The sequence below is a fragment of the Pongo pygmaeus genome, chromosome 12 (assembly GCF_028885625.2).
Source record: "Pongo pygmaeus isolate AG05252 chromosome 12, NHGRI_mPonPyg2-v2.0_pri, whole genome shotgun sequence".
NCBI lineage: Eukaryota > Metazoa > Chordata > Mammalia > Primates > Hominidae > Pongo > Pongo pygmaeus.
In genome coordinates, this window is record NC_072385.2 from 125,709,484 (window position 1) to 125,781,572 (window position 72,089).

General features: G+C 44.4%; 1 protein-coding gene across 1 annotated transcript; it reads left to right on the plus strand.

Moving 5' to 3' along the window:
- Positions 1 to 18,192: 18,192 nt before the first annotated feature.
- LOC129030040 (putative uncharacterized protein encoded by LINC00299) lies at positions 18,193 to 45,506 on the plus strand. The gene is made up of 4 exons (XM_054474810.1): positions 18,193 to 18,283; positions 29,976 to 30,099; positions 42,857 to 42,974; positions 45,420 to 45,506. Exons 1-4 carry the CDS (start codon positions 18,193 to 18,195, stop codon positions 45,504 to 45,506), a joined length of 420 nt encoding a protein of 139 aa, XP_054330785.1.
- The last annotated feature ends 26,583 nt before the right edge of the window (positions 45,507 to 72,089 follow it).

A 72,089-nucleotide genomic window follows, 5' to 3' on the forward strand; every position in this document is an offset into this window, starting at 1 on the left:
TAGGAAGAAAACAGATGAGCTTTGTGACAGGTTCTGATCTCTGTCCCAGGTCTTGAGGCAGGAAGAACTTGGAATGTTTGATGAACAAAAGGAAGGCCACTTTGCTTAGAGTTTAGCAAGCAAGGGGGTGAATGAAAACAAACGAGGACAAAGGTTAGGCTGGAACAGCTCCTGCAGGCCACGTTAAGGGATTTTGACTTTATTCCAATATAAATTGGAAGTCTTTATAAAAAGTTTTATGCCAGGGGGTGATATGAACATATGTATGTCTTAAAGAGACCTGCTGGTGTGAAGAACTAATCAGGGAGTGGATTAGTTTCCCATTGCTGCTGTAATAAATTACCACCAGTTTGGTGGCTTAAAACAGCACATATTTCTTCCGTTACTGTCTGGAGGTCAGAAGTAGAAATCGAAGTATTGGCAGAGCTGTGTTTCTCCTAGAGGCTTCAGGAGAGAGTCTGTCTCCTCGATTTTTCTGTTTCCTCAAGGCCTCCTGTGTTCATTGTCTCACGGTCCCTTCCTCGGTCTTCAGAGCACATCACTCCAGCCTCTCATTCTGTCTTCCCATCACCCTCACTCCCTCTGACTGTAACCAACTGCCTCCCTCTTATATGAATCCTGTGATTACACGAGGCACACCCAGATTATTCAGAAAAATCCCCCTACCTCAGCAGCCTTTATTTAATCACAGCTGTGAAGTCCCTTTTGCCAGGTAAGGTAACAAATTCAAAGAGGTTCCCGGGATCTGAAGGTGATACCATTCAGCTGGCCCAGGAACAATGATGGTGGCAAGATGACTGGTTAAAATATCGTCATCATTGTCCTAAACCACGAGGGGGTAAAGAGAAGGGCATGGCCTTGAAAGCGATTTAGGAGGCAGGATCCACAGGTACTGGTCCTTGACTGGTCCTGGGAGATGATAAAGAAGGAAAGACAAAGAAAAAGCTCGGGCCTCTTGCTTGCATGTAATTCATGAGATAATGAATGGAATCATTCGAAGAGTCTATTCGGCAGCTAATGATGAGTAAAAATTCTGAAATTGTCTGTAATTTATAAGGTTTATGACAAGGAAGGAACTCATAATTATAAACTGGTTATCACTGGATATTATACACTGATTTTGCCTGAATCATTAATTAGCAAATGAATCAACAGCTGCTGATATCTCATAAACAAGCTATTCTAAATTATTCTTTAAAAAGTACCATGCAGTAAAAGGAAAGACCTATCGAGGTGAAGATTGAGAAATATTCCTTAGAATTATTTTTATGTTTCAGGGCATATTTTTAAAACTGTGAATTATCAACTTTCACTCAAAAAGCCAAACTAAAGGTTGAGTTACAACAAATTCAACACTTTAATTTAAAAATCAATGTGGAATAAACAGTTGTCTGTTTTCCAATGTCTCAAGGCCATTTTGTGATTTTTGTTACCCTCCAATGATTGTGGGCTTTAGCTCTGATTTCACTTTTCCTCCTCTTCTTTTTTCAGTTCTGTTCCAGTTATCTATTGCTGCATAGCAAACTACCCCGCATGTATTAGTCTGTTCTCATTCTGCTATGAAGACATACTCTAGACTGGGTAATTTATAAGGGAAAGAGGTTTAACGGGCTCACATTTCCACATGGCTGGGGAGGCCTCACAATCATGGCAGAAGGCGAAGAAGGAGAAAAGGCACATCTTACATGGTGGCAGGCAAGAGAGAGCATGTGTGGGGAACTGCCCTTTATAAAACCATCAGATCTCAGAGACTTATTCACTATCACAAGAACAGCACGGGAAAATCCTGCCCCCATGATTCAATTAACTCCCATGGGTTCTTCCCATGACACGTAGGGATTATGGGAACTGCAATTCAAGATGAGATTTGGATGGGGACACACCCAAACCATATCACCACAATGTAGTGACTAAATACAATAGTCAGTTTTTAAATTTTTGAGATGGAATCTTGCTCTGTTGTGAGGCTGGAGTGCAGTGGTGTGATCTCAGCTCAACAAACCTCTGCCTCCTGGGTTCAAACCATTCTCCTGCCTCAGCCTCCCAAGTAGCTGGGACTACAGGTGCACCCCACCACACCCAGCTACATTTTGTATTTTTAGTAGAGACAGGGTTTCACTATGTTGGCCAGGATGGTTTCGATCTCTTGACCTCGTGATCTACCTGTTTCGGCCTCCCAAAGTGCTGGGATTAGGCCTGAGCCACTGCGCGTGACCAATAACCATTTTATCATGCTTTATGATGTTATGGATAAGGGTTTCAGGAAGGGCCTAACTGATGAGCCTTCTGTTTCACTTAGTGTGGACCAGGACTGCACAGTGGAGTTCACTGGGGGCTGGTCTGGACCATCCCAGACAGCTTCATTCCTATACTTAGAGCCTTGGCAGAGTGGGCTGCAGGGATGGGCTCAATGGGACCCTCCCTACCTCCCTGTCCCCTCAAGTCTTCTTCACACAGTCTCTCCATTAGGGCAATAGAGACTCCTTACATGAGAGCTCAGGATTCCAAGGGGCCAAGGTGAAAGCTTCCAGTTCTCCTAAAGGCAAGTCTTGGAACTGGCCTAGAGTAGGGTTGCCAGCTTTAGCAAATGTGAGAGAATGCCCAGTTCAGTTTGAATTCCAGATGAATAACACTAATTATTAGTATAAGAGTGTCTCAAATATTGCATGGAACATACTCATGCAGAAATTGTAATTTATCTGAAATTCAAATGGGGCTGGGTGTTCTGTATTTTTTCTGACAGCCATAGCCTCGAGTCACTTTCATGATCCTCTATTTGTCAAAGCAGCCCCTGGTCAGTCCAGATCCAAGGGGAGGGAAAATAGAACTCATCTCTCCGTGAGACAAGTGTCAAAGCATGTGTGGCTTTCTTTAATTTGCCACCCCCACTGAAGTTCTCCTGAGATTTACTCACTGTTTGGGACCTGTTTGGGACCTAGAAACTGTAAGTGCTGATGCTTTCTGTGCCTTCATATGTGGTCTTGAGTGCTTAGTGACTCCAGGCCACCATTTGCCTCAAGTCACAATAACCTTAACACAGCAGGCAGCATTGCACCCGTGGAAAGTTCCAGATAGATCTGCATGTGAATCCTGCATTACCTGAGGCAAGTACCTTAATCTCTTGGAGCCTCAGTTTTCCCCATTTGTTTCATGGTTATCAAAATGACCACACAGGTCACAGCAAGGATCTGTACCTTTAAGAAGGATCTTTACTTTTAAAAAGAGGTAAAAAAGGGAATAAAAAACAAAGCACCCAATAACAAAACATTTTTTTCCATCAAAGGGGCTTCTATTCCTATTACTTTTTAGCAAGTAGAAGAGATATGAAATTGGAAGAGGTGGATACTAATAAATAGTATCATTAGAATACTAGTGATAATAAAATTTAGGAGTTGAGCAAACTACTTGAACCCCACAGACTTCTGGCTCCCTTGCAATGTTGAAAATGCCAAATTGTTCAGTGGGTTTAGCATAAAAGTGAATGCAACTCTTCAAGCCTTTGACCAAGGAGTCTCTTCAGGAACAATATTTTAAATGTCTTAATATTTTTAAACTCATGTCGATGACTGTGGAAAGGAAGGATTAGATGGGGCAGTCACCTCTTAGAGGACATTGATTTTCTGTAACCCCAACACAAGCCTTTCAATGTATCCTAACTTGCTATAAATATTAAATTATTTATCTTTTTAACATTTTGAATGATTTTATCTTGTCCATCACACTGCTGTTTATAGGCTGCAAATTAAAAATGGTAAAAGGCCATTTATGTGCACAAAAGTGCATTTCCACGTGGTTGCTTTGGTTGTGATTGCAAAGCTCATGGATGTACCCTGAACTGACTGACACCTGCCTGTTCTGTTCTTACCCCGTTGAGCTCTGTATACAGTGAGTGCTCTTCAGATCCTTGGGAGGAGAATTGGGGAAGCATAGTCGGATTTATTTGGAGTCTAAACATTCATTCATTAGAGGCAAAATATTTGACAAAATGCATTTTGAAAAATAAAAATGAGTTTTAGGACCTGTCATAGCCAATAAAATTCACTTAGATGAAAGGCCCGATGTGTAATAAAAATGTCTCATTTAAGAAATTAAATGATCCTGTCATTTTAAAAGGATTAATAGAATTTTAAAATGGAATGAGCTCAAATGAAGCTTGGTGAGTCACAGTGGCCTTTCACATTTGCAATATTCCTAAGATAATTATTAATTAACACACCAGAAACGATTTTAATGTAACATTATGGTGCAGATTTAAACACCCAAATGGAAAATGCTTCTTATTAAGGTTTCTCATCCTTTCTTAGAATTAAAATGCTAAACTAATTAAAACCAAAGGTACTTTAAAAACAGTTTGCTTCCAAAGAGATTTTTAATATATGCCAAGACGTGTATCAGCCTAGAGCTAATTTTTTTTTTGCTAGAATCAGAAATCTATTAAAAATGGAATTTCTAATAGATGTCCTAATAGCCTCTGCTCTATCTCCGTGTAATCTGTGTGGCATTCATGCCATCAAAGAAGAACTTGGGGCTAGAATTTGGAGTGGTGTATTTAAGAGTATTAGTCAAAACTTTCTGAAGGATAAATCACACTTTCTGACTACTTTGCTTGAAATATTTCCATGAACTTCCATTGCCCCTGGCGTCAATTTCAATATCCTCACTATGACCTAGAAATCTCTATAGGATCTGGCCTCTACCTGTTTTTTCTCCTTCATCTTATTTTGGATGTTTTTGTTATGGTATTTCAGACATTTTAGACTTATAGTTTTGTTTTGTTTTTCCACGTGCCTAGCTTATTCCTGTCCCAATGCATTCTTGTATTTTCAATTCCTCCTGGAATATTCTTCCAAAACTTGTCACACAGCCTGTTACCTTCTCCCCATTCTGGTTCTAGGCTGTACTATGTAGTATAATTCCAGTCTAACTCATTACCTCTGTTATTTTCTGCCCCTTAAAACTAGAATGCAAGTCCCATGCAGGCAAGGCCTTTTTCTACCTGCTCAAATCTGGGTCCTAGGTACCTACAAAGAAGCTCGATAAACATTTGTTGAATGAACAAAGGCACTTATGCCATCTGGAAATTGTAACATGAAATGATTACACAAGAGCTGGCTAAGAAAAAGACATCAGTTCTTAAAGAAGTCGCTGGTGTCTCATTGTGAGACCTTGAAGAAATTTAGATAAAAGTATGTGGTCAGGAAGTGGGAGACATACATATAACATGCTGGGCTAATCTCTGAATCAGAAAAAGAACAAGCAAAAAGGATGACATTGAAATGCACAGCTCAGAGCAACGCCAGGCTTGAGTGGCGATAGGAACTGCTTGGTTAACTTGTCTCTTTCCACTCCTTCTTTTTTTTAAAGGCCCAATTTATTTTATTTCTAGGTTTGAAAGTGTTCAAAAAATGCTTGTAAAATCGTTATTTGGGAGTCCTAATTTTCTGTTTTTTTTTTTTTTTTAAAATTGCTCATGGTTAATGTTGGTTCACATTAGCTCATGGTTGTGAATAAAGGACTTATTTATAAGTTGACAAGATTGCTCTATTTTGCCCTGTCCCCCTCTCTTTTATGAAAGAGTCACTCTAGCCTCACCCCATCACCTCTACTCAATCCAGCTTTCTGATCGGCAGCATCTGGTACCCAATGTGTTGATGAACCTCATGCTTCTGTGGAAGCTTGCTGGAGTTCTGGAGGAACATTCTATGAAAAACATGTCTTGGCAATTTTGGTGAAATTATAATTTTTTATATTGTAGGATAATGATTGCCCTTTTTCATCCTCTGTCTAAATTACTCATCCATATATATCCTTAAATTGTGCTTTTTAACTGATTTATAAGATAGGTCTAAACCAGTAAGCACGTTGTACATGTCATCATAAATAAGTTAAAATGGGACTGACATGTTAAAAAAGGGCTCAATATATGGTACCTGTTAATAATAATAAATGCAAATAAAATGTCTAAAGGAAAAAGAAAATTTCATTATGGCTCTATAATTTTTCCATTGGCCTTACCAGATTAACAGTAATTATTGTAGTTTTCCTTTAGTGTTATTCTAATACAATTTGAAAAAATAAATTTTAATCAAAGACAATCTATTTATCTATATATGTATATATTCTACATATAATACATATACTTAATAGGCAATTCAACAAATGTATATCGAACATCTCTGTGAGCCAGGACCATACCAGACCCTGGGGACACATGAATGAGTAACAATTCCAGCCCCTGGGAAGGTCAGCCCTGTCCAAGAATATACATTAATACGAATTAGCTCTACCACTTCTGAAATCTTAAAAATGTAATTTCTGATTCAAAATAGTGAGCGACCACTCTCTGTTCGCCCTTAATCAATTTTTTTTTCAAGAAGACAAACCAACAAAGAAAGAATTTATAAGAGTAGTCTGCTGTGAACATTCTCATATTGTTCATTTCTGAACAACGGTGGCAGGGATCCAGGGACCCGAAATAAAGAAATGATCGATTTTAGGAAAACAGCTTGATCCGTGGAGACAGCAAGGATTTTGGAAATACGAATGGCCCCACTGGAATCCCTCTCCAGCCTCTAGGAGCTGTTTGATGCTAGTTGAGTGAATCTCATCGACTCTTCTTTACAGCTTCTGATAAACAGAGGTAGTATGGATCCTTGCAGTGTTAGGAGAATCATTCAAGGTGATGTATGTAAAAATGCCAAGCACAGTGCCACTCCCTATGCTGGAACTGCTCAGCTCTCAAAAGTGATCACAATTAGTTTTGACAGGGTACTGATTTGTTTGCAGGCGTGCGTCTAGACCCTTCACCTGGCGCCTGTGGCTGGTCTGTACGGCTTGTTCCAGGTTTCCTCTGCACCTCCTGGTGACTGCCATACAGCTTCATTCTGTACACATTTTACCTACGGGAAGCTTGGTTGAACATTGAATATTTTGCTCTCAGTTCCTAGTGACTTAATGTGTGGGCTGTTTTAATTATTTATGCAATAAACATTGATAACCCTCATAAACAAAAACTCTTTGGAATTCTCAATTGTTAGGAGTGCAAAGGAATCCTGAGACCAAAAAGTTTGAGAACTGCTCATCTATTGGATCAGGTTTAAGCTGAACTGGATCTGTGGAATGAGGATTCTTTCCTCTCATCATTTATTAAGTTATTTCATCAACTCTAACTGAGCATCTACTTTATGCAAATTATTTGACTATGTTTCAGGAAGGATAACATAGAGCAATGGGTAACCCATTCTTCCTGCCTTTGAGAAACTGACTATGAGTTGATCTGGATGGTTGGACGTGTATGTTCTGTTCTGTGTGTTAGGAGAATGGTTGCTGGCCCACTCTACAGGACAGCTTGCTATGCAGTGCTGGTGGACAAGCTCTTCGTGTTTCTGGGCAGGTGTTTCTGCACAGCAGTTGAGGTGGTGATGCTGGTGACACGCAGGACAGCAGCTGCTGTTTCTGCTTTTCTCGTCATGGGCAGGCGAAGTGTCCCTGGGGCTCCTTCCTGGCGGTGGCCTTAGGGTTAGCAGCCCCGTGTGCAGAGCTGTGAGCATGCAGCCCTGGATGCTGACCGCTGACCACACTCCCAGCAGATAACTGCTTCATGCCTGGCTGCCGGCAACTCTGCTTGTGGCCAGGTCTCTGGACAGAGTTTGGGTTCAGCAGTCTTAGAGAGTTAACCACTTTTCTAAATTCTGCTCCTCTTTGAAACAGTGTTCCCATTCTTGACTCTAAAATATAATTGCCCCTTAGACTGTTTTCTGCACTTCTCACCACTTAGAGTTGGAGGCCACAGACGCTGTCAGAAAACTTTCCTTTTCACCCTCGGCTTGTTTTGCGGCCTGGTTCATTCTTCTGTTGAATGCATGACCCACTTTTCTTTCCTTTAAATTGGTAGCAAAGGAGAATAGGAAAAAAAGAGCATTTTAAATAATTTTATGAGGAAATTCAGGACCAAGTGAAACTTCCCATTGGATTAACCTATGGGAAATCTCATCTTGTGTTAGTTTACACTGGATTTTCCAAATAATTTTCAGGGCTTTAACATTTGTTTGACCATTTGATGAATGAAAACATTTTCTCCGAAGTCGTTATGTAAAAGAAATGAGCTCAGAGACAGATATGTTCTTTGGGCTAGTTTTTACTTTTCTTAATATCCTTTCTCAGGTAGGAGTCTTGTCTGATAAACGTATCATTTATATTATTATAATTTACCCCTCCCTCTCCATTCCCCATGAAAGTAATAATAATAGTACTAATAGATGCATTAAGGGTTTCTGCAGTTTGCACTTATGGTCTTAGAAACATTTAATTTTATTTTAATTTAAAACTAGTATTGAAAAGATAGCAAACCACAGAGCACTCTGCTGTGGCAGTCCTGCTGAGATACTTTTTAAAAAAAATACATTTAAATTTTAATTTTAAGTTCTGGGATACATGTGCAGGATGTGCAGGTTTGTTACATAGGAAAATGTGTGCCATGGTGGTTTGCTGCACCTATCAACCCATCACCTAGGTATTAAGCTCAGCATGCATTAGTTATTTTTCCTAATGCTCTCCCTCCCCCCCACCCAACCCGCCAACAGGCCCCAGCGTGTGTTGTTCTCCTCCCTGTGTCCATGTGTTCTCATTGTTCAACTTCCACTTATAAGTGAGAACATGCAGTGTTTGGTTTTCTGTTCCTGTGTTAGTTTGCTGGGGATAATGGCTTCCAGCTCCATCCATGTCCCTTTTCTTTCTCATTCCTTTTTATGGCTGCATAGCATTCCATGGTATAGATGTACCACATTTTGTTTATCCAGTCTATCGTTGATGGGCACTTTACAACAATAATTCATTTAATGCTCATTGCAACCCTGTGAGATAGAGATCAGTCTCCCCCATTTTACAAATGAGAAGACCCAGGCCCCAGGGGTTAAAGGGCTTGGGTAGGGTCGGGCGGCTGTTGCAGTGGTGGAGCAAGATTCCATTCTGCTGTGTTCCTCTGAAGCTCATGATTATAGCTCTCAAGTGCCCTGGAGGATCCCCTGGCAGATCAGAGTACCCAGAGGACCATGGATCACCCAGTGAACCAAGATCACCAGCAGATCCCGATCGCCTGCTGGGTCACCAAGTACCAGTGCAGCCACCCTGCAGGGTTAAACATTCACTGGGTGTCCATGGCCAGGATATTTACTTGTTTTCAGGATCCTTCTCTCTCACATATACTGGAGTCCTTCGCTGCTCATTTCTGAGATGAAAATTGCTGAAAAAATTAGAGTTCTATCAAGACAGATTGGGTGGAGACAAGAAGATGGAAGGTTCCCAGGGAACGAGAATGTGGGACAGGGCGATTCCCAACTTCTCCCACCGGTGTTTCTCTCCCTCTGCACGGTCCCAGGCTCCACAGTCACTGGCTCTGTAAGAACACTTGCTTCAGAGCCTCGCCTAGGGCCCTGTGTGCCAGGCCTGAGTTGGGCACCGGGGACTTGCTAGGGTCACTAAATGGGGGCCGTTCCTACAGGGCTCCGTGTTCGGAGTCAGAGGTGAGATTTTCCTTTCCATCCTCCCACCTAATAGTAGAGAAAAGAGCATGAACTGCCGTAGGGAACCCTTGTGCCTATTTTCTTTAAAACATTTTATATATCTAAAGGTTGCAATAAATGTCATTTGCTGTGTAAACCAAAGCTGGGGACCAGGGGGTGGACTTGCTCGAGGTTGCACCATTGGACAGTTAGGGTGAGTGGTCACCTGCAGGGGTGGGGTGGGGTGTGTGGGGGTGTGGGGGCGAGGGTGTGCAGGGGTGGGGAGTGTGGGGTTGCAGAGGCAGGCCTGCACATCTGGGGCTGCCTTTGCTCAGAGGCCTCTCTGTTTGCACAGATGTTCCCGTGGCCTGCATCACCATGGTTTGTGGCCAGCTCTGCTCTTGATGCATCATTTATGGGCTACCCGGATTCCAGGGCCACATAGTGGCCCGCCTGTCTCCCAGCCAGAGCCCCAGCTGTCTGGGGGCATTTATGACAACTGTATTGCCACAAGCAAGCCAGCTTTGCACTGTCGCTCACAGTGCTTGTGACGGCTCCTCTAGCACCCACCCCACTCCTTTTGTTTATTTCAGCACTCACTCACTTATTTCTTTTGAATCTGTCAACCTTGGTCAAGTGGCAGCTAACCATGTCTGAATGTTCTCTACCCCGACGCTGGGGCCAGGATGCCATCCAACTCATAGTATTTATTGAATACCTGTTACCTGCCAGGTGTGGTGTTATGTGCTTTACATAATTATTTCATTCCATCCTCACAACAAACCTCTGAGGAATGCAGAACTCTCCTCACTTTTATAGATGAGGAAATCAAGGTCAGCAGAGGCTGTAACTTAGGTCTGGCTACACAGCTGGTAGTACAGCAGCAGAGGGAGGCTTCTCAGAAACCCAGGGTAGCTGGCTCTAAACGAATCGGATAAACAAATGAACAAATAAACATGTTCACAGTCTCATGGCTGCTGGTGGTGGCACTGGTCACTGCCTGGAGATGGTCCCTGCCTGGGTCCTTTGGTGGGTACTCCCAAGGCCACCCCATGGTTGGGGAGAAAGCAAGGTGCATTACAGAACTGAAGTCAAACTCTAGCATGTGCATAAGTTCATTTATCCAACTAGCAGCTCTTTTTTTTTCAGCTGTGTAAGCATCACCTTGTTTCATTCAAGCCACTGGGAACCAGGTGCTCAAAGGTCTCCTGGGAGAACTAGAAGGATCCTGGGCCTGGCCTTGCTCGGTGGAGCGGAGGCCGCAGAGCCTCCCTGTTGTTGAATCTCCCACGTCCGGCCCCCACGGCCTGCAGTAGGTGACCAGGATAACTCAATGATCAAGTTCATAAAAAGCGAAACTGGCCTCTCTTCTGGCCCCAGTGAAAGTGCCCTTATAGCACCGAGGTGGCTGGGGGAGGGCCCCTTAGCGAGCAGGGCCTGGAGGTGGGGGCAGTGGGAAGGATGCTGCCCCACTGTCCCCACTGCCCCCTGACCCACAGGCTCACTCTGCTGCTTGCATTTTCCTGGCACCACACTCCCTTGCCTCCTTGCACTATGCTATGTCCAAGTGTTTATTTGCAGAAAAAGGATCCCTGTAAGATGCACCTGAGTACGTGAAGTAGGCAGACAGAGAAAGCGAAGGGAGAACTGAAAACAGGGGTACAGGAACATACCTGGTGCTCACTGGTGGGTCCCAACAGGGAGAACTGGAAACAGGGAACAGGAACATGCCTGGTGCTCACTGGTGGGTCCCAACAGGGAGAATTGGAAACAGGGAACAGGAACATGCCTGGTGCTCACTGGTGGGTCCTGAAAGGGGAAAACTGATGATGTCTAGTTGGTCTTCGGCAAACAGGTGTTTAATTCCCCTTTGGTGCCAGAGACGGTGATCCTTATAGGTAGCTTGGAGGCTTTTTGAGATGCCAATAAGAGCTATGGACACTCTTGTAGAAAAAGGAGTACACATACACAATTTCAGGAGCACTAAAGGCCCCCAGCTCCATCTGGCTTTAGAAACGTTGCATTTGAAAGAAGAAAAGGGGTTGTCACCTGTCATGCAAAATGAACCACACCAAAGGCATCCAACACTGTCAACTTGTTGTCTTTTAAATATTTGTCTCGTTTAATGAAATTATGACATTTACCATTAGAAATAACCCCAAGAATGCCAATACTTTCTATGTATCTATCAATTCTTTATCCATTTGACAGAACAAAAAGTGCTTGGAAAAATAATTCTATACCCCTCAAACATAAAGAACATGAAAAGCCAGGAAAATGTCTCTTTTGTGTGTAGGTGGGATTACTGCGGAGCGAGACAAACTTCTTTTAACATCATGAAAGAGGTTTTCACCTTTATTAAATTTCTTTAACTTGTTCCAGAAACCTCCCCAGTATCGCTCCTAAAATTATCATAAAGAACTACTACTACTTACTGCTATGTCGAGATATTTACATGCATGATTGAGATTCTTCTCAGCTCCCATGAGTAACTTGATGCTCAGGGGTTGACTCACCCAAGCCAAAATTTGAACGTGGAACTTCCTGAAATCCCCCATGAAGCCTGTCCTATTCTAGTCCTGCCTTTGGTATTTTTTTTTTAATCGACATGTAATAATTGTACCTATTTATGGGGTACAGAGTGATATTTTGATACATAGATCCAAGGGGTAATGATCAATTCAGGGTCATTAACATATCCATCAACCTCAAACATCTGTCACATTCCTAACACACAATGTTCCGTGTGTTAGGAACATTCAAAATCTTCTAGTTGTTTGGAAATATATGCTCAATTATTGTTAAGTAGCCTTTGGTATTTTTTAATCTAATTAAGTTGCTCGTGAGGCTTTCAGGCAGCAGGAGGCAGCCAGGAAGCAGAGCCTGTGGCCTCAGGTCCAGGAGCTGAGCCTTGGATTGAAGGGGAGCCAGGGCTGCTGGGGGCAGGGGACCTTGCAGAGAGAGCAGGGACTGACCCTTGCAGGGGCATTGGCCTGGCAGCAGCCGCCCTCCCACACCTGCCTCCTCTTTTGGGAGGCTCCTGCGGTCAGCCGTGGCCCGCAATCAAGGCAGTGGGCGGGCCTGTGGGAATGCCGGCTGTGTGAGCGCACCTGTGCTGTCCTCCCAGCTGTGTGCTTCACAACAGGGCTGCTGTCAGCAATGGCCAAGTGCTGCACACCACCCACCCACTCTCCATGATTCTGTCACATCTGCTGGCACCCCCATCTGGGTTGAACTGCTTTATTTATTTTTATTTAAAAAGGGACACCAGAATTCTTTATGTCTGGGAATGAGCCAAACTGGCCCAGTGTTGAGTGCAGAAATATTCCATCTTCCTTCTGTGCCCAGAATTATTTTTGTTTTCTTCGATACCCAACCTAGATACGGCTACAGCAAGGAAATTGGTTGATTTTCAAAACCAAAACTCCTTTCCTGTTTATCTGTGTTGAAAAAAAAAAAAAATCCACCATCGTTGATCACGAGGCCAGTTTATCTCTGTGGGTGGTGTTCGATCCGTTTGCTTTTTCATCTGGTGCCTGCTCCTCATATTGTACCAGAGGAAGCAGCCATTATATTTTGGAGCCAAGAGGAGCTAATTGATACTGTTATTATAATTAATGCTAGTCCTGACTCAGGAGGGACCTGGCGGTGGAAAGCCTTCGAGACCTTTGACCTCAGCACCATCTGAGTGGGAATCCCAGCCTCGTCACTTAGGAGTTAGGGGCCACAGGGAGCCTCAGGGCTTCATTGTTCACCACGTGAAGTGCTGTAGGCCAGGCCCCCAGCCATGGGCAGTCACAGTGGGTGTGCAGGCACGGGGTGCTGGTGGCCCTTCCTGATGCTCTGTTCATCTCACGTGCTCACTGGCTTGCTGTGTGTATTTGTCCACCAGGATAGAAGCTCATGAGGGCAGGGGCTTCTGCCAGTGTTGTTCATTGCACTGTCTCCAGAGTGTGGCCTGGCACAGAAGGAGATACTCAAGCATTTGTTGAATAAAGGAATGAATGAGTGAACGAACGGACAGCAGGGAATATTTTGGACGGGAGCCTTTTCAAAGGATGTTCCTTTTATGATCAAGGCAAGGTGAATGCCTTGGAACAGATGCCCTGCAGACCAGAAGGGAGCAGCCAGGTTTTAGGAGAATACCGCACCCTGGGGCTATGAGGTTTGGGGCAGCAGAGGGTGGAAGGTGCTGGAAGGCGGCTGAGTAAAAGGACATAGCTCCCGAACATGTTCAGGTCCCCAGAGCGAGAGTTCAAATGGGGCCCACGTGGTAAAGATGTTCATATTTAAAAAATCACTCATTCTGCTTATACGTTGTTGAGTAAAATGGTTTTTCTCCTACTACATTGGCCTTGATGGCTATGTTCAAATTTGGAATTCAGTCTCCTTGGGACTTCGGGCCAGCAGAAGGCCTTGGAGGAAGCTGCTTCCAGCCCCTGCTGCCCTCGGCATCCCCTCCCCTTCTCACATCTCCTCTCCTTCCCTCCCTGGACTTCACTCTTCCCTGCCAGGGTGCTCCACCCACAGGGGTGGGCCTTGGGCCCCCCCAGGCTCTGGGATGTCCAGGGGATCGGACTTGGGCCCTGGAAGTAGGCTTGGAGACATCAAGGCTAGGAATTCTGGGGGCTTGGGTACAAGGCGTGGATGGGGTCAGGTCTCCCTGGGAAGGCTTGTGCCCTCCCCCATCGACTCTCCTGTCCCTCTCTTCATGATAGGAGTGCCAGACCCAGGACAGGGGCCCCCTGGTCCCATCAAAGGGCTGTACTGGTTCAGGGAATACCCTTTCCCTTATGGGCTGTGACAAACAAAATCATCTTAAGGGGAAGCCCCTCGTCATGGGGCAGGAAGCAGGCTGCACGGGGCAATCTCTGCTTCCCTCCGATAGGAAGGGTTGGGCTGACACTGAGCTAGGGTGGCCATGCCTCGCCCTGACCTCAGGCCCATGGGCCCGGTGGACGAGCAGGGGCACGCAGGACAGACCTGCAGGGCAGGGCAGGGCAGTAGGGTTTTCATCGGCAAAGCCCCGTGATCCTCACAGTAGCCCCAGGAGTTGGACCAGCCTGGACGCTTACCCCATTTTACAGGTGAGGAGACAGAGGCTCCAGAGGCTGGCAGGGCCCGGCTAGAATTGCTTTTGCAGAGAAGAGGTTCAAGGCCTCATCCAAAGGTGTGCAGCTAGCAGGAGGCCGGACGGGTCATGAATTGGCAACTTCTCATTCTGAGTCCAGGAGCCTCTTCCTGACACCAGCCCTTGGGAAGAGTGGCCTTCCCCAGGCCGGTGGTCAGAATGGTTCCTGCCCGGCCCTGGGGGCGGCCTGGGCTCTGGTCTATCAGTCTTAAGAGTGGGGACAGCCATGTGTGCTGCCCTAGCTGGCCTGACTCTACGGCTCTGGGTGCCTGGGAAGCTCTGGTATTCTTGGACGGAGCCCCTCCAAGCCCCTAGACTTGTGAGTTAGCCCAGGACTGCAGCTTGGCATGGCCTCCTGTTCCTGGCCCGTGACTTCTCAGAGGGACTCCAGGTCCTGTTTAGGCACAATTTTAAGGCCCCTCTTGGATCCTCGAGTTCTCTGGGCCTCACTTGTTTCCAGCAGCCTTGGGTTCTTACTTGTGAAGTACCCAGGTGGCTGCTACCCTCCTGCGCCCCCGATCCCTGGGAGGCGACGACAGACTCCACATGGCCACTCTCACACTCTGGTGGCGGAGGCTGCACTAGGCTTGGGGGGCCCTTGACCCCTGCCCCTCACAGGCCAGGGTGAAATGCCTCAGAGGGGGATCTGTGTCCCCTGTAGCTACCTGGAGAAGCTAGGTGACCCCCTGGGAAGTATGGGTGTCACTGCCTGTGGGGTGACTGTGACTAACAGGAGGCGGGAGATGAGGGAGCTGGCAGACCACTTCCTCCCCTGGCCCCCTGGGCAGGCTGCTCTAGGGCGGGTCTCTGTGCATCCTGTTTCCAGGGGCCCCACGTGGCCCAGGGACCCTTAAATCTCTTGGTGGCTTGGGAAGCAATGACCACGTGTTTACACACCAACCTTGTGCTTGCTTTCAATCCTTCCCTTTCCTCTCATTGTTTCTGCCCGGGGATTGGATCTTTCAATAAAATGTTAGCATCTAAGTCGGCCTCAGTTTCTGCTTGGTGGGGAATCTGGGCTAAGTCAAGTCTGCAGGTAGCTGCTGCCACCTGGGTTTTCTCATTCTGCAGACAATTCTCCACTCCGCTCTTGCTCCGGCACTTTTTAATTTTTCCCAGCATTCATAAACATTTGTCAGCTTTTCTTCTACTCTGACTTCCCTGGTGAAAAACAACAACAGGGAGCCATGGAATGATAGGTCCTCAAATGGAAACCCTGAGCCTCACCAGCTTCCGTGGAAGGGGTGGATATGTCCTGGTGCTTAAGAGAATGGCCTCTGTTGGATGATTGTCTGTGTGTGAATCACAGTACTTACTGTGTGACCTTGGGGAAGCTACTTAATCCTTCTGGGCTTTACAGTTGTCTTCTGGAAAATGCAGACATTGACAATGTTTGCATCATAGGATTGTTGAGCAGAGTAAATGAAATAAGAGTAAATGAGAGAAGATCAAAGCCAAACACACAGTAAGTGTGTGATAAACGTCAGTTATCACTTGGAGCTACTCAGTGGAAGTCTACCCTCCTTGACTTAATTTCTCTTGAAATAGTTAATAATTGTTACCATTTGTTATCTTCCATGTGCGCATAACTTTGCCCAAGCTCTTTCACTTGACTCTTTGGCATTTAACAGTGAGGAAACTGAGGCTTAAGGTCCCCTGGATGGTGAATGACTTGAGTTGGAAGCTGTACGCAGGTTTGCCTGATGCAGAAGCCTATATTCTTTCCACTCCATGACACTGAAACAGGTTTTCATTCTTTCCTTTCTCCCAGGAACACCAGCCCCATCTTTTCACCATGGAGCTTCCAGAGCTGACTTTGAAGTATAAAGAGAAAGATCGGATGTTGGGCCACAGTAGAGGGCTTCCACCAAAGGTGGGGTTTGGGGGCGAAGCAGGCAAAGAGGCAAGCTCCAGGCAGGGGCTGCTAGCAAGCAGGCTTCTCTCAATGGGTACAACAGTGCTGTAAAGCTGACAAACAGAGTTTGGCTTCACTTGAAGGTGTGAAAAGAACAGCCTGACTCTGAGAGGCAAGTCCACCGAGCCCAGGACCCTAGGGCACCTGGTTCTCACCATTGCATGCAATGCCACAGCCACTTCCCAAGTCAGGAGGGCAGCTGAAGTCCTACACTGGGGACAGTTGGGTCAGCTGTGTCTGTCAGACATCCCCCGATGACACAGAATGCCTCTCTCCTCTGAGAGCAGGACAGTGTGTTTAGACAGTCACTGGTAAATGTGAGCAGCCATGAGAAAGGCAGCCTTAAGTGGGTCAAATTAACCTCTTCTATGGATACAGAGTTGAGCTCCATCATTCACTCCCCATGAGAGAAAGATTGCTATGGCCTTAAGCAGTGGAAGCAGAACTGTTATTATTATTTTTAAGTTGATGCAAAAAAGGACTTCTTTCTCCACTTTGAATATGTTGTCATCTTGGGTGAGGCATGAGGACCATGTAAGGTGGTGACAAGCACTGTTGGCTTTTTTGGGAGAGCACTGGCTGGCTCCATCCACTACTCTGGGGTGACAAGATGGGAAAAACCACAGTTTACCAGGCAGGTGTTGGGATTAAGATACACTTTCATTTTCAAAGCACTTTGCAGTCATTAACTAAGTGCTCACCCCTAATTCTCTTCTAGGTTGAGCTTGGCTGTGGTCTCCCCATGCTGTCTCCCCTGCCTCTTCTCTGAGTCTCAAGGAACATGCTCTCATTGGCAGATATAAGAACATCTTGTGCTTTATATATATTTTTAAACCTTACTGGGTTGCTTGTCTAACTCACCCCTCCAGTAGCTTAGTGAGATTAATGCCTCTTTCTAAACTGTGATAACCAAGAGATACTTTCCAGCAGATGCGAATGGGGCTTTAAGGGCTGCGAGGCAGGATGACAAGATCTTGGGTGAGTTTCAGATGTTACAAAGAACCTTTTGATTTCCTTTTTAGAGGAAATGTAGAAGGGCTTTATCAGCGTAAGTAACACTATAGAGCTGAGTGAAATGTAAATGAAATTCCCAGTTTTCATTTTCCTGCTTCATTTGATATTTGTGGGTTTAGAGGTAGGACCAGCTGGATTCATCTGCAGAAAAAGCCACATGGCTGCGGAGCTCCTTCCGTTGTTAAGAAGTGTGCCTTTGTGCGAAGGGGAAATGTTCTGAAGGCAGATCTGGATGCGAATTTTGGTTCAGATATTTATTAACCGTGGGACCCTAGGCGAGCTAGTTTCTGAGCTTTGATTTCCTCATCTGTAAAAGGAGGATAATAATGGATACCTCAAAGAGTTGTGAAGATCAGAAGTAAAATACATGCAAAGAAGTAGAGAGGGCTGTTTCAAGTCATTTACTTTTACTTTAACATACAGCTGATGGGCCAGGAGAGAGTGAAAACAAAGCCAGTTGATAGTGAGAGGATAGAGGGTGCTCCACGGACACGAGCTGCGTCTGTATGTTTACATAGAAGGGAGAGCGAAGGAGCAAATGTGGGCAACAGCTGTCAGTGACACATCATTACCCCAACAGCCAGAAACAAGATAAGCGCCTTACAGGGGCCCTTAACTGACTGCTGGGTTCGATGGTTCAAAGAGAAAAAGCACATGATGACTTTGAAGGAGGCTGCCTGGCTGAGGTGATGGGATCACCTAGAGACGGGAAAAGCTTTCTGGGTAAGTACATACATCTCTACTACCCATCACCCAATCCAGAACTGAGCATCGCAGATGAAAGATACTTGCTTGTTGGTTTTTTTTCTTAGCTGATTGTTTCACTCTCTGTAAAATTTAACTAAAGTGAGGACATGGGACTGTGGTAGAGAGCTGCCGGTGTCATTCTTGCTCTTCCAAAGTGTGGTCCTGCAGCCACTGGGTTTGAGCTTTCGCATATGTAGGTGGGGGTTTGATTGGGTGATGCTTCGAGTGTCTTTCTGCTCTAGGAGTCGACTTGTCTATGATCCTTGGGCTGTCTGTCACTTCACTGACACCCACTTACCTAAGTCCTGCCATTCAAATGCATCCATTTTAAACCTTGTTACTAAACAATTGCCAAAGTGAAGGAATTAGCATCAATTCACACACAAATTCGAAAAATATAAATAAATCTGAAAAAATTGGAAGGGAAGAATTCATTCATCTTTTCTCTCTAATAGCCTTAGAGATGAAGTAAGGGATTCCTAGTTTTCTTATGCTGGGTTCAGAACTTGGCTAATATCAAACACATACAATATTTGATGAAACAAATGAAGATTTCCATTTTCCTGCAAGCTGAAGATAAGAATAGCTGTTTCAGAGTTGGACATAGACTTATCATAAGCAGGATCATGGATCTTTTAAAATTTGGGATAGATTTCAAACAATAAAAATCCTAAAAATTCAAAATAAAATTCCCTCAAATTTGCTCATGGCTTTCAACTCTTATAGTACTTTCACAAAGATGATCTTACTGCATTCTCTCTTTTATAATCTCTTCCACTTACCTCATGAGGTTAACAGACCAGGAGTTATACCCATTTTACAGAATGTGGGTACCTGTAGTTAAACAACAAAACAAAACAAAAAACACATGTCTATTTTATTCCCTATTTTATTTGCAGTGGTTAGCATAATAAACATGAACGAACATGACAATAACTTAAAAAAAGTATGTGAGTGACTGACTTATCAAATGAATGAATTAAAAAACTGAAGTACACACAAAAAGTTAAGTGATATACCCAATATCATTTTGTATAAGTGCCAGGATTTTAATGAAAGAGACAAAAATGCTGTCTTCTGAAATCAAAGCTCAGAAGATTCCATGATCCTATTGCAACAGTTGTCAGTTTAACAGAACAGTTAAAGAGTTCTGCCATTGTATGGGTCTACCATTGCCCTGAGAATGCTGTGTAACAAAAAAGTTTGAATTCTCAGTGTCTTGTAAAGAATATTTGTGTTTCTTAGCTAGCCATGTGTCTGTGGTTTGGCTGAGGTTCTGCTAATCTTATTGGGCTTGGGCAGGCTTTGTTCCAAGCTCAGTTCAGGCTCAGGGTTGCTCCAGGGGGCTTATTTTGGGGCCCACACTAAAGGGGAAGGGGCTCTTTGGGCCATGTTCTTCTCACGCTGGATTATAGGAGTGCAAGAGGACAAACCAGCCATGAGAGCACATTTAAAACCTTTGCTCCTATCAGGTTTGCTTACATTTCCTTGGCCAAAACAAGACACTGGCCAGTCCCCCAATAGTCAGTGGGGCAGCAAAGTGTGCTCTATTCCAATGAGAGAGGGAGGGACTGTTTGATAGATAATAATTCAGTTTATCACCACCAGCCTGAAGGGAAGAAATTTAACTGACAAATTCTCAAGCTCTCTGTCAGCTTTGTGATTCTTTAGTTCTTGTATAACACGTTAGTCCTTTGTCAGTGGAAACTGTCTAGTCACACCCTGATCAGAATTCAAGGCCAAGCAGGGACCATTGTTTGAGCTGTGGATTCTGCCGTTTGGTATTCACATGTCCCTAATCATCTTGGAAAGTATAATGTTTTCTAACAGCTGTAAAGACAAGAGATTCTAACATTACAAACTATACATAATATCCACAAAATTACATTGAATAATGTAATGATGTGTTACACTGTCATTAACACATTATGAATACCTAATTTGAGAGGTTAATGAAATTGACAAACATATGAACACTGTGGGTATCATCAATACCACTTAATGACAAACCTCTTGTTTTCATTTACAGAATCATCTGAAATGAGAAGATTCCATCTTTCTAGCTGCATTTTCTTGGTCATAAATTAAGAGGAGTCTGCACAATATGTTTTGTTTTAATGTGGAGTGCGAGGTTAGAAAGTATTTTACATTGCAGGTTTATGTGGTAATAATATTTAGAATAAATAAATTTGTGATTATTTGACATGACCATTTGTAGTTTTTTCTGAAAAGGATTGAACTTGCTAAGGGTAAATATATTTTAGTTGGACAGCTTGAAGAAGAAAGTGTCAGGACCACGGATTGAAGAAGAAAGTGTCAGGATCAAGGAAAACTGCCCAGGGGAAAATAATTCTCAACAGTATGTTGTATTCCTAGTGGAGGAGCCCCCATCCAGTCTGGACTCAACAGTCTATAGTTTTTCATCTTAAAACTGGGAAGAATGATATGAGGAGGCTGTTTTCTTACTCTCCACATCACTGGTTAAGCTTTTTGTCTAATCAATTGTATTTTAAAGCAGTTCAACCTGTATCAATAGATAAATGAATATCAGTAAAACTCAACCATATTAGAAGGGGCTCATGTTATTTTCATCTCCAAGAAGGGGCCCATGTTATTTTCATCTCCAATGTAATATTCCTAAAAGAATGGATATAATCTATGTCAACATTTTCATATAAAGTAAAAAATGTGAATACATTTTTTCTCGAGTGTTAATGTTTTCTGTCCATAAATGATAATAATAATAATAATACAGAAATAATAACAGGGAGGCCTTTTATATTACAGAAAGCACATTATATACATGATCAGATTTGACCTTTTTAGCAATGCAGTGGGGTCACAGAGAAGACGTTGTGATTCCATTTTGCCAATGATGAAATGAGGCCTGGAGAGGCAAAGCGACTTGGTCAAGGTATAATGGCCCCGAAATGACAAGGTCATGATGTGGTAATCCTGTGCTTGTCTCATTATGCTCCGCAGCTTCTCCACCACCAGCCTTCCAGAAGTCATGGCTTTCCGTTAGCCATTTGTAGTGACATAGCATCCTCATTAAAAATGATTGTCTTTTCTGATTATTAAAATGACAAGTAGTCATTGTAGAAAATTTGAAAATATAGAATAGTGTAAGGAAGAAAATAATAACCGCCCTACTTCTGGAATTTAACTGTGCAGAAATAACACACTAACTTTTAACTCTTTTCTCTGTGTGTGTGTGTGTGTGTGTGCCATATACATAATTATCGTGTGTTCTGGGCACTTTGCACATATTCAATGAATGCTGTGAAGTCAATACTATTATTATTTCTATTTTATGGATGAAAAGAATTGAGGCTCAGAAAGTCTATGTAACTTGCCCAGGGTCCTGTGAGTAGGTCTTTCTTCATGTAAAATATGATTAAGCCTCTCCATGGACTCCAAATATAAGTGCACATGTGTTCTGTTTACAACTTTTAAAGTAAACAAGGTGTAATTCCCTCTGGGTTTTATTATAAAAGAAGTTTCTCGTCTTTGGAAGCTTCAGACCTCCAAAGATGACTTCATTTCCCCACTCGAGGATTAAAAGAAAGTCATATGCTTCTGTGTGAGGCTACCATAATTGGCCTCTGCTCCACTCCCAGGGGCAAGCGCTGTACCAGGATAAGTCTGTGATGAACTATGCGATGTTAATGAGGACAAATAGACCAATGCTGAGGGATTTCTGAAGGCACAGCCTTCATCAAATGGATAATAGAGAAGAGAGATCCCAAGTCAGTGCTGGAAATCACTTGGAAATTTTGGAATGTTGTCCCCTTTTTCAAATCGCCTTGCTTGGTGGTCTTTTAGAGCCCTATGTTGCGAATTTTCATCTCCATGCAAATCTCATGGAGATCTTATTAAAATACAGGTTCTGACTCATCGGTTTGGGTGGAACCTACTGGGTTGTGAGTTTCTAACTAACTGGCCGGTGGGGTTGACACTGCTAGTCTGTGGGCTATTTCTTTGAGAAGCAAGAGTCTGAATCACCCCCTCTTGGAATAGTAGAAATACCATTGCTTGGCTACCACTGCAGCCATTTGGAAACTCTAAGTAAATTATTTATGCTTGCCACAGAACTCTTTCATTAAATGAAATCTCAAGTGGTACCTGGGTGTGAAGATGAGTCCTTTGGTTGGGGACTTGCCTTGCACCTGTGTTTGCATAGCAAGAAACTTGTTTCTAATTTGTGGATGTGTTCATTTGTGGTGACTGGGTAGGAGATTGTGTAAGTCCAGAGAAGGTAGGGCTAAAGGCCACCTTGAAGCCCGACTGTGACCCTCTGCTCTATCACTGCCTTCATAGAATCCCAAGACAGAAAGAAGAGCTGGTCTGTTTGAGGAATAATTGGGAGCCCCAAGACCTGCCGCTGTGCCCACCTCTCATTTTACCACCCACAGAAATGGTCCCTGATGTATCCCATGGAAGGAGTGGTGCTGGTGGATCAACCTGATGCCTTCTGGGTTTCAGCTCAGCTTCGCCCCATGTTATCTGTGTGACCTTGGTCAAGTGATGGAATTATTCATGGGATTCCAGAGAAAGTTAAAAAGATAGTGTCTAAAACACTCAACAGACTGGCTGGTCCATGTTAAGTACTCAATATGTGTGAACTATTATCATGGCTGTTAGGATCATTATTATTACTGTTGTTGTTAGTTTGAGGTCTCTGTGGGCCACTGTTTGAAAGCCTTCAGTGTAGGAGCAAGAATGCAAGATGCTTGATCAGAGGACCTGGGCTCAAGTACCGATAGCTTGGGCAAGTAGCTCATGTGAGGTTGCAGAGCTCTAGTTCTTGTATCTATAAAATGGGGATAATAGCAGCTACACTGAGAATTGTTGAAGGATTAGATGAGATAATATAGGTAAAAAGCCCATCAAAAGAAATAATGTATCCTCCTAGTCAGTTGTTGGTTTCTAAATAGATGAATTCCTAAAGATTCACCATTTACTCTGAAATATTGAACTTTGTATTGGTGCCCAATTTATGCATCATGTCGATGAGCTCATTTTGAATGACACATAGATCTATTTCCCAGAATGATTGCAACATCTTTCAGGAACCTTTAAAGGTAGATTTTAGCAACTTAAGGCATGATTCAGTCTCCACTACGTAAGCCTGGAGACAGGTATATGCTTGGGCGGGTTCATGGAGGGGTTTGGTTTTTCGTGTGATGAACGTAGCTATCTCCACCACTGTATGTCCCTCTGGCTAGCTACCTCATGGAGAATTTCTCAGTAATTCTCAGAAAGCAGGAGGCTTTCTTCTAGTCTCTGGTCTTGAATTTTTTCTACTCACAGGCTTTGTCATTTTAATATTGTCTCCTTTCTAATGGTTTCAAAAACTCTTCCAGCTCATTAAGGAGAGGAAGTTTCTACCACAGAAAACCTGGGGCAAAGAGGCAGGTGTGGACTGTCACTCTTTGATTGGCAGTAGGAAATCAGAATGTCAGAAAATGCAGAATTTTAGAATCTAAGAATTCTGGGAAAATCAGGACACTCTTATGTGAAAATCTTCATTGCCACCCCCAAAAATATTTCAGCATAGTGCATAGAATTAGGTGTTTTACAGAACAGGTTAAAAACAGTCTTTAATGTTTTTGGAGAGCGTTTTTAGTCTACAAAAGCAGCCAAACCCTTTTATTCAACACAGTCTCAAAGATAAACCAAATATGATAAACTAATCAAGACTCTTGCTCTGGCTGAGGTTGGGGGGAAGGGGAATGCTTGAAAAGGATGCTTGATGCCCCAAGTCTGTCCCTGAGAGGAACCCCCAGAGCTCTGGATGCTTCAGTTGAGTAGTGGAACTGAAGACTGCAGATTTCCAAGCAAACAGCAGTGAGTGATGAGATGTGAGGCCACTGTAGACTAGTGGCTTCTAGAATCCACCTCGAATTGATACTATTCTTGTCCTAAATCAGCACCCACCCTGCAGGTCCAAGCAGGTCCAGCAGGCAGCCCTGAGTCTTTTTTTTTTTTGTTTGTTTGAGACAGGGTCTTGCTCTGTTGCCTGGGCTAGATTGCAGTGGCAGATAATGGCTTACAATAACCTCTACCTCCTGGGCTCAAGTGATCCTCTCCTCAGTCTCCTGACTAGCTGGGACTACAGGTATGCACCACCATGCCTGGCTAATTATTATATTTATGGTAGAGAAAGGGTTTCACCATGTTGCCCAGGCTGGTCTCGAACTCCTGGGCTCAAGTGATCCACCCACCTCAGCCTCTCAAAGTGCTGGGATTACAGGCGTGAGCTATTGTGCCTGGCCTGCCCTGAGTCTTTGGAGACAGTCTTATCTGCATTCATTCCTTCTGGTCAAGGTCTCTCTTCCTGATTTGCATTTCTGTAGCTTCTTTTCATTCCTGACCATGTCCCAACTGTGTACCATCATGGATTGAACAGTCTCATCTCTCATCTAGGAAGATATTCCTTTTAATTTATTCCCATTTTTGGTATCAGTAAACTCCACCCTTCTTTGCCCTAGGTTCTGTTAGGTGACTGGGTGTGCACAATGAGGACTCCTAAGAATACCAGGTCAGGAGACTGATCCCAATTCTGAGCCTTACAGAATCTGGAGGTAGAAGAGAGAAGATGTCAGAATTGCTTTACAACATCCCAGGAAAATGTTCTTCTAACTCCTGCCTGAAAGCTTCAGTGATGGGAAGCTCACTGCTCATGCGGCCACCTGCCCTTCTCATGATGGTCTCTTGTTGTTCAGAGCCACACATTTCCTCTTGTCCTTCAGGCTCTCAAAGTCCACTTCATAACCAATGTCCAGTGACGTCACCCCTCTCAGCCTCACTGTCTTCATTGATCATGTGGTAAGAGGAGCACTGGGTTAATTAGCATGTGTGAAACATCCTGAATGCCATCAGACCCCCAGCTCATTCTCGTTAGTGTCAATCAGGTTGCTGCTGTGGTTGTTGCTATTAGGATAATGGTCACAGCCTCTCTTTCACCTTCTGCTTGGCTCCTTTGGCACCACTTGGCTTTATTAGACCACTTGCTGGTTCTCAGACACACCATGCACCCACACAGCACCCCGGTCCTACAGTGGCTCCTCTACAGGATGCCCAGGGCACCCTCCTTCCCAGCATTCCTGCCCTCACCATGTTCCCTCTGTCCTGAAAACCTTGACTCACCCTCTGGAGCTCAGCTACAACCCAAGTTCCCCAGGACACCCCTAACCTCATGTGGGAGCCTGATGCCTGGGGCTCAGGGCCAGCCTCTGCTGCTAGCAACCCTCTGATATTGAAAAATGTACTCACCTTCCCTAAGCCTCCATGTTCTTATTCTTAAAACAGAGATAATGCATTTATTGCAGGTTGTTGTAAATATTAAATGAAATGAGATATTTAAGTTGTGTGTTGGATAACACATCAGCCATTCCCTCTTTCAAACACATTTTTCTACCTGATCCTCACAGCAGCGTGGGAGGCAGGGCTCTTTTCTTTGCAGGTGAAAACATTCAGCTTTGGGAGTGGCAGGTCCAAGGCTACCCAGTTCCTGAGGGCTTCATTCAAACTTGAACCTAGGACTTCGGAATTTACATCTTTTGTGTTATCCACTGAAAATTTGCAAAATTATTGCTGATGGATCTAGTAGGGTCTCAAAAAAATCTTAAAATTAATTAGATCAAACAGAACTCTGTGATATTCTGATTTTTAATTCTTATTTATTTACTTGTATTTATGTTGGGTTTCGATTGAAAGATTCTCTGGAGAAAGCAACTATCATTTTATTATGAAGTGATATGGTTTGGCTCTGTGTCCCCACCCAAATCTCATCCGGAATTGTAATCCCCACATGTCAAGGGAGGGGCCTGGTGGGAGGTGATTGAATCACGTGGGCAGTTTCCTCTGTGGTGTTCTCCTAGTGAGGGAGTTCTCACGTGATCTGATGGTTTTAAGGAGTTCTCACGAGATCTGATGGTTTTAAAGTGGCAGTTTCCCCTGCTCACTCCCTCTCTCGCCTGCTGCCATGTAAGACATGCCTTACACCCCCTTCTGCCATGATGGTAAGTTTCCTGAGGTCTCCCCAGCCAAGTGGAACTGTGAATCAATGAAACCTCTTTGTTTATAAATTACCCACTCTCAGGCATTTCTTTATAGCAGTGTGAAAATGGACTAATGCATGAAGGAATAGATGTATATAGAATAGAAGTTGCTTTCTTGTTGCTGGGCACCAAAATGGGTTTTCTAGGATGTTTGGCTTTTGGGGGGCCTGAGAGCCCCCCAAAACAGGCATTTAAAAGCCTAAAAGCCAAGTAGCCTCTTCTGACATAGCTTTGATGGTTTCTGTCACCCAGGATCTGTGCATGGGAATAACAATACATAGCTCACATTGAAAAAGTGCTTGAGGGTGCACAGAACGTTTATTTCAGCCCCACACTTTAGTTGATGCAAGCCAGCCAGCAGCCCTGTGAAGCTGTGTGAGTGTGAGACTTACTACCTCCAGCCCAGCCTTCCCACGCTGGCTGTCCTGCTAAGCCCAGTGGGTGTGGCCTGTGCCTGGGTCTGCTGCTGTTCCTCACCCCTCACTTTTGAAGCCACATCAGGCGTGCTTCTGTCTTGAAGACTGCGGATCTGCCTTGAACAGGAGCCAGCTCTCATTGCATCATTCCTGACAAATTTCTTAATTAATCTGCTCAGATTGTCAATAATGTAATTCACTGTTGATTTAGAAACTAGTTATATGAGGACTGCTAGGGCCATTGTGGGAAAACATCTGAATAATTCAGCTAATGGATGGGAAACTCACCCAGATTGCCAGGGCACAGGGAGGGAGCAGCTAATTCTAACAGGATGAGCTCAAGTAGGGTGATTCCAGCAAATTCCAGGGAGCAGGGAGAGGTTGTCATATTGCTAGGGGCAGCAGCTGCCTGGTTTAATTATTGTCATTTTGGTTTTTGGAAAAAAGCACATGGGCCCACACTTGCAGGCAGAGGCCATTAACAAACTCTTGAAAAAGAGTGGAATTTCAGTGTAAAGTACATGATGTGGCTGATTCTACCTCTGAGCTGTGCTCACATGTTAGTGGGGCTTATTCTAGGCATATCATATTTATAATTTCAAATAATATGACTATAATTTGAAATTTGTGAGTTTAGTAATAAGTAACATCAGAGAAATATCAAAATGACCTTTCCCCCACTGGGAGATTCATAGTTGTTTGGGTTTTTCCCAGGATTGTGTAGATGTCTTGAGATTACGGTAATCATATCATCTTTTTTATACTTGGGGCCATGGTAGAAAATGCAGTTTATAGATGGGTGAGTCTAATGATGTGAAGAGTCTTAAATAAACATAAAAACTCAGTTCTATTTAGTTATATATTTAACATTTTGTTTTTATTGGAAATAATAAAATTATATGGAGTTGAGCTATTATACTAAATTTTTTGCTATGGTGGCTAGAGTTTTCACAACCCTTAAGTGCAGATAAGTTAGTGCTTAGATGTAAATGTTAAGAATCATGGTACTTTGGGAGGAAATGTTAATTTGGTTGCACTTATCTGCAGCGTCACATGCTTTTCTTCTGTTTCTCTATCTTTCCTTCTCCATCTTCCAACATCCTCACATGCACAAGAGCACATGTATGCACACACACACACACGCACACACATTGCCCTGTTGGCCACCTCTCTCCCACATTTCTATCCTGAAGACCTTCAAAAAGAAAGAAAGACTAGCCATGTCCAATTCCAATATTTTGACACTAGTACAATTCTAGCACAGGAGAGTCGTCCTGCTTGAGATATCTTGCCTTATATCTTAACAACGTAATGGCTGATTTTATGTCTGAACTAGACTGGAAACCTCAGGGGACAGAATTGGCTTTTGGAAGCTTAGCAAACAGAGCTTCAGCAAATAATTTGTGAGTGAATCAATGAAAGAATCACAAATGCGCTGTCTGTAAATGAGCTTCGGGTTTCAGATGAATGTGCCCTCTATGGACCCTAGTGTGACATGGGCATGGCAGCACTGAGGATCAGGTGCGGGTGCACATCACAGAACACCTCACGAACAGAGGCTCTGATGACACAAAGGCTAGTTCACTCTCTCTGTGCAAGCTGTGGATGGCTGGGTGACCGTGGCATGGTCACCCCCACTCAGGCCCCTCCTGTCTTAATCTTCAACTATCCTAGCTCATGGCTTGCTTATAACTCAAGGTTATCTCATGGTCAAGATATTTGTGGGTGTTCTAGATATCACATCCATATTTCAGAGAGCAGAAAAGAGGAAGAGGGAAAAGAGTGCCACTCCCTTCCCTTCTGCTTTTATGAGGCAGCCTTTCTGAAAGCCCCCCCGCCTTGCCATTTCACCCCCACATATACATTTCATCTTGCACAGGCTTTGCCAGAGCTCAGATGGCCACACCCAGCCAGAGAGAGGGTGGTAAATGTAGTCTTTCTAGTGGAACATCCGTAACATTGAGTAACATATGCCATGTTCTAGGGAGGCAGAGGGACTGGCTATTTGAAGATATTTTGCAGGATATGTCATAATACCTAACCTATTCCTAGCAATAGTACATGCTTTAAAACAAGCAATTATGATAGCTTTAATGAAACCACAAATAAATAATTCCCATATTTTATAAAGTGCTGAAGTATTTTGAATTGAGAAAATGATTTGAAAAAAAGTATTGTGTACTGATACCCTAAGACTAGAGAGCATCTATCTGTCACTGTCCCTGTATAAACTCTCAGCTGTACTCAGGAAGACTAAGTGGTGATAAATGCTCTCAATTGTGGGCTGGTACTGTGGCAGGTCCTTGAGTTTTCTAACATTGGCTATTGGGTTAATGGTTTGTCTTTTATTGAGCAATAGTTTATTGTGATTTAAGGGTGCCATGCTTACATTCTCTGATCATGTATTCCCTGGGAATCTAATTTGTAAATAATTACTTGACAGAAACTGACCTGGCTGGAAAATTCTGAGTATGCAGAGGCAGAGGCAGGCCCCTGGGAGGGGACTTCAGCTGAAAGGCTGAGCACCTGAATGGTCTGACCACAATTTCTCATCTCAGCAGTTAGCAGCTAATAAGGTCCCTTGTTAAAAAACAAAAAACAAAAAACAAATTCTCAGGCTCCAGAAGCAATGGACACGCTTAGCTGGTCATTAGCAGCCGTGGCTAGAGCAGCTGGCTTAGGTGGAGTGCTGATGAGATGATTTTCCCTTTCACCTCTCCACACCAGAGAATGTGGGGAGCACAGTGTTGTTCTTTCTGTGTACAGAGCCAGGGGGTCTAGGGCAAGAGGGTTGCTATGGACTGAATGTTTGTGTCTCTGCAATTCCTATGCTAAAGCCCTAACCGCCTGTGTGGCTGTATTTGGAGATGGGGCCTCTAAGGAAGTAATTAAGGTTAAATGAGTCATAAGGGTGGGGCCTTGACTTAATCGGATTTGTGTCTTTACAAGGAGAGATAGCAGAGAGCTCCCTGCCTCTCAGTTTATGTGCACATTTCTGGCCTGTGGAGTCATAGCCAGCAGGTGGCCATCACCAGAAACCAAACCTGCTGGACTTTGACTTTGGACTTCCAACCTCCAAAACTGTGAGGAATAAGTTTCTGGCCTCCTCACCTGCTCTCCCTCAGCAGGCGGGCCCACGTCTTCTGCCTTCCATGGGCCACTCATTCTCTGGATTTTCCATTTCAGCAGTGCCTGAGCCTCTACTTGGTGTTCAACACTGGCTGCACTTATGGAGACCACAGACAAAAGATGGAAACAGCCTCCACCGGCATGGGGATCAGGTGTGGGGCAAACACAGGAGACAAAGCGGGTATTAGTTAACTTGTATTTAACACTGACAATACGCCCATGTTCAAGGCACTCAATCCACATGAAATCATTCAAGGCTCAAAATAACCCTCCGAGGGAGGAGGGACAGGCTGCTGTTATCCTCATTCTACAGGGAAAGAAAGAGGCTTAGGGGTGTGACATGGCTTTTCAGAGGACACAAAGCCAGTGAATGGCAGAGCCAGGGGTCACACCTGGACCGTCTGCATCAGGACCCGCGCTGAGCCACGTGCCATAAAACCATCTCACCAACATCTAGCTGACAGGTGCTTCTGTGGCTAGAGCCCAGGACCCCACCAGCACACAGAGGAGGCACCACCTCTGATCTCAGGGGCCAACGAAAATCTCCCAGGGGAAGTCAAATCTAAGTGAAGATCTGAAAGGACAGGCAGGAGCTTGCCTGTCATAAAGAACGAGAGAAGGGGCATCCAGACATCTAGGGCAGGGGAGTCCTGGGGTCCTGTGAATGTAGAGAGCAGGAGGTGGGGCTGGGAGGACTCAGGGCGTGGGCAGGGGTCCACACCATGGGGAGAATGAGAAAACACAGAGAACCATCACAGGGTTCAATCAGGGGAATGGCGGGGTTACATTTGCCTTTTAGAAAGATTCCCGCAGCTACCCTGTGGAGAATGGGTTGGAAGCAGGGTACAATGGGAGGAGTAGCCACTGCTTTTGAGGCAGGGAGACCGAGCAGAAGGATAGAGTTGCATTCCTGCAGATGCGATGGTAGCTCAAACCACAGCTGTAGAGGTGAGTGAAGAAATAGCCCGGAGTGTGCGAGCTGGCTTGTGTCAGTTCCTGAGAGCTGATTATTACACTTTGAGGAATCTGGAAGCTGGTTATTAAACACAGCCATTATTAAACATTAAATTTTAAAAAATTTACAACAAAACAAACAGTAGCCAAAACAAAGGTGATACTCAAATTCATCACTTCCTAATGATTTTGCTATGATCTATTTTCCTGAAGGTATTCTATACCCCTCCCGTCTGTAGGGTGACATACTATATCATGGTAGCCACTGCCTGTCTCTTCCCAGCTCTGCGTTTGGTGAAGTCACATTGGTCTCTATTGGTAACTTAAAATTTGCTATTCTTAGGTGGGAGTGTTTACAACAAGGAAATTGGCAAACATTGAAAATCAAGTTTTATTTTTTTCAACTGAGCACACCTCTGGATAAGCCACTGCATTCTAGACATAGAGCACATGGAGGAACCCCATTTATCCTTCCAGGATCCATCCCAGAAGCCTCCTCTAGCCTCAGCCAATAGCCTCTCTGCCTTCCGGAGCCTCCTAACCTGTCCTGCACTTCTCTCTCATCACTGTGGCTGGTGTCAGCCTTTCCTTTCATTCTGCAGAGTTCTTGATGGCAGGAACTGTGCCTTATTCATCTCTAGAATAGAGGTAGTGCGGATTTGGGGCTCCTTATGCCTCTTTGAAATGAGTGGGCAAGTGACCGAGGGAGTGAGACGGCTTTGCTTTTCGACCTTTGTCTCTGCTCTGCCTTTTTGGGAGCCCTCTCTCACTTATTGGCTAGGACACTTAGATCATGATAAACTCTGAGCTGCTTTCAGCCTCTGAAGCAGCCTGGTGGCTGATGTGATGTTTTACATAAATGTCTGTACAGCTTGATGCCGAAACGTCTACTGAGAAACTACTTCAAAGGGGCTACTTTTGAAAGAAACTACTTTGAAAACGACTTGATAGTTAGCTGGGCCAAGGAAAATGTACCCACTAGCAAGGACCAATACTTCAAAGGCATTCTGAAGGACAATTTAAAAGGAGCATCACGTGCCCGGATCACCTTGGGGGAAGCTGTCTTTGAAACTGATCTAAATCAAGGGCAATAGGGCACAAGGACATCAGATTTGTTTGAAGAAAACAGCATCCTGTTAGTCTTGGAAAATAATTGCACAAAGCCACCAGAGTGCCACTTCCTCCTCTCCTCCCACACACCCTCCCGCCACACCAGCCTCTGTGCATCAGAGACCTTTCCAGGCCTGTTTCTGCCTTGGGTGTCACTTTGGTTAACCATTTGAGGGCAAATACTCGGAATGTTGATAAGAGGGTTAGTTGGACACCCCACTTCTCCTGTTTACTTGTGGGGCACCCTCCTTCTCTGGGGCCCACTACCCCAGGCTTGCCTTGGTAATTTTTTAGACCCCAGAGGTCAAGAGATCTGAGCTCAAGGACAGGTCACCCCCTCCCATGAGAGCTCACCTTTGCCGCCATCTGTAAAGTTAAGCTGCTCAGTCCACTTGCCTGTCTCTCGGAGCTGCCAAGAAATTGGAGGAGTAAATCATGGGAAGCCACCAGGGTGCTGAGCTGGGGTGCTTGTCATTCTCCACGCCGCTTCTAGTTTAAGTCCCCTTGTATTTTAAAGGAGGAACCCCAGTCCCAGCCACGGTGGGCGGCTTGACCAGGCCACACACAGCCACTTTACTGCAGGACTCGGGAGTGGGATCCCGTGCCCTTCTGCTCTAAACTACATCTGCCTTTCTCACCAACTCTTAATTATTAGCCCCTTGTCAGGTAAGTCATCCAACCACCGGAAATTATTGCCACCCATTTCGCTATAAATTTCCATCCAGGGAATGCAGACATACCCAGCCACCCCCACCCCATTGCCACCACACGCCCTCTGCCACTTGGTTTCAGATGGAGTAAAAGTCCCCCTCTTTTAACATAGCCATGTTAACCAGGTGACTGTTCTCTCCCTGTCATCATTTAATATACAGCACTATAAAATCAGAGTGCACATGCCCCCCTTTCCATAACTGTATGTTAATATATAAATAATATTAGCAATCATGATAACAACAACATATATAGCACTGACTATGTGCCAGGGCTTATTCAAAGTGACTTGCATATATTACCTCTTATAATCCTGACAATTCTGTTAGGTAGATACTATGATTATCCCATTTGCATGTGAGGAAACTGAGATACAGAGAGGTTAAGTAATTTGCCCAAGGTCTCATAGCTAGTAATTGACAGAGCCAGAATTTGAACACAAGCAGTCCAGCTTCAAAATCTATGTATATGTGGACACATACGCTTTACAGTGTGAAATACTCAAGACCACTTGTGTCCAGGATGTTAGGGTGAAAGAAAGGATTGTCAGGGCTCTGATGTGCTAACTTCAGACTCTATCCCATTGTATTGTCATAGGCCTGACCTCAGACCTGGTAAGTTGTCCCACGAGGCTGGAACAAGACAGAGCAGATCAGGCACAGACATGCTGCCCTGGCCCTGGCCGGGGCTTCAGTCCCCTGCCGGGCCTCCCCACCTCCTGGGTTCCTGCTGCAGCTTCTTCCTTCATACTCTGGCCATCGCTGCAGCTGTATCAATGTCCTGTTCCCTCTGCACGCTGAGCATGCTAGATCTTGGCTGTCCTAGAGGGTCTGGCCTGACACAGATCACAGCTTTCCTTTTCAGAACACTGCTGTCTTCTCCCGGGTTGCCAGTCTTGTCAGCTTCTCAGCTCTTTCCCAGGGGAAGCTGGTCATTTACAGGACAGGACCTTCCAAAGCATGTCCCGGTGGACCAGAAGTGACCCTCATCAGCACTTGCTGCCTTGTTTCCATGCTGGGTCATTTAGCTGGGAGACCAAAGACATAGACACAGAATTCAGAATTGCAATGCACTCCAGTAAGTACTAGAAGGGTGCCTGCCTCTTGAGAGGGGGCAAAGCTTGAGAACATCCCTGTCTTCCCACCACCCTGTGAGTCCCACTGTCTCCTCAGTCTAGCAACAGAGTTGGCCCTCAGTAAGAGTTTATTGGATAAATGTATTCTTGGGTCATCCCCACCTTCCCAGTTTTGCTCATTCGTTTGTTCACTCATTCAGTTAGTCTTTTGTTGAACTTGTATTGTGTGCCAACTGTGTGCTAAGTACAGAAAGTACAGACACCAACTTTTAGCCTCAAAGAAACTTCATTCCAATAGGGGAGACGCAAATGTACACAGATCATCATCTTGCAATGAGGTGAATGCAGCAATGGAGACAAGACAGGCATTCAGGAGAGCCAGGCCTGGTGGCAGGGAAGGGCATGGTATGTGGGAGGTAGAGGAGGCGTCAGGGAAGACCCTGCCCGGGAGGAGAGAGAACTGAGAAGTCACCCTGAGGCAGAAGAGCCAGAGAGCAGGGCCCTGAGGTGGGCAGGAGATGCACCCTGAGTCTGCAGGCCGCCTTTCCATGACCTGCTGCCTGATTTCCCACCAAAGCTTCTTGCTTTGGCTTCAGGGAGATCATTTGGGATCACTGGGTCGAGGGGGAAGAACAGATCTCCCGAGGTTGACCACCTGTGTCCCTTCCTTTCTCTCCCTTCTTTCTACCTTTCTTTTCACTTTTCGGCAACATTCAAGTGGGCTCAGGAAAGTGGAGCTGCTTCTCCACCCAGAGCCCCTCAGAGCCCATGTTCCAATGACTGTAATGGATTCTAAAGGCTTCCCCAAATAAAGGCCATTTCACTACCTGTGAGCTTTGATAAGCGCAGGTTCTTCCTAAGGCAATGTGGGCCTTTAGTGCAAGTTTCAAATGCAATCCTCAGATAAGACCATTTAAAAAGGCCTTTAAAATGCAGATAGCCTCCAGAATAGGTTTCAGGCTCCATTGTAAATCAGAAGGCACTCGGAAACAGGGAAGCCAGCCTCCATACATCCACCCACGCACTGCCAAGGGCCAGAGCCAGCACATAAGCCGGAAGGGTTGCCTGTGTCTTTATACTCTGATTACTTGGATGGGCAGGAGCTCAGGTGAGTTCCTTCTGAAGCTGAGTCCTTGGGTAACAATCCCACATAGAAGATAAAACCAAATTGGACTTGGATTTCACACTTAATCCAAACTCTTGATTTTATTAAGGAAGCTGAGGCTGGTGGAAGTTAAAAGAAGTTCTGAAGTTAAAGCAACTAGTGAGTGGCAAAATGAGGACTCAGTGCCTTGCCTCGCAGCCAGTGTTTTCGCCACTAACTTACATTCAGTTCTCGGCTCACTACAACCTCTGCCTCCCGGGTTCAAGCAATTCTCCTGCCTCAGCCTCCTGAGTAGCTGAGATTACAGGTGCCTGCCACCACACCCAGCTAATTTTTGTACTTTTAGTAGAGACAGGGTTTCTCCATGTTGGCCGGGCTGGTCTCGAACTCCTGACCCCAGGTGATTCGCCTCCCAAAGTGCTGGAATTACAGGCATGAGCCACCGCGCCTGGCCCAGAGCGCACTTTTAATGTAATTTACCAACACTTATGATCACCTATGTGCCAAGCATCACACTAGGTGTTGTGGGGCTACACCTCTGTGCCAATCATCGCACTAGGTGTTGTGGAGCTACACTTATATGCCAATCATCGCACTAGGTGTTGTGGGGCTACACCAACAAGGAGTGTAGGGCCTTGGCCTGTAAGCATATTATTACAGTCTAGTAGGGGATGAAGGTTCCCATGTATTAAATTGACACACAGTGCTGAGTGGCATCATCACTAAACAGAGAGGTACAGGTAGCTGCACACTCCAAAATGTTCCTTTGAAAAAGAGAATTGAAGCCAGGGCAAACATATCATGCTGAGTGATGGGTACAGAGGGAGTAGGGAGTTCCTGGTAAACATTGTCTCTGGAAATATACCAGAATGAATCACTCTTTTAATATCATTATTCCAGCGATACCTTTGACAATTATTCTTTAATTTTGTTTCTAAATCAAACAAAAGTTTTGAGTTGCTTTTTCTTCTCCTTTCTCATTTTCTTAGAATGAGCAGTGCTGCGTGAGAATGTGAGTGTGCACACATACACACACACACGCATTTGGAGTTTTTCTTTTCAAAAGAGAGAATTCTGTGCTATAAACTCTTCTTCAGTTAGATTATATACAAGTGTTGACTTTCAATTCATACCTCTGATATGAGTCATTGAGTGCTCTGATTCTTAGTTTATTTGTGCTGCTTTCAGTAAAATGGATTGAATGTAGCGTTATCCAACCATGATGTGGTGCCTTGCTGCCTCTGACACGGGGCTGATGAGATCTGAGTGCTTGGCACTATCTTACAGGAATGCCAAAATCGGATTTGGTCGGTAGCCAGCTTTCTACCTTCTCTGGAACACGGAGAGAACATCTGGGAAAAAGCTCAACTTATTACCCACAGCCCCAGACATTCCCATACCACCTCATCTCTCAGAACCTGACTCCACACTGCTAACTGGCCTTGTGTACCGCTTCCATGACTGACCATGGTCATGAACCTGCTTTAACATCTTATCTTTGTCTTAGAGCATTATACAGAATCATGGCTCAATTTTTCAAAGCTCACAACAAAATCACGATATCTATTTCTAAATTAAAAATTCAGATTTCCAGACTTCCCTAGCTACTGTATCGTCTCCCTCTCTTTTGGAGAAATTGTCTTTCAACATCTCCTCCAGAGTTGAGAGTTTTAAACCCATCCTCCGGGACAGGCTTCAGGGGTTCTCTGAATCCTCTTCCATACTCTGTGTAAACTTCTCCATGTTTATAAGCCTTTGTCTGTATTTCTGGAGAGAAGGCCCCCTGTTTATCAGATACTCATAGTGACCCAAGGCCTCACATGGGTTAAAAAATCTGTTACAGAGATTTCCCATGATTTTGAAGGCGGAAAGGATCTGAGATAGTGCTTAATTGAAACTCTCATTTCACATATGGGGAAACTGAGGCCCATAGCGATATAATTCTTTTTCTCAGACCAGTGCAACAAGGTAGTGACATCATAGCATGGGAGTCCAGAAGCAAAAATTTGATTTTTTTTAAACTTGTAAATACCTTCCATTGTTCCTCATCTCACCTAAGATTGGCTTCTGGGAAGCCTGGTAATTTATGCACAGGGAATAAGGAGGTTAGATGACTGTCTTTTGGAAGAACTGTTTTTCTCCTTTGCTTTTTTGGTAATTTACTCTGGCAGCTGGTAGGTATTTTATCCCCAGACTTGTTCAGAAAATCCTGTTCACGCTGTTAAAGTCTTTGCCCATGCAAATACCCAGTGCTGTTCTTGGCCATCAGGAACCGTCACACTGGGACATTGCTCCATTGTGCGTGTGTGCACGTTTCCAGGCACGTGCGCAAGTATGCGCTTGCTAATGCAATTGCAAAGCAAACTGCAAATGCCCATAATAGGGAATCAAGAGAAAAGTCTCAAGTTAGACTTTTGTTTAACACTTGGCTTCCTAGAAGTTTGTAAAGAAGGTGTCTGTTTAGGAAAAGCCTTATTAAGCCTGGATGGTTGCCCTTAGCAAATGAAAGTGTTGACTAAACCTTGCTCTCTGTTGTGAAATGTAAGCCTAGTGAAATTCAAACACATTGTAAATTTACTAATCAGCTGTAATCAAAGCAGAGGGATATAAATACTCCCAGAGGGTGGCTCCCCATGAGGACAACTGATGAGGTGACTTGGGAGGCCCTGGGTGGCTCTTAGGAGAGTTAAGGGTGTTCATGGCCATCCCTGCTCCAGCATGAGCCTGTGTTTGTATGAAAGCACGGGCTCCAAAACAGCCTGGAAGACAGCTGAGAGAACACTTAGAATGAAACTTGTATTTTACCAGAAAACTAAGCCAAGGTCCCTAGAGAAATGGCTTTGCTCAGGCTTCACACTGTGGCTCAATGGCAGGTGAGAGACGAGGGCCCCACACCTCGGTGCCTAGCCAGGGATCTGGCCCTAGCACTGTGTTGCTGTCATGTCGGGCTGCCTAGGGGATGTCGCAGAAGGAGCCCCTGGAGGACACATGCGTTCATCATCTGCTCAAAACTGCACAGCAGGTGAATGGTGACATTGACACATCACAAAAATAACAGACTGCATGGAGGGCGACGTGCTAAGCACTTAACAGAAATTATCTTAGTAAGTCTTTATGCCACGGTGATGAAGTAGGTAGCATTCTTATAATTGTCATTTTACAGATGAGGACACTGAGGTTCTGGGAGGTTAAGAAACTTGCCCAAATGATGTAGTAGGTGGCCAAGCTGGAATTCCAAAGCAAGGATTTGTAAAGATTATGCTAATCAAAACTCCCACTGCCCTTGTCTGTTTTTGTTTTTCCGCTAAAGCATACCTACATTTTCTTGTCTCAGGGAGCATGATGTGTGAAGGACTTTGGTTCTCATTGGCCAGAGACGCCAAGTCCATCTCAGTCTGAAGTCCTGGGGTCTAAGATTCCCTGAGTGTGTGGATTCCCTGCTAGGCAGGTTGCAGTTTGACTGACAAGTTCCTTTTCCTTTATTTAGTTCTATTTAGCCACTTGCTTTTCCTGATATCCTCTTTTAGGAGGCTGTTAGGCCCCTGGGCCAGAGGCCTTTTATAGCACCCAAAAAATTGCCTTGTAGTAATCTGACAATTTTTTTATAATAATTTGCATCTTATTTCTAAATACAGTAACAATTTGGGGTCTTTTGTATTATTTTTGTGTTTTGGATCACCATCATTCAGTTTGCATTTTGTTGTGTGAAGTTCCCCAACTCCTGGCCTATTTCCATCCACCCTTTTATTCATGGGATAAATAGTAACTGTGTACCTACCCCCAGAACCTCCTATGACAAGGCACCCTAGGGCTCAGAGTAAGTTGTCTTCCCCCCCCACCCCTTTTTTTTTTTTGACTGTTGATAACACAAATAAAGCTACAATAACTATCTTGGTTGAGACACAGCTTTCCAAATGCTTGTCGATAGCTTGCTGGTGTATGACCTTAGTTTTTACTACGTCCCAGCCTTGACCACCCATCCTGCCCTCAAGGGGACACAGGGCTCCTCTCTGGGAAGATCCAGGGTTGGCAGAAAGGAAAGATTTCCTTCTTGACTTGTGATATGGCCTCTGTGCCAGGCTCTGTGCTAGATCCTGGGAATGGGGTGGGGAGCGAGGCTCAGCCCTGTCCTCTGGACAGCTTGGACTGGCTCTCTGCACCTTACATTTGATTTTTACCAACAGTAGGAGAGGACGAACGCTGGAGAGGAACAGAAACCAGAGATCTGGGCTTGCAGCCCTCCCTGTTAACCTCGACATGGCCCCCCGTGTCCTCTTGGTTTCCTGTCCCTCACCACAAGAAGCAGTGTTCAAATCGGTTTCTAGATGGCTCCGATGTGGCCACGTTTGGGTGGGTCTCGTGCATGTTGGCTCAGCTGGGAACATGCCAGTGTTTGGGGGTTGTTGTTGTGCAAGCCTGAGGGCCGGCTCACTGCACGAGATCAGGGTGTCCTGGTGGGCCTTGTTCTGCTTTGTGATGACAGTGGCCCTCCAAGATGGTCAAGCTTGACCATATAAATTACCGTATAAATAACCATGATGGGTATGAATGACTCACTTAATGATTTCATTTCTGTATTTCACACCTTTTGGTGCTACCATGCTATGCATTGAGGGTCCAGGATGTGTAAGACACTAGCACAGCACCTGAGATATTTTTGAGTGGTGGGACAGAGAATGTGGTACAAAAAGATGAATGAGGCTGGATGCAGTGGCTCACACCTGTAATCACAGTGCTTTGGGAGGCCGAGGGGGGAGGATCGCTTGAGGCCAGGAGTTTGAGACCAGCCTGGTCAACACAGCAAGATTCTCTTTCTTACATTAAAAACAGCAACAACAACAACAACAACAACAACCCGTGAACAAGATCTAAGGAGTGCAGGGAAGGGAGTGGGTGCCTCTCAGCACACAGTGAGGCTGGTGCGCTGAGAGGTTTCCCCTCATTGGGATTTCTTTGTTCCCTTTGCTATTCCTCCCATTCAAGCAACCCTTTCTCTGCTCTTCCCTAGGTAAGGGGTGTGAGAGCAGAAAGACAAGCAGTCCTGTTTCGGCTGCAGTGACCACTGGGGTGCTCTGCCCAGGTCTCCCCGCTAACTGCAGTGACAGTTGATGATGGCCATGGCAGAGCCCACACTGGATACCCCCTCCTGCTGCAGGGAATGGCCTCATTTCAGGTCATATCCCCCAGGTTCTGAAACTGACCGAGGAAGGAACGCAAAGGCTCGGCCCTCTTGCCTCAACTTGGGACAACTCTCATGGGCCGTCCCAGCTCGAGAGTGCCACTTAAGGATTGGCTGGGGGTGGCTCCAAGTGTAGCCTCGTTACAGCCAGCTTCAGCTGCTGCAGCATCCTGCCTTTCTCACTTCTTTACAGGAGAATCTCCCAAGAACACCCCCTGATCAGCACTCTGCATGCAATTTCCATCTCAGACTCTGTTTCTAGGAAGCCTTTCAGGCAGCTGACACTGGATGTGGTTGTGAGTTGCAGACCCTAATGAAAAATTGGAGAGGAAGCAGGTGGCCGGCTGATGAAATGATAACCAGAAGGCCTGTGGGCTTGGGTGGCTGAGGCTGAGGCTACTGAGTGTTGAAGAGAGAGAGGCAGAGGCGCAGGATGACTCATCACTGGTTTCAGGCAAACTGTGAAAGCCCGAGCACTTCCTTGGCAGCATTTAAGAAAACCCCGATGATCTGCAGCTGGAAGACAGGTCGGCTGGAGGACCAGTATGAACCCTGAGTAGGTTAAGTTTTCAGTCCTTCAGACACAGGGCTCTAATGGGAAAGAGGTGAGACCCTTACACTTAGGGTGGGAGCCCTGGACAGTTGGAAACCCTGAACACTTACATGCCCCTGAGTCCCCTGGGCCTGCAGAGATGGCCTACTTCTCATGTCACGTAGAAGATTGTAGACTGCTTGAACCTGGGAGGCGGAGCTTGCAGTGAGCCGAGATTGCACCATTGCGCTCCAGCCTGGGCAACAGAGCGAGACTCGGACAAAAAAAAGGAAGACTTTCCTCTTTTTGAAGATCATACAGAGGTCTCAAATGAGGTAGGCATCATACAAGACAATGCTTGACCCATCAGGATCTACCCTCATCTTTCCTGTTGGCAAAACCAGATGAATAACAAGAACCAAATCTCAGCACAGACCCACTGGGGATGAGCTGGGCTGGCTTGGCCAAAAGGGGATATCAGGTGAAGGAGCTGTGGGGTCGAGCTAATATGTCCCAGAGGACCTGGGAATATATTCATGGGATTGGATCAAAGAGTGTAGATATAAAATCGAATAAGGTTGAGTTTATTGAGAGGGAGCACTCTAGGTGGTACAGGATTAAGCATCTTGGTCAAGATCCCTGGAGAGAATGCTAAGACTTAACTCAGATGATGCTTAAAAGCCTAGAGAAAGCAGTGACTCACACTCAGGCAGATGGTGGAGGAAGGGACCAAATGGCTCAGAGAAGTGGGCATGCTGGAGTGGACATGCTAGCATCCATGGTGCTGACTATCTTCATGAGATGGCCTGGGGGACTTCCCATGTACAAAGGAATGCACTGGTGAGAGTGGCCCCAAAGTCACTGAGCTCAGGAATGGCTGTGCTCTATGTGCCAGAGCTGATGACAGATGATGAAATCACAGAACCGGCTCCTGGTAGCAATAGGGATGAGAGGATCCTGGGATTACAAAAGCCAGGTGGTGTGCTCACCATTGGATGCAAGGCAGAGGCCATGATCACAATGAGAGGCGAGATCAGTGGGGCACCCAGGGGGTTCCTGCCCTGCAGAGAGCTCTCAATAGGCTCATTGTTTTAGGAGGGGGATAGATGGGCATCCAACAAGGGCGATGCTTAATTTCTACAAGAAAGCACGTGTGGATTACCAGGAGGTACAATAGTCAGGATCTCTTGCCTAGTTTCTTGAATGGAGCTAATTCTCAGCCCCAGAATCTGTTGAGGAGCAGCGCTCCTCCCAGGAAGGATGGTACCGTATTACAGCAGGTGCATTCAGCAATAATTCCCCCACTTCTCTTCTAAAGGTATCTAGGACATTTATTCAGGAAAATGCACACTGGGGAAAGAGGAATGCCTTAGCTTTTCAAGGACTATTAAACTAACATTGATATTTGGAGACCCAAGATGCTACCATAGCCCTCCTATTAGACTGGAGACCAGGAAGGCAGGTAATAAATGGAATCTTGGTTCAAGCCTAGCTCACATTCTTCATTTCCCTGGTTCTCTAGTATAATAGAAGTGAATGGCAGGTTCATTGGCAGAACCTGCGCATTGGCTCCTTGGCCTAGAATAAAAGATGTTGTAGTGGGGTAGGCCTCTTCCCCTACGAGATCATAAACCACAGATATGACCACATCTTGTGTTGATGGCAGGAATGTCAGAGATGAGTGTTACCCTCAAAGACTTAAAGGATGCAGGGACTGTGGCCCTTGCCATAGCCTCATTTAATTCACCAGGCTGCCCCTCACACAGATCTGGTGGGCCATGATGGGGGACAGTAAATATCCATACAGTGAGTCAAGTCATATCTCCAGCTGCAGTGGCTGTGTCAAGTGTGGAACTTTTGCTAGAGAAGATTAAATGGAGTCTTTGGCCTCTCTAAGGAAGCTATTGACTTGGTGAACTGTTGTTTTTCATCCTTGAACAAAGGAGGATCAGAAGCAGTTCACACTGACCTGGAACAAACAAAGAATACTTTCATGGTCCCACCCCAGGTCCATGTGAACTCTCTCACTTTGTTGCTTAAAAAAATTCTTATTTATAGTTTATTTTGCGTGTTTCTAAGACAGACTCCTCCTATAATAAATAAAATCATAATATTTTGATAATGGTAGAGATTAAATCATATATTATAGTTTGTTGATTTTATATTTTTAAATGCATCTTTAGTTTTTAAATGAGGCAAATTTCAGTTGTCTCTGAGGAACTTAGAATCACCCAGTTATTTTTTAAGCATGCTAACTTTTGCTGTTTTTTAGTCTGAAGTCACCTGCCCTGTCTGGACATTCCATCGACTACCACTTTTACCCACGACTTCGATGTGGCATACTCATTGGACCAGATAAGCAAGCAGTGGCAAGTGGATTGGAGGTCTTGGTAAGCCACATGCATAGTGAAGCTGGGAGGTCAGCCCTGTGAAGACTTAGAGGCCTTCCGCATTGGTGGAGTTTTTAGGGACTTAACAGGAGAGTCCCTCCAAAGTAAAAAGAGATTGCATTTCATACCTCCTTCCATTAAAGAAGCAGCACAGTGCTGAGGCGCCTCTTTAGCTTTTGGAGGAAGCATAGTCGGCCCTCGTGAACAAAGCTTGAACCCATTTTCTGGGTGGTGTGGAAGGCTGTCATCTTTGATTGGGACCCAGAAAGAAAAGCATTCTCAGTAGGTCCAGGTGACGATGGTGCAAGTAACCTTGTCATTTGTGCCATACGACCTGGACAACTGTATGGTACTCTGTGGCATTTATGGTGTGGTGTGGCAGAACTTGACGGCACTGCATGCATGTATGATACATCACAGAGGTATGGAAAGGACATCGTATGGAGCTCATGGCAAGCCCTGGGAGAATCACTGCACTCCTGGCATTCTGGAGAAAGGCTATGCCATCAGCACCAGAGAATACATCATTTGAGAAGTGGCTCCTGGTGTGCTTCTCAGCCCTGATAGAGATGAAGCATTTCATCATGGGAGGTTGAGTAACTACATGGCTGGGCTGGTTTCTGTGAGACTCAATTGCTTATACACTTGGGTGGGCCCAACAGAAGGGGAAGTAGGATGTCTAGGACTGAACAGGAGCAGGGCCAGAGAGAACAAGGAAGTTGCACAAATGGTTTGCTTGGCCTCAGGTCATCCACCACTCTTGTTCTTCTCTTTCTCCATCTGCTTACACCGATCGCCTTCTCTCAGGCCAGGATGGCTTGATTCATTGGTACATGTGCATTTAACATGGATTGCAGGCAGCAACACTCAGGGATGGCCTTGGGAGACAGCAGTGAGGGGAAATCTTCTGATGCACTTCTATCTGGGGAGGTCTTCTGGTCATCCACTTTGTAGGGAAAGTGACGTGGCCTGAGGTAAGAATATGTGCCCTGTGACATTTATGGCAAGGCTCACAGGCAGTAAGATGTTAGAAAAAGAGAAAGATTGGAACACAAGAGACAAGGAAGTCTGGGGAGGGGGCCTGTGGATGGACCTATCAGGGTGAGTGCAGAGTGTGAAGATCTGGGTATCACATGGTGATCACCAGCAAAGAGCACTCATTGTGGAGGGGGCAGAAACAACCACATAGGCGACTTGGCCGGTGGACATTAGTGAGCCTGTCATTGCCTCACCCAGTGCAGGAACAATGGATGCCCTAGTTGCAGAAATGAGGCCGTGCAAGGGCCCATCAGCACAGGCTCCCACTCTCCATGGCTCTTCTACATGCTGCTGGTGCTGAATGTCTAATCTGTTAGCAGCAGAGAGTAGCAACACCAAGCCCCCATATTAGTCTTTTAAAGAGACTAATCAACCATTTGGTAGTAAATTGGCTCTGTGGACCATTTCTCCCATGCAGGGGATAGAGACTCCTCTAGACTTGGGTCATCAGATAGTCTTGGCGTTAAGTTTACCTTTCCTGCCTGCAGGGCCTATGCCAGCATCACCATCCACCAACACAGGATTCCACCTAACAGTGCTTTAGGTCAAGAAACCCATTTTATCACAATGGAAATTCAGTAGTAGGCACATGACAATGGCTTCCATTTTCTCCATCACATATAACGTCACCCAGAAGCTACCAGCTTGACAGAGAGGTGGATGAGCCTTCCATAAATAGTTAAGGGCCCAGATTAGAGATGATATCCTATGAGGATGGGCCACTGTCCTCCAGGACAGCGCACATACTACGTCAATGCTGCTGTGTCCCAAATAGGTTGGAACCAAAGAAAAGAATAGTAGTAGGAGCAGCCTTACTTACCATCACCCCCAGTGACCTACTTAGGGAATGTGTGCTTTCTTTCCCTGACATATGAGGTTCTGTGGGTGTAGAGATCCTGGCTTGCAGAGCAAGAATGCCTCTGCAGGAGGACACAGCAAAAGTCCCAATGAACTTTAATTTACACCAGTCACTTTGTCACTTAGAGTCTCTCATGACAAGGATCAGTCATAAAGGAAGGGAGATATCATCCTGGTGGGCACAGCTGACCAGGGGAAGTGGGGCTGAGGATGCACAGGGGCCAGGGAAGAATGTGATTGTTGCTCGGAGAAAGCACCGGGGTGTCTCTTGGTGCTCCCAGGCTCAGTTTTAACTACAAGTGGCCAAGTGCAGATGTCATAGCTTGCAAAGGGGATGATAACTAGAGGTGCAGACCCTTCAGAGATGATGGTCTGGACTGCCCCACCAGGCAAGCTACGTAGACCAGCAGAGGTGCGAATTGAGGATGGGGGGAATCTCCAACCAAGGGTGGAGGAGGAGAATGATGAATATTGGTGATAGCCTTGAGATCAACTGCAGCAATGGGGGTTGAAATTTATTCTACTAATCTTCCCTTGTAAATTTCCCAGGTAACCAGTTCAACCAAAATCCTGGAACAGCTGTTCCCTGATGCGGCATACTTCCTAGAAGAAGCAAGTGAATTTAAAGCGGGGTGAACTGTAGGGGAGTTCACCACCAAATCTGTGACGCTTTCCCCAGATCTTTCTTCAGGGCCAGCACATCCATTGCTCAGCTGTGATAGACAGGAGTCAGGGGTGGCTCACCTCTCTCACTGGGAATTGCCCTCAGCAGTAGGGAACTCATTCAGGGTTATGGCATCTCCTTGAGGAGGCCCATATTCAATTACTGGTTGACACAGGAATATGAAGGCCTGGCCCTTGTCTCAGCTTGGAACAAATCTGAAGGCCCATCACAGCTTCAGAGATCCTTGGAGAAGGCTGAGGTCTCTGCTGCAACCTTATGGTGAACTGTCTTCTCTCTCTGCCCAACTCTGCCTTCCTTCCTTAAAGAGGTTTTTTTGAGAACACTTCTTGTATTAATCTGTTCTCATGCTGCTAATAAAGACATGCCCTAGACTGGGTAATTTATAAAGGAAAGAGGTTTAATGGACTCACAGTTCCACATGGCTGGGGAGGCCTCACCATCATGGCAGAAGGTGAATGAGGAGCAAAGTCATGTCTTGCTTACATGGTGGCAGGGAAGAGGGGGTGTGCAGGGAATTCCCCTTCATACAATCATCATATCTCTTGAGATGTATTCACTGTCATGAGAACAGCATGAAAAAGAGCCGCCCCCATGATTCAGTTACCTCCCATTAAATTCCTCCTATGACACGTGGGGATTATGCCAGTTACAATTCAAGATAAGATTTGGGTGGGGACACAGCTAAACCATATCACTTCTCAGTAACCTTTTTCATGCAATTTCAGGCTGTTTCCTGTAAGCTGGATTTCAGAACATCTTAGGCCTTTAGGATATTAGGCTTTATGGAATATGTCAGGTTCTAGAAAAAACAATCATGAGCAAGAGTGATAATGACTCCTCACTAAACAAAAACAAAATAAAACAAACAAAAAAAATGAAACTTAGGACAAAAATTTCTCAGTGAATTTCCTTTTATTATTATGCTGTGGCTGTGACTCTCTTTATCCCTAAGGATGTTTTGCTTTAAAATTTATTTTTGTCTGATATTCATAGAGCTAATTTCATTTTATTGGTAGTAATATTTGCCAGAAAGACCAAAAATCTTCAAGCTATGAGTTTTGTTTTAGTTAATGCAAATTTGCATTGATTTGAGTAGAAAGCCTATTTTTCATTGTAAATTCTCAAAGCCTTCCCCTGCTCTCAGTTCAGTCTTCTCAGCATCAAGGAGGGTCCCTGTGTGTTTGTGGGTATGGGATTTACTTCCCTTATACCCTTACAATGAGGATATAATATTTCGGGATCCCAGACTTATGGAAGAAGCCTCTCCTATTGGACTCTCTACTTTTTAATGGGACCTGGGCTTTTTCATAAAGGCTGTGAAAATGAAAGTTCACCAGATTTGCTTTCAAGGCAGAAATTATTTCATTGCTCTTCTTATTTCTTGTTACCAACTTTCCCTTAGATTTTGACCTGATAATTCCTTATTATGTAATAAAGATGTTTTTAAGAATTTTAAAACATTTTAATCCAGAATTTTTAGTGTTTGATCAAAATACTCAGCCTTGCATGTTACTGGAAACAGAAATCCTAGAGGTAATTTTTTAGACAAAGAAAATTTCAATAATGGTGAAATTTTAGCATCTACTCACTCTGCACATACAGGGAACTCGTTTAATTGGTATGATGCAAATATACACTTTGAAATTGGCATGATGCACTATGGGATACTGAGGCTCCATCATGTTCATTTTAGTTCACTTTATGAGAGAGAGAGAGAGAGAGAGACTGTTTTGCATTTATTGGATGGTGTTTCCGAACAATTTCAACAATTGATTTGCATTATACAGTCGAGACAATAAAATTGAAAATAAATTAAAGCCACTTAAACAACTGTTTTGTGGAATAAATATGTAAAATTTGAATATTCATGATGGTAAATCAGATTAAGTTGCTGAATACTTTTTTCTAATCTTTCATCAATGATGCAAAGCTCTCAGGAGTAAGTTTATCAAGTTTTTGTAGTGTGTTTTGATTAAATATAAATAAACTAATCACATTTTTATGGTTACAAAATAGTTCATTAAATGGGGAGGCAGCGATAGCAGACTTTTCCTCTGGAAACACACAGTTAGCAATGTAGATTTGCATTCCACAAAGGCTAAGAAATGATAACAGGTTTTATATAGCTGATGAGAAAGCTTTGTGTTGACTTTTAATAACCATTACACTGAAAACTAAGTTTTAATGTTTTGAACTTGTTCCAGAGAACCTTGAGTTGTTGAACTCGTTAATTCTTTGGGACCATTTTACTGATGTTCAAGTTCGCGAAATAGGCTTTGCCTTTAAGATTTGTTTTCCTCAAAATACAAGGTATGATATTGGGAGAATTTGTAAGTTTTTTACTAGGGAATATAAGAGAAAACCCATGATTTATTTTAGTGTCCTTTTACCTTAGACTATTGATGCTTCAGTTTTGAAGTGGATTCTGCACTCAAGAAACATACCATTGAAGAATGGGACTGGTGGGAAGGTGAGGAAATGGAAACTCTGCAGTTAAGTAACTTGTCCTTGGTCTTCTACCTGATAAGTGGTGGGACACTTTTCTGCTCTGCCAAATGACACCTTCACTTCTTGGATCCCCTCCAACCTCCTAAACCCCTTCCCTTCCCTTCCTTTCTCCTCCATCTCACGTCCCTAAGCAGACAGAGGCACCCAGGTAACGACTTCATCTTTTCACCCATATCTTCCTATGCACATTCCATACTTGAGATCAATTGCAGCAGTGGTGGTTGATATTTATTCATCTAATCTTCTCTTGTAAATTTCCCAGGTAACCAGTCCAACCAAGATCCTGGCAGAGCTGTTCGCTGATGGGGTACACTTATTAGAAGAAGCAAGTGAATGTAAAGGAGGCTGGACTGTAGAGGAGACTGTGGTGCTCGCCCCAGATCTTTCTTCAGGGCCAACACATCCATTGTTGAGTTGTGACAGACAGGAGCTGGGGGTGGCTTGCCTCTTGCTCTGGGAATTGCCCTCAGCCATAGGGAACTGCCTTACTCAAGGGTCAGTCACCTTCTGGAGGTTGGCTCATGTTTAATTTCTGGCTGATACAGGAATGCAAAAGACCAGTCTTTGTCTCAGCTTGGAACAAATCTGAAGGCCCATCACAACTTCAGAGATGAAGGGTGGGAGCTGCCTCCACTCCCACCTTTCCCCCTGTAGCTTCTCTCCATGGCAAGTGTCTTGGAGTGTGCCCTGCACTTCATCCCCCTAGCATTCCTTGGCTTTGTCTCTGTATGAAGACCTGTTCTTCAGTTTCTACTGCACGTTCCCATCAGCATTCAAACTCCTCTCAAGTAAACCCAGGACCCTTGTTTGACCTCCCGTGCCTCTCAAGCTCCTTACAGGAGACCTCTGCTGAGATGACTCACTCTCTAATCCTCTCCAATCAACGCAGGTTGGAAGCCTATACTTCATGAAGCTGCTCCGTCAAGGTTATCTCTACCTTAACAAATCCTGTGCAAAGTTCTTTCTCTACGTCAGTGGTATCTTTCAGCAAAGTCTGGCACAGAGCTCTGCTCCTTTGTTTTAGAAATAGTTTCCCCGATGGATTTGTGGGACACAAACAATCTTATGGCTGCTGTTCTGCCCAGCTTCCCTGGCCACTCTTTCTCTCGTAGTGACTCCCTGCCTGCATTAATTTCCTATTCTGCTGTGAAAAATCACCACAAACTTAGTGGCTTAAAACAATGTGAATTTGATATTTTACACTTTTGTAGGTTAGAAGTTCAACAAGAATCTTTCTGGGCTAACACCAAGGGGGTGGCAGGGCTGTGTTCCTGCTGGTGGTTATAAGGGAGAAATTCCTTCCTTGCTTTTTCCAGATCCTAGAGGCCACCACAGTCCTTGGCTTGTGATCTCTTCCTCTATCTTCAAAGCTAAGAGCCTAGCGTCTTCTCTCCTCTTTGGCCTCTGCTTCTGTCTTACATCTTCTTTCCCTGCTTTGAACTCTTCTGCCTCCTCTTCTTAGGGCCCTTGTCAAACAGGCGCCCACCCAGGTGATCCAGGATAATCCTCCCCATTGCAGCATCCTGAGCTCATCTGCAAGGTCCGTTTTCCCACATAATAGAATGACTCACAGGTGCTGGGGATGAGGACGTGGACACGCCTTGGAGGGGTCATTATTCTGCAGGCCACAATCCCTCTCCCTAAATTCACCTCTTAATTTTGGAGCACCCCAAATTTGGTTCTCTGTTCACTTCTCTTCTCCATCCACAGTCTCTGAGGAGAAGAGCTCACCAAGGACCGTGGCCGTAAATGCCTTCTTTGAGCTGGGGTTTTTCAAATTCTATCTCCACTCCAGACATCGCCCCTGAGTTCGAGGTGTGTATTCATATCCACCTCTGTGCATTGTCTACCCAACAATTCACATGGATGTTTAATAATGATCTCAAACTCAAAATATCTACAAAAGCCTCTGAATTTCTCCCTCAAACCTGTTTTTCTGCACCCTTCCTATTGCTGTTAATGGCTCCACCATCCACTTTGTTACCTGAGGAAAAAACTCAGGAATCTTCTGGATTATTCTAATTTACTTTATCTACCTCCTGCATCTAATCTATGAGCAAAGTACCTCAGCTGCCATCACTGATTCCACGCTTCCTCCACCTCCTGCCTGGTCTTGAGAAGCAGCCACTCAACTGCTCTCTTTGTTTCTGCTTTTCCCATCTGAGGTCTACCTTTCACCCAAGATTGAGGTTTTTGTTGTTGTTGTTGTTGTTGTTTTGAGATGGAATCTTGCTCTGTCACCCAGGCTGGAGTGCAGTGGTGTGATCTCAGCTCACTGCAACTTCTGCCTCCCAGGTTCATGCAATTCTCCTATCTCAGCCTCCTGAGTAGCTGGGATTACAGGTGCCCACCACCACACCCAGCTACTTTTTATATTTATAGTAGAGATGGGGTTTCATCATGTTGGCAACGCTGGTCTCAAACTCCTGGCTTCAAGTGATCCACCCACATCGGCCTCCCAAAGTACTGGGATTACAGGTATGAGTCACCCTGCCTGGCCCCAAGAGTGATTTTTTAGTAACTACTTTTATTAGCAATAATTTAAAACCTTCCAAAATATACAGAGAGCGATAAAGTGAGCATCCAGGTATTTATCACCTAGATTTAATGTTGTTAACATTTTATTTTATGTCATTATCTTTTTAAACAAAGAAATGAGCACATGCTTGTGAAGTCTTCTACTTTTTCCTCCTTAATCCCATCCCCAGCTCTCACCAAGGATAGATGGCATTGTGTGATATGTTTTTACACTTTACATAAGTGTTTTGTATTTGATGTTTCTGGCACTTGATGTTTTTAGAATTATATTTGAAGTGTATACATGTTAATATACATAGATTGGCTTCATTCACTTTAATAACTATCATTACATAAACATAGGACAACATAGTTAATCATTTTCCTGTTGTTAGGCATTTAATGGTAAAATTCACCGCACACCATTGCAGTGAACATCTATGTGCCTAAATCTTCGTGCACAAGTGTGAGAAACAGTAGAAAAATTTGAAATTTTAATGTAGCTAAGTTTATCAATCTTTTTCTAAAATGTTAGTGCTTTCGTAACTTGTTTAGGAAAGCTCTTCCCAACTCTATGAAGGCATTCAATTAAATCTTCTAAAATTTTACTTTCTAAATTGAGGTCTAATCATTCTGGAATGTGTGTGTGTGTGTTAGATATGGTTAGCCAATTGTTCATCACAATTTAATGAATATTCTAGTTTTTACCCACTGAATTTTAAGGCTGCTTCCATAGAGTACCATGTTTCTAAAAGATGTAGTACAGCAGCGGTCATGGAGGCACACAGCCTGGCTCCAAAATCTGGCTCCATGACTGATGAGGAGGTAAGTGTGCCATCTTTGACTGCTTACATACACTCTCTGCATCTCTGCCCCAGTTCCCTGCACTTGTAAAAGGAGAAACTATGAGTATTAAACGAGCAATACTGCACTTTAATTCCTTCATGCAGAACCGGGCACTAATACTCCATGAATGTTAACTATCTCATTTAAAGTATTATACTTTTTATTTTATGTAAGTCTGCTTTGGGGTTCTCTATTTTGTATCATTGGTTTAGTATACCATATCTATGTCAATGATGAGCAATTCAAGTACTATAGCTTTATAGTAATCTTGATATCTGAGAGTAAACATGGCAAACATTGCTGTTTTTGTTTACTCGAGAAAAGCAATATTAAGATTTTGATTGCAATGGTATTGAATTTATAGATTATTTTGAGAGAATTGCATAGATTATTGAGTCTTTCCACATGTAAACATACACTTCTCAACTTACTTTGTCTTCATGCCTTTGAATTTGTTCCTCATAAATGTCTTACCCATTTTTTGTTAGGTTATTTCCAGGCAACTTACAGTTTGTTGCTACTGAAGAATTTTTATGTTGTTACTTAAACATTATTTTATTTTGTTTCACTTAAAAATTGTGTTGGTTTTTTATTGCTATTGATTTTTTGTTTTGTTTTGTTTTTGAGAAAGAGTTTTGCTCTTATTGCCTAGGCTGGAGTGCAATGGCATAATCTCAGCTCACCACAACCTCCACCTCCTGAGTTCCAGTGATTCTCCTGCCTCAGCTTCCTGAGTAGCTGGGACTACAGGCATGCGCCACCATGCCTGGCTAATTTTGTATTTTTAGTAGAGATGGGGTTTCTCTGTGTTGGTTAGGTTGGTCTCGAACTCCTGACCTCAGTGATCACCTGCCTCGGCCTCCTAAAGTGCTGGGATTACAGGTGTGAGCCGCTGCACCCAGCCTATTACTGCTATTGATTTTTAAAACTGGTTTTGTGCTCCAGCAACTTTATATTTAATAATTTATTTGTGGTTTTCTCATACTTTTTCTAACATTTTTCTTGATTGCTTTCCACTCATTTATATTTTTATGTATAACTGTACGATAATAATTATTAATGTTTATAGAGGTTTTCTTAAGTGCTAGATACTCTTCTCAACACTTTGCATGCATTAACTCTTTTCATCCTTGTGACAACTCTGTGAGGTATGTTGTATTATTATTCCTATTTTGTTGGTAGTGGTAAAGAAAAAATAATTCAGACATTTGTTAAAACAGTAAAGAAGACTTTATTTGGGGTGATACAAATAGGTGTCAAGACTGTGGCAACTGGGAGAGAGATAGGGCTCAACCGTGAATACAGCAAGACAATTGGGGCTTTATGGCCAAGGAGCAGAGTGGGAGTGAGGTGGAGCGTAGATAGAAAATGACTAAGAGGAGACATCAAGAGTAGGGGATTCTTGCTGAAGGTAGGTGGAAGACTCAGACATCACAGGTGGAAGATGAGGAACTGATCACATATGGAGGGTGATCAGATATTAAGGCAAGGATTCCCAATAAACTGACTTAGTGGAATTCTTGCTATGACTGGAAGAGGTGGCCTAAAGATAGGGCCCAAGGATGAGGCTCAATTGAAAAGAGGGCTCAGAGGAGCTTGACTGAAGTTTGGTGGAGGAGAGAGTCTGCCAGTAAGCAACTGAGGTGCACAGAATTTAAATCTTGCCTGAGATGACACAATAGTAAGAGCCCAGCTAGGTTTGAAATCCTGATAGTTTGGCTTTAGGGTCAATGTTTCCCACCCCTCTCGTGAGTAGCAGTGGCATCTGTAGGGACTATTGCTTTGTGACATGGTTGGGCTGTGTCCCCACTCAAATGTCATCTTGAATTGTAGCTTCCATAACTCCTACATGTTGTGGGAGGAAGGAGGGAGATAATTGAATCATGTGGGCAGTTTCCCCCATACTATTCTCGTGGTAGTGAATATGTCTCATGAGATCTGATGGTTTATAACAGGAAAACCCTTTTGCCTGGCTCTCATTCTCTCTTGCTTGCCGCCATGTAAGACATGTCTTTCACCTTCTGCTATGATTGTGAGGCCTCCCCAGACATGTGGATTTGTGAGACCATTAAACCTCTTTTTTTTTTTTTTTTTTTTTTAAATAAAGTACCCAGTCTTAAGGTGTGTCTTTATCAGCAGCCTGAGAATGGACTAATATAAGATGGGAAGGAGGTCAGTTTGCACTATTTAGGATGATATTGTGGAAAGTTTGGCTAAATACTATTTCTGTAGCTAAAGAAATTCTTATATATTGCTCAGAAGCTTTTTTTCTTAATCTTAAAGGAATTTTGAAATTTATTGAATGCTTTTTCTGCATCGAGTGAGCTAACCTTATAACTTTTTCCCTTAAATCTGTTAATGTGGTGAATTACACTGATATATATTTTTTATATTGAACCATCTATGTATACCTAGGAAAAATCGTAAGTCAAAGTAGAAGTAAATTGGTTGTAAATCTTAAATATCTTACTTTAGCTTTAACGTTTGAAACATAGTTCCAAGATTTTTGCTTTTGTTTTTTCCTTTAAAAGAATCCTTGAAAAGCTGTTGAGCAAGTATCTTTGTGAATACAAAGCGCTCAATTCTCATTAATAATAATAATGATAATTAGAATTATCCATTGCTTAGAAACAAAGATAAGAACAGAAGTCAGTGATTATTTGCAGCATAAAGTTAATATAATGTTTAGTTAATCAATGTTGATTTTGCATTTTATCATCAAAACGCTGAGTAAAGGGCAAAGAGCTTTCCTCTAATGTTTCAAGATTTGTTGAATTAGTTCCAATGTCTACTGACCATAATGTGGAAACTATAAAGGGTGCTCTTGTTGTTTCTTTTCTTTCATGGAAATTGTACAAGCTTTCTGGGTGTGTAGGTCTTGGTGATATAATAATCAGCTGAAGGGACCAGTTGCTGTGCGTTTGGGGTTTAGAAGACCTGAATAGGAGGCATCTCTGCTGTAACTACTACTATTTGTAGTGTGTGCTTGGCTGTAAAGTAGGGGTGACCACGCCACCACCCAGCCCCACCTGCAGCTTGTGCATAGATTGAATGAGATCGGGCACTAATATCCCTTAGACACACTCTCCAAATGGGGTATGTCCCCCTTGCCTTGGGGGTGGTGAGGACTAGAGGGGAAAGCCAGCAGCTTAGCTTCATGGCTGAGGAGAGTTAGACCGAGGGGTGCTTCCATCCACACTCCGACCGTGACTTCTCACAGCAGCTCCCCCTCTGCACAGTCTCTGCTCCTGATCAGGCAGGGACTGAGCCATGCCATATCACTCATTTTGCAAAACGGGTTCTGAGACTCAAGTCCTGGTCAGGCTATACTTGCTCCTTCGGTTGGGGTCAAATCCTGCGAGTTTTCCATACTCTGGGATGATCTCTCTGCTCTCTCCCTGTTCTTCTTTTCCTCTCCCTCTAAAGTGCATTTGCTGGTGCAACTGTGGCAGGGTGTCCTTGTGTCAGGAGTGCCACCTTTGAGCTGCCCCCACGCTTCAGGGCCCCAGTTCTTCCTGGGCCCGATTCCTGTCATTCTGACAATGTTCCATTCTCATTTGGCAGCTGGGATTCTTATAAAGGGGCTCAACTGCATTAATGCCCATGTTCCGGTTTTGTTTGTTCAAAGGGAAAAAAACTAAAAGGAAAAGCATTTTCGAGTTGCACATCATGATCAGGCACAGAGTCCAGATACACTTGGAGTAGCAAGCATCCATCCTTGTGGAGACGCACATGAACCAGGACTGTCTGCACCCACCCCTCTCAAGTTTTATTTTCCGACGGCTGGAATGTTCCAGGACACCTGCCATGATGGAGGGTTATCCAGGACCTGAGGGATATCTGCTACCTGTGAGCTTTCTCTCAATTGTTTTTTTATAATTTTTGTCTGTCATTACAGGATTAATTTGTTTTATGGGGACGTTTGTCTTCTCGCTGTTTGTGTAAGTCATAAATCTGAAGGGGAAAATACAGAAACAGAAGGGCGTGTGTCTTTACAAGTGTGTTTGGAGGCAAACCAAATGGTGCATTTCTTTTCAGATGCTTTCTGCTTCACTTTCTGATTTTTGGTCCAGGACTTTTGGAATAAAAATAGGATGCCTTCTTGTTATAAGGACTGCTAGTGTGGCTCCTCCACGGGCTGGCTGCATGCGTACGAAAGCCAGTTCCTGGGCTTGGGTGTGTTGACTCATGAGCCACGAAGGGATTTATGCCTTGGCCCTAAAGAATAATGTAATGCAGGTTTAATTACAGTGAAAGCTTAACATTGATGTTAATTTAACAGTACAGTCAACTTTCAGTTATCCATGCTGCTGAAAGATGGGGTGGCATGGATCATTCCAATTAATGAATGGCCTGGATTATTCTTTTCCCTTCAATTCATCAGACTTGCTGCTCAAATTTTTGCTACAAGGGACTCATGTTGAAATGATCATGAAAGTCGATTTCCGAGAAAGCAGGTAGGAAGGTCATGGTGTGCTGTGGATTGTGTGAACCCTTGTAGCTGTCCCAGGCCAGCTGCTAAGACTCGGTGGAATAAATGATTCTCCATGGCTCGGTCTAATCCAGGTGTTGTGCAGAGGAAAATAAAAAGTTTTAAAGCAGACCTCAACTGCAATGTGTTGTGGTTAAAAGAACAGTGTAAATTCTCTTTGGAGTATATGCTGTTTTCTTTTTAAGCAAAATTCCTGCTTGAGATGAAAGGCATAGTTTGGAAGAAAACCATAAACGGAGATAAAAGTACCCTATTTTGCACGAAGAAATGAGTAATTGAGGGTGGAGATGGGAAGGAAAGGCCTGTGGAGGTGAGCAAACATCTTTTCTTACAGAGCTGATGGGACTCTTGAGAACAAGGGCATCTAAAAGTCAAGGTACATGTCCCTGGCAGTGAAGGCCCCTGATGTAACAAAACCCCTTTACTCCAAATCTTTGGCCAAGTGTGCTGCGAACAAAACCTTAGCATTCATTGGTGTGATGGTGGTTGGGGACAGGTCAGCTGGGAGCTGCCATGGGTTTATTGTGAGGCAGAGGAACGACAGTCCCCAATGGGGTCAGATGAGGTGAGGTGTGGGCAAGAGCCACCCCTGGCAATATCAGTGACTCGAATTAAAAGGCATCTGGGGAGGACTTGGAGCTGTTCCCTGGGCATGCAGGAGGGAGGTCAAAGCCATTTCATGCAAGTCATCAAGGACAGGGTGAAGTCTGTGGATTTATGCCTTACATAGTCTAGACAGCCAACCAACAGGACTGGTGGCCAGTTAGTTATTCGCTGACTTTTAGCCTGACTTAGAGCTATGCGGATGTCTAAAGAATCCTAGAACCTTATATTCGAAGTGTGGTCTCTGGGCCAGGGCAGAGGCGCCACCTGGGAGCTCATTAGAAGAGTGGAATCTCGGCTGGGCGCGGTGGTTCATGCCTCTAATCCCAGCACTTTGGGAGGCTGAGGCCGGCAGATAACCTGAGGTCAGGAGTTCGAGACCAGCCTGACCAACATGGAGAAACCCCGTCTCTACTAAAAAATACAAAATTAGCCGGGTTGTGGGGGTACATGCCTGTGATCCCAGCTACTTGGGAGGCTGACGCAGCAGAATCGCTTGAACCCGGGAGGTGGAGGTTGTGGTGAGCCGAGATCGCAACATTGCAATCCAGCCTGGGCAACAAGAGTGAAACTCAGTCTCAAAAAAAAAAAAGAAGTGTGGAATCTCAAACCTTCGGAGGCCCGGCTTCATGTAAACAAGCCGGCAGCCCATCCCTGGAGACTCCAGCCACACGTGTGAGCCTGAGAAGGGCTGGCCTGGAACGTACCACACACGGTGCTGGGGAGAGGTGGGTGTGGAAGGGGAAGTGAGGGTCATCGTGGGCAGTCAAATCAGGATTTTCAAATGTTTTCCTGGCATGCTGAGTGGCTCCCCTCTCCCCATGTGCTGAGACGCTGGCCTCCAGACCAATGCCACTCATGCACATCCAATCCTCTCCTGGATTCCTTGGTTCCTCTAGCTCCTCTCTAGAGGTCCAGCCTGCAGGGGGAGATATTTGTTCTCATTCCTCTTTCTTTTCCTCCCCCTTGAAATCCAAGTGTGTTTGTGTGGTTACCTTTACTGGTTAGCTCACAAGACATCATCGTAAGGGAAATCCAGGAGGGTCACCAGGGACCTTGGACTCTGATGAGTTCTGATGTTGCAGTGGCGGTGGCGTGGCCTTGCCTTGGGATCAACTTGACCTGTTTTCATTGGGAAGGGGAATGTGTTCCCATCAATGTATTGTGTTAGGCAGGGATATTTCTTAATGCATGGGATAATGTTATGGGTGTGTGTGTGCTGTGTTGTGTTTCCCATGTAGGTAAATGATAGGAAGCAGTTGAATGACTTTTGGGGTGCCTGCTCAGTTCATTGTTTCTTATTTTGGGAAGGCTTCATGGCCCACTGGGCAGGCAACTGTGGATATGTCTGTACTATACGACCCTTTTCACCTGACAAAGGCTGATTCAACCTGGCCTTATGTGGGATAATCTGACACTTAGGGGACCTGAGACTTGGAACGAAGGGCCACTTTGACTGGGAATGACTGCAGCTGAGTCACAGTAATCCTATGATCTGACTTCTGTCTGTGCATCATGTGGAATAGGACTGTAGTTGAGAAAATAGCATCAGACTCTTCGTGTCCTTTAACTAGGCTGGGTGCCTGTATTTTTCATCCATGGAATATATGAGGAATGTTTATTACGTGCCGGTTTCTGTGCTAGATCCTAGGGCTATCTAGCCTTGGCTCTCATGAAACTTACTATCCAGGGAAGAAGATAGACTCTAATCAAATAACAACTGAAATAAATGTAAAACCATAGCTGCGATAGCTGATGTGAGAGAAAGGGTGTGCAGTGCTGGGAAGCAGTGTAAGAAGGAGACTTAACTTAGGGAGTGAGACCAGGAAGGATCCCTGGGAAAGGGACAGTTGGAGGGAAGTCCAGAGGCAGACTGGGGACCCCTGAGATGTGCAGGCTGGGGTGAAAGTGCTCTGGGAGGGACGAGTGTATGCAAAGCCGTGTGTTAGAAGAGATGAGAGTGGACCAGCCTGGCTGAAGCCAGGGCAGTGAAGGGGAGGGACTCTGGGTGAAGTAGGTGGGGACCATTTTAAGGACCTTAGCTGCTGTGGTTGATTCCTACTAGTAATGAGAAGCCTTGAAAGTAATTTAAGCCAAAGGTAGTGGCTGGTGGTGACTGATAGGATGTGTCCCAGAGCTAGGGAGGATTGGTAAGAAATAAGTAACTAAATATATAAAATGATTTTTGCAACTTGGAGAGAAAGATGAATGCAGGGCCAAATCACCCACCTTTAAAAAGGATCAAGGCAAATTGTGGGAATAAACCTGAACCGCGCCCCTGTGTATTGATGGCTATGAACACACTTTAGAAAGGGGATAGAAGGGGCCGGGCACGGTGGCTCACGCCTGTAATCTCAGCACTTTGGGAGGCCAAGGCGGGTGGATTGCCTGAGGTCAGGAGTTCGAGATCAGTCTGGCCAACATGGTGAAACTTCTTCTCTACTAAAAAGACAAAAAAGTTAGCAGGGCATGGTGGCATCCGCATGTAATTCCAGCTATTCTTCTCTACTAAAAAGACAAAAAAGTTAGCTGGGCATGGTGGCATGCGCCTATAATCCCAGCTACTCGGGAGGCTGAGGCAGGGGAATTGCTTGAACCAGGGAGGTGGAGGTTGCAGTGAGCTGAGATTGCGCCACTGCACTCCAAACTGGATGACAGAGCGAGAGTCAAAAAAAAAAAAAAAAAGGGTCAGAAGGTTGAAATGCCACATGCTGTAACTATAGGCTGCGGAAAAGACACACAGATGGAGAGTGCAGTGAGAGACAGCTTTCTCAGTGTTAGCAAAATCACAACTATATGGGCTGCATTCTTCTTTTTTAAGTAAAATGGAAAGAAGTTTTGTTTCGCCAGGATATCTGCAACTTCATTTCTTGAAGCAAAAGTCAAGGTCTGATAATCGCCTCAAGATGATGGTTTGTGGCTTAGTAGAGTCTCGCAGTGCCCTTGGCTCTGGTGTTTCCTTTGCGCTCCCTCTTGCAGTCACCTCAATTTACTGATTTCATTAGGAGATAAGGGGGACAAAGATGGGTTATAATACTTGGGAAAAATGTAAAACCATTAGCAGGTTATTGTTGAAGTCAGAACATGCCCTGTTAAGCTTCTTAGGAAACCTGTGGCAGCCAGTGATACAGGGATTAACCTGTCCGGTGTGTGTGTGTGCATGTGAGTGAGCAGGCCTGCATGTGTGCACAGGCCACGCGCCCGTCTGCCATGAGGAACTTACATACGATAACCTCTGTCAGTGAAGTGATGAATACACGGGTTATTGACCAAAACAGTTACTTTTTACTTGCCTTTCTGTTTTCTGTCTTTCTAAGTTTGAGGCTCCAGTTAAACATGCATCTGTTTGGCCTTAGGGCTGTATTTGGGTGGGCAGGCAGGAGGCTCTCTGAGCTTCGTTCTGCTAACCAGCTGGGTCAAAAGGTATAATTGGATATGACGGTTAATTTTAAGAGTCAATGTGATTGGGCTAAGGGATGCCCGGGCAGCTGGTAAGCATGACTTCTGGGTGTGTCTGGGAGGAGCTGAGACTGAGTAAAGACCTGCCCTCCCCAGTGTGGGCAGGCATCAGCCAGCCTGCTGACAGCCTGAACCCAACATAAAGGGGGAAGAAACGGGGGTTCTCTTTTCTCGGATGGAGCGGGAACGCCTGTCTTTTCCTGCCATCCTACACTGGTGCTCCTGGTTCTTGGGCCTTTGGACTGAGACTGAACCACACCCCCAGCTTTCCTGGTCTCCAGATTGCAGACGGCAGATCGTGGGACTTCTCAGCCTCCACCGTGTGAGGCACTTCCCAGAATAAACCTCCTCTTCTCTATTTATAATCTATCCTATTCGTTCTCTTCCTCTGGAGCACCCTGGCTGATACACTGGATGACCATCGCAGCTCCTGTGTGGCCCGCCCAGTGGCCAGAAGGTGACACAGTGACACTGTGGGGTGTGAGGTGGCATCTGAGAGGCTGCCTCGGTGGCTGCTCCTCAAAGCTGAAGAAGCGACCAGAGGGTTGGTCTCTCCTGACCTTTGCCCCGCGGAACGAGACAAGGGATGGGCCAGCTAGCTGGCGGAGGGTGTGTCCTCACTTGAAGTCTTGAGACTTAATAAACAAAACTGAAGATATATTTTAACACTGAAGGATGTTGGTGCTTGTGGGAGTTTAAAGAGCAGGAAGGGAATTTTCCTCCATCTCTGTTGTCCTTGTTTATTTTTGGTGCAGGCAGTGTAACAATTTGCCAATACCTGATATGGACGTTTCAGAAGATGGTGGGTTGAGGGGTTTTCAATACTTGTTTGAAATTGTTGAAATTGTCTGAATTGTTACGATAATTGTATGGCAGTATTATGCTCAGAGGAGGTGGGCAGCTGCTGTGTTTTTGAAGGCAGGGCAGGAAGAAACAGGCTGCAAGTACAGCAAGCAAAGGGTGAGGCGGGTGGACAGTTGCGGAGTCTCGGGTGGGGGCTGAAAGCCAGGCCCCCTCCTCACCTTTCTGAGTGGGGCTGGCTGAACCACAGGGCCACGACCATGGGCTTCCTAAAGGCCTGCCTTTCTTGAGGGTGTGATTTTATGAAATAAAATTATTTCAATTATTCAGCTATCCATTCATTTACTGCTTTTAAATTTGTGAACTTTGGAGCTGAGATAATAAAACCTAAGAGTGAACCTTTCACCTTTAGCAGCACTGTATCTTCTAAAAATCAACATTGATGCTAAAATATGTGGCTTCTAGTTCTGCCCAGGTCCATGTAGCTTTGAATAATTACCACTATTAGTGCTTGTCCATCTGTAAACGGGGAATAATAGTACCAAACCTGTTTCTCTTGCATGTTGGTTGTGAGAACCAAAAGATAATGTACATATACAAAATGCGCTGAAAAATCTCCAGTGCAATGCCAGCCTGAACTGAGAGATTTATTATTAGGCACATAAAAGAGTAGGCATACAGAGGTCTAGAAAGCTCACTTGGGCTGGGTGCGGTGGCTCATGCCTGTAATCCCAGCACTTTGGGAGGCTGAGGTGGGCGGATCACTTAAGGTCAGGAGTTCAAGACCAACTTGACTAACATGATGAAACCCCATCTCTACTAAAAATACAAAAATTACACGAGTGTCATGGTGGGCACCTATAATCCCAGCTGCTTAGGCAGCTGAAGCATGAGAATCACCTGAACCCGAGAGGCAGAGGTTGCAGTGAGCTGAGATCACGCCACTGCACTCCAGCCTGGACAACAGAGCAAGACCCTGTCTCAAAAAAGAAAAAGAAAGAAAGCTCACCTGTCTTTATTTTATTTTTTGCATTATGGACATTCTGTTTGTGAGTCTTTAGTAAATATATGACTGTGCAGGTAAAGTCAGGGCAAGAGTCAAATTTTACGTAACAACTTGAAAGCACGTTCTGGGGATTTGTCTCCTAATAATATACGACTATTTCAGTCTTCTGTTTATGTTGATTTACTGGAGTGGAGTTGCCAGATAGAATACAGGATGCTTAGTTAAATTTGAATTTCAGATTAACAACAAATATTTTTTAGCATGAGTATGTCCAATATTTGAGACATACTTATACCAAACAAAGTACTTGTTATTGATCTGAAATTCAAATGTAAGTGGGTGTCTTGCATTTTTATTTGCTAAATCTGGCCACCCTACACTGGAGGTCCTTACAGCACACACCTGAGAGAGAAATCACATTTTCACATAAACTGCTTTTTTTATCTTTTTTTTTTTTTTTTTTTTGAGACAGAGTTTCATTCTTGTCACTCAGGCTGGAGTGCAATGGTGCGATCTCAGCTCACTGCAACCTCCACCTCCCAGGTTCAAGCAATTCTCCCGAATAGCTGGGATTACAGGCGCCTGCCACCACACCTGGCTAATTTTTGTATTTTTTAGTAGAGATGGGGTTTCACCATGTTGGCCAGGCTGGTCCTGAACTCCTGACCTCAGGTGATCCACCTCCTCGGCCTCCCAAAGTGCTGGGATTACAGCTGTGAGCTACCGTGCCTAACCTTTCTTATCTTTTTTAACAGAAATGGGAATCAATGAATTTATGTTGGCATGTTTGGTAATTTTTTTGCACCTCTCTTCTTTATTTGCAAAATGGAGAGACTATTACCTTACTTAGTTGTCTTCAGTCTTGGCTGCATATTGAAATCCCAAGGGGACCATTTACTGCTTCTAATGCCTAAGCACCAGAGTCCAAATACATGAGGATCTTGGGTGGAACCTGCGGACGTTATATTTTACAGCGCCTCCAGGTGATTCTCAGGCATGCAAGGCTGAGCCAGTGGTCTCTTCGGCGACGCTGTGGGGTTAGGTGATGTAGCATGCAATTAGACTATCAGACATGCAATTAGAATGCAGCAAATGGCCCATGCCTTGCTTTGGGGAGACGGTCCACAGAGTAGGAGAGGAAGAGTAAGAAGAAAAGCGGCCCAGGTGGGTGGCATGCTGAGCAAGGCCCCACATGGGAGTTCCAGGTGGATCTTATGGATCTGTGTGACTGCAGCACAATTTGGCAGGTGAGGGTGGGGGAAGAAATGTGGGAAAGGTGGGCAGAACCAAATCATGGAGGCTTCGAACTTGGGCTTCATCTTGTAGGTGATCGGGAGCCATGGGACAGGATGCGCATACTTGAAGGAAAGCATTTTCTAGGGCAAGCCGGGGTGGGGAAACCTCCTTACATCTGTGCAGGAGTCCCATGTCTCATGGGCTGATGCGGGTCATGTGGGGTTTGTGGAACATAAAATCCCCAGGGTCGGAATCTTGTCTTGCTCCATGTTGTATCCTTAGCACTAGAATCACGCCTGGTACATAGTAGGCACTTGGTAGAGGGTATTGATTGGGAGAATACACGAAGGACAAAAAATCCAAACGAAGGAGAAGCTAGGCAGAGGCAGCGGGGGACTGCAGGACCAGCCCTGTGAAAGCAGAATCCCACCCCCAGCCCTGCACTGACTTGCTGGTGCCCCTGGACAAGCCATATCCCTTCTTGGCCTCTGTTTCTGTCACTTAAATGGAGGGCAGGGTCCTTCTAGCTCTAATGTCTACCAATAATTAAATGCTTCTGATCCTGAACGAGTTCATGACCTTCTTACTGATGCGCCAGGTCCTAGGTGGAAACTCCATCAGAAGCCTTCGTGTTTCCCTGAGTTCTGGAAGCCAGGCCCCAGGAGGCAGAGTTGGGGCAACTCATCCTGGCTGCTGGGAAACCCAGGCTTGGATGGAAGGCAGCTTGCCCCTGAGGCTGGTGACCTTATTAGCAGTGGCTGGACCAGATCCTCCGAAGTCATTTTCACGGTTGTAGGTCCAAGTGCTGTGATGGTGGGAGGGAGGTCTTCCCAGGCAAGGAAGGGGCACTGGCTGGGGTGGGGAAGTCTGGCTCCTAGTCCCAGCTGCTGTGCCTCCCCTTTGGGCAAGCCATCTTACCTGTTTGCATGTTAGTTTCTTTAGTTGTAAAACGAGGAATTTATATTAAGTTAACTCTAACAGATCGTTTTTGGTTTTCAACTCCTATGATTTCGTAGCACGCTCTTGGGTTTCTTTTATCTTTATCTCCATGTATCTTTGTTTCTAAAAGATCCTGGCCTCGATGACACCTTTTCCTCCCTAGTACTTTCAGCCCACGAGAGAATCTAAAAGCTGACTCTGCACCTCCGGGTGCTGCTGAGCCTTTTGCACAGAAAGAAGAGAAAGCTGGATAGTTTTTTTTTCTTTTGCTTCTTCGCTAACAGATATTTTTAGCTTTTCTAAAAGCTTCTCAATCTGAGCCTTAAAAAGAAATAAGAACCTGTTCCAAAAATGTAAATTCTCTGGCAAGAAGCAAGAGGGGTGTTTTCAATCTTCCCTGAACGATTGTTTTCTCTCCCACAGACTCTCGTGGTGCAGTGGAGGGCAGCTGGGGTGCAGGAGGAGGTGGGAGGGTGAGGCTGTGGCCAGCAGGAGCTGGGCCCCAGGGTGCCAGCCTGGACCAGGACCATGTGCTGGGGGCTTGCTTTCCGCAATCAGGCAGGCAGTTTTTCAAGTTGGTCCTGAACGGTTCTGGACTGGATGGCAGGCTGCTGTGTGTGATTGAGAATGTTGCCTGTCTGAGCCCTGAGATGAGCTGAGGGTTCCTCCTCCCCAGCCAGCGCCAGCCTCACACAGTCCTTGTAAATCTGAAAGTGCTGTTGGTAGCAACCATGGATGGGCAGAGGCAGCCCTGTCCTGAGGGTGACATGAAAGTGAGAGCAAGCTGAAGCTCCAGTTGGCTTAGTCTCAAAAGTGTCACTTTCAGATTATATCCCTCAGCTTTAAAATGTCCTTCTTTGAAGTCCATCTTGCTCCGCCCACTCTTTGTCCCCGGTGGTCCCTTCCTCCTCTGTGTTCCTGTGGCCTGGGATTCACACCAGGAAAGAACGCCACGAAGAAGGAATGGTGAGTGGTATCCGTGTCTGCTTCCCATGGGGATGGGAAATGGAGAGAGAACTGCCCGGTGGGATTGTTACTTCGCCAGGCACCTTGCAGGAATCTTGCAATCACTTCTCATTTACATTTTTTATTCCCTAGCATCTAGCTCATAGTAGATGCACACTAATGCACTAATGCTGGATTGCCGTATCTAAGATTTTTCATGTGTATCTTTCAAAACTAATCCAAAGGTTGCTTATATTCTGAAATAATAATCTGTCCTAAAATCTCTTTGAACAACAACACAATTTAGTTCCCTTTAGGTTAAATTCAGGGAATATTGTGAATGCAGCCTTTGAAAGGAGACCTTTAATATACTTAGGCTTGCAATTATTTTGCAGAAAGTGATTATATTGGCATCTTGTTATAAAAATGATGGATACCACCCTCTGTCCCTTACACACTCAGCTCCGTTTCTCAAAAGTTAGCGATGAAGATGGGAGACAGTCTGGGTGTGTGCTGGGGAAGCAGGGTGGGCAGTGAGGCAATGTGGCCACTTTCAGATCCCTCAGTCTCTTCTTTTTATAAGCATAGCTCAGCTTCCTTGTAACTGAAAGCAGAGAATGATTCTGGTCCTTAAATTCAGGCTTTAGGAGACAGCTTTATCTATGCACAGTTGTTTCTAAATATTAGAAATAAAGCCAACTGGGATGAATATTCTTACACTCACTACAGGAAAATGCTGAGGTGTAGACATAGGATCTGAATTCACAACCACCTTTAGGACTGAGGAGAAATAACAGAAGTTCTTATGTTACTAACAGCAATGCCCGTGTTTCCTGATTCTGTATCTTGTTTTGGTGGGGTGGTCAGAACATTAACATGGATATCCTTATTTGCAATCTGATTGCTTCCCAGAAACTATGTTAGTTGCTTTAAATACATCTTTGTAACAATATTCCAGAGTAGACATTATTATTCCCACTTTCTAGATGAAGAACCTGAGACTCAGAGAAAGTGAGGAACATCCTGGGCCTTGTCCTCAGGTGCTCCTGAACACGGGGCTCAGGTGCCTTGCTCAGTTTCTTTGATGATCCTAACAGACTCCAGTGTCACAGATGGGAAAGCTGGAGGGGAGGGAGAGCTGATATTTGCCCAGGAATGGGGAGTGGAAGATAGAGGACTAGATGTATAGACCTCAGTGTATTCTGCTTAGAACAAATCCTATTGTCCATTAAGCTTTATCATAATCATGCACGGTAGATGATATTATCTTCCATTTACAGGTAAGAGCTTTGGCAAACACCCCCATTTATATGAAACCCCAGAAAGCCATGCCCAGGAATAAAAAGTAAACCGGGTGTATTAGTCTGCTCTCATGCTGCTAATAAAGACATACCCAAGATGGGGTAATTTATAAAGGAAAGGGGCTAGGGAGGCCTCACAATCATGGCGGAAGGTGAATGAGGAGCAAAGTCACATCTTATGTGGTGGCAGGCAAGAGAGTGTGTGCAGGGGAACTCCCATTAATAAAACCATCAGATCTCATGAGACTTATTCACTGTCAAGAGAACAGCATGGGAAAAACCCACCCCTCATGACTCAATTACCTCCCACTGGGTCCCTCCCATGACATCTGGGAATTATGGGAGCTATAATTCAAGATGAGATTTGAGTGGGGACATAGCCAAACCATGTCACCCAGGGACTAAGGACAAAACCAAAGCAGACTTCCCTAAGAAAGCTGAAATCCAAGAATTGACAGGATCAAAATGACACACTGGTATTTATCTGCCTGCCAGGAAAACACCCCACCTCATTACAAAGAAGGCATAATTCACAGTCTCTGCATTGTATTATCCACAATGTACATTACACAAGAATAAATTACTAGATGTGAGAAGAAGGAGGAAAAAGTGACCAAAAGTCAAAGTTTAAAAAACAGTCCATGAAAGCAAATGGATGTGGTGAGAAGACAGACTTCAAAATAACTGTGATCCATTTGTTAAAGGAAAGAGATGAAAAGACAGACAACATGGAAGAAGAGAGTGAGTATTTCAACAGAGAATTGGAATTATATAAAAAAGAATCAAATGGGAATTTTACAACTGCCAAAGGCAATATCCGACATTAAGAACAATGTCTAACATATTGCAAAGGCAAGATCTAACATTCATTGGATGGCTTTAATAGTAAAGTGAACATAATAGTAAAGTGAACACAACAGAGACAGGAAAAGTGAGCTTGAATTCCTCAAAGCAAGTCATTACATTTCCAGACTGAAGCACACAGAAAAAAAAATAAGAATGGGACAATAGCAGAAGAGATTATAAGGGAGATGTTGGACTCAGTCACAGGGTTAGCATTTATAACTTTGGGATCCCAGGAGGGGAGGAGAGAGATGTGACAGGCGCAACATTTGGAAAAACACTGATGTACAGGAATTCCTTGTTTTATTGTGCTTTCCTTATTGAACTTTCCAGATATTACATGTTTTACAAATAATTGAAGGATTGTGGCAACCCTGGGTCGAGCATGCCTATTGGCCCATTTTTTCCAACAGTGCGTGCTCACATTTGTCTCTGTGTTACATTTTGGTAATCCTCGCAATATTTTAAACTTTATTTATCATTATATATGTTATGGGGATCTGTGATGCGGTGACCTTTGATTTTGCTATTGACATTGTTTTAGGGCACCACAAACCAGGCCCATATAAGATGACCGACTTCATCCATCAATGTTGCGTGTGTTCTGACTCCTCTGCTGACCAGCCACCTCATCTCTCTCCCTCTCCTAGGGTGTCTCGATTCCCCAAGACACAACGATATTGAAATTAGGCCAATTAATAACCCTACAAGGGCCGCTAAGTGTTCAAGTGAAAGGAAGAGTTGTATGTCTCTCACTTTAAATCAAAAGCTAGAAATGATTAAGCTCAGCGAGGAAGGCATGTTGAAAGAAGAGGCAGGCTGAAAGCTAAGCTTCTTGCACCAAACAGTTAGCCATGTTTGAAATGCAAGGGAAAAGTTTTTGAAGAAAATTAAAAGTGCTACTCCAGTGAACACACAAATGATAAGAAAGCAAAAGAGGTTGAGTGCTGAAATTGAAAAAGTTTTAGTGGTCTGGAAAGAAGACCAGAGCAGCCACATTCCCTTAAGCCAAAGCCGAATCCAGAGCAACATCTTAATTCTCTCCAATTCTATGAAGGTTGAGAGAGGTGAGGAAGCTGCAGAAGAAAAGCTTGAAGCTAGCAGAGGTTGGTTAATGAGGTTTAATGAAAGAAGCCGTCTCCAGAACTTGAAATGCAAGGTGAAGCAGTAAGTGCTGATAAAGGAGCTGCAGCAAATCATCCAGAAGATCCAGCTAAGATCAGTGATGAAGGGGGCTCCACTAAACAACAGATTTTCAATGTAGATGAAACAGCCCTCTCTTGGAATAAGGAACTATCCAGGACTTTCATAGCTGTAGAGGAAAAGCCAATGCCTGGCTTTAAATCTTTAAAGGACAGGCTGACTTATTATGCAGCCAGTGACTTTCAAGTTGAAGATGATGCTCATTTGTTATTACAAAAATCCTAGGGTCCTTAAACATTATGATAGATCGACTGTGCCTCTGCTCTATAAAAGGAACAATGAAGCACCTGTGTTTACAGCATGGGTTACTGAACATTTTAAGCCCACTGTTGAGACGTAGCACAAAAATATTCCTTTGAAAATGTTACTGTCTATTGGCAATGCACCTAGTCACCCAAGAGCTCTGATGGAGGTGTACACGGAGATTAATATTGTTTTCATGCCTGCTAACACAGCATCCATTCTACAGCCCATGAATTAAGGAGTAATTTTGACTTTGAAGGCATATTATTTAAGGAGTACATTTTGTAAGGCTATAGCTGCTGTACATAGTGATTCCTCTCTGACGGATCTGGGCAAAGTCAATTGAAAACCTTCTTGAAAGGATTCCTCATTCTAGATGCCATTTAGAACATCGGTGATTCATGGGAGGAGGTTAAGATATCCACGTTAACAGAAATTTGGAAAAAGTTGAATCCAATCTTCATGAATGACTTTGAGGGGCTAAAACTTCTGTGGAGGAAGTAACTGCAGATGTGGTAAAGATAGCAGAAGAAATAGAAATGGAGCCTGAAGATGGGACTGAATTCCTGTAATCTAATGATGAATCTTGGGTGGATGAGGAGTTGCTTCTCGTGGATGAGAAGAGAAAGTTGTTTCTTGAGATGGAAACTAATCCTGGTGAAGGTGCTGTGAACATTGTTGAAATGACAACAAGGATTTAGAATATTCCATAAACTGGGTTGATAAAGCAGAGGCAGAGTTTGAGATAAGTGACTCGAATTTTCAAAGAAGTTCTACTCTGGGCAAAATCCTGTCAAACAACATCACTTGATACAGAAAAATCTTTCATGACAGAGAGTCAATTGATGTGACAAACTTCATTGTCTATTTTAAGAAATTGCCACAGCCACCCTAGCCTTCAGCAACCACCACCCTGATCAGTCAGCAGCCATCAGCATTAAGGCAAGACCGTCCACCAGCAAAAAGATTACAACTCACTGAAGGCTCAGACAATTGTTAGCATTTTTTAGCAATAAAGTATTTTTAAATTAAGGTGTGTACATTTTTAGGCATAATATTATAACAAACTTAATAGACTACATAACTTTGATATGCACTGGGAAAGTAAAAAATTAGTGTGACTCTCTTTATTGTGACCTTAGCTTTATTGCAGTGGCCTGGAACTGAATCTGCAATATCTTTGAGGTAATGCTGGTGTTTATAACGTAACATAGAAACTCTGAATTATGTTACATTCCTTTAAATAGGCCTGCATTTCACTCTGAGTGTGTTTTAAAGGTAATGTCAATGCGATTTACTGGCAGGTAAGATTGGAGTACCAGAAGAAAAAAGAGAAGTCAAGAGAGAATCTAAATCTAAACTCTTTGGCCTGAGCAACTGGAATATAAATTTCCATTAACTCAAAGGACTTCAAGTGGGGCACAGTGAGGGGTGGAAGATCAAGCCTTAATTTTGGTTAGATTATATTTCAGATTTCTATCAGATATCCAAGTAGAGCTATCAAGCAGATAGGTGGCTATACACATTTAGAGCTTCCTGGAGAGGTTCAGAGTGGAGATAACAATTTTAGAATCCTCGGCACGTGAGACCAGATAAGACAAATGTATACTGAAGGGAGATGAATTCCAAGGACTGAGCCCTGGGGAAGTACCATGTTAAGATGTTGGGGGAGAAATTTAAAATCAGCAAAAGAGACTGAAAAGGGTTATCTAGTGAGAAAAGCAAGGGCATGTGGTGCCCTAGAAGGCAGGTGAGCAAAGCGTTTCCAGGAGTAAGGAGAGGTCAACAATGTCAACTGCTGCTTTTGTGACTGCATTCCATGGTGGCTATCGGCCACCTTGCCAGGGGCAACTGCAGTGTGTGAAGAGGGTGCAGGTCTGAAGACACAAGGGAGGATGGGAGCTGAGGATTGATGCCCTTTGTTTAGAACACACTCTCAGGAAGATTTCCTGAAAGGGAAACAGAGAAAGGGATGAGAGCTGGAGGGGCAAGTGGTGTCGGGAAAAGACTTTCTCAGGATGAGAGGAGCAATATCGTGTTCACACCGATGTGAGTGTCCTAGTGCAGCTGGAAAAGGAATCGAATTGTGGGGAGGGGTTGTTGCTGGAATAATGTCCTTGGATGGGTGAGATCTGGTCAGCAGTTTTGAGTTGTCTGTTTTCTTCACTCCTTGTGTTTCTGTCAACCTGTCCTGCTATTCACTTCTTAATGTAGTCTCTTGCTGTTCCAGACTAAACTCCATCCTCTCAATGTCTTCCCATCTCCTTACAGTCAGTACCAAAGAGTCAAGGGACTTGATCACAGATCCAAGACTTTTAGATGTAGCCCAGAGGCCCATGAGAATGCTGCCTTCCCTGAGATACCCAGCTAAACAGGGCCTGAGCCGCAGGGCTAAGATCTATGTCCAGAGAGTCATGAGTTAACCAGCAAAAGCTCATGAAAAGTTTCCTTAGAGAGCCACAAACCCCACTGATGGCTCTAGAAGGAAGTAATGACTTGGATATCCATGATCTCCTTCATAGAGTCTTGACTTCCTCTTTGTTGAGGCAGAGTTCTCACTTCCTGTCCTCTGCCTTCCACTCTACCCATGCCAGCCTCCCAACCTTGCCACTGATAAATCGTGTTTAATTGGTCCTCCTGACATTATTGACTTATTAGCTGTTCCACTAAGAAGCTAGAAATGAACCCATCATCTTCGAATATCAAATACAAATTTATATCAAATGGAGATTGAGCCAGCTCTCCCCCAGCTCTTTTGAAACACAATGAAGGAAGATGCTAAAATCACGTGGGTGACACATACCTTTTAGGTCTGTCATCAGAGTCATCATTACATTGAGTAACTATCGAGAAAGGGGCCACAGGAAGGCAGTCTCATTCAAACTATGCTTCCTTTAAAAAGAACCTATTCTTCCATAGAATACCTAGCAGTGTTCTAAATATTGATGTGTTTAGAACAGGGTCATTGGCTAGCAGACCAGAGAGATGGAATGAGCATAATGAACAGAATGAGAGACAGATTCAGAGGCACTTGTTGGAGGTTTCTTGAGCAGTCACTGTGGACCAGATCTTTTTGTGCATTAGCTCACTAAATGCCCCCTGGACCTGAGAAAGTAAATGTTGTCCATATCGTACAGGTGAGGGAGCTGGGGCTCAGAAAGGTGGAGTAACTTGCTCCAGGCCATGAAATTTGTGTCAGACCCAGAATTCAAATCTAGGTCAATCTGATACCAAAGTCCAGAGTGTTCCACAACTGAAGAGAAATGCTCTCAAATTTCCAGTGCCCCTCATTTGATCAATGAGGTTCATCTTAGCTTCACCCCACAGAAGCATGGTATGTTCCATTGTCTGTGGCCTCAAGGAACACAGCTGTTTTCTAGTTGAAGTTGCCTGGGTACCTACCATACATTCAATAATAGTTCAGTCAGGTCTTCACGAAACGTTCATTTTTTGGTCCTAACCCATAGGTTCAAAGAGGTTCACAGAGCCTTCAGGTACTGAGGGAAAGGTCTGCTCAGGGCACCTGATCTCTGCCTGGAAGTACAATTAGAGTCTGCATCCGGACAGGTAGGGGATGGAAAGCGGTCATTCT

What these genes read in the sequence shown, in the direction of transcription:
- LOC129030040 (XM_054474810.1), top strand. Translation starts at nt 18,193, where the DNA reads ATGGTTCAAAGAGAAAAAGCACATGATGACTTTGAAGGAGGCTGCCTG. An exon ending in AGACGGGAAAAGCTTTCTGG is followed by an intron (nt 18,284 to 29,975) that starts GTAAGTACATAC and finishes TTTCCATTTCAG; the next exon opens with CAGTGCCTGAGCCTCTACTT. An exon ending in AAACACAGGAGACAAAGCGG is followed by an intron (nt 30,100 to 42,856) that starts GTATTAGTTAAC and finishes GCTGTTTTTTAG; the next exon opens with TCTGAAGTCACCTGCCCTGT.